Genomic DNA, 56,215 nt, shown 5'->3' on the forward strand with positions numbered 1-56,215 from the left:
ATGTTCCACTGTACCATTACCAACAGACTGCAAATCCCCCCCTCAGCCAACAGAGTCAAATGAGAGATACAGCAGGAAATCTGTCCTCTAGGTATCAGATGCAGAAGTGCCACAAAAGCAGCTTCATCTAATGTCCTGGCCTCACTCCAGCCTGGCAAGGCAGGACAGTTAGAACCCAACTCCTTTTAGGCTGGAAATTAAGATATGGGTATTAAAATGGCAAACCTCACTCTGGTCAGGGGGTCAGAACTGAAAACATACAGATATGAGCTATTCAGATTCATCTCAGAAAATCTTTCCAAAAGAGCAAGCCCCGTGAAACCAAGCTGAAAAAGAAAAACCAAGAAATCAATGCTGTGCTCTTTACACTTTTTCTGTGGTAAATAAATACTGCATTACCTACACAGTGCTCACATTAAAGGATTCTCTTCACTCAAGGTTGTTACTCACCTCAGCATATTTGGTGTTTGCTTCCCCTCTTTGCCAAGGGACCTGATTTGTGATGTCGCAGGAAACTTCAAAATGAAGTGCAGCTCTCCCTTCCCTCTCTCAGAAAAGCAGGCTAACAAACCCTTTCTCACCCTTCCCAAGGAAGGAGAGCTGTGGCCCATGTTATTGCTTTATAATGACATGACTATTTATGGTTTCAAAAGCTCTTGTCAGGGTTCCTCTAGTGACGAGGAGAAAGACAGGAGATGAGGCTCTGAAGGTCAAAACAAACAAACGGACAAACCAGGAGAAATTTTTTTCCCCATTGGGGGAGGGAGTGAGAAGTGGGGAGAATACACCCCCTAAGATCATCTGTGGTCATAAAAAAGCAAAAAGGATCAAATCAGCTGATTTTCATTTGAGGTGTAGAAACTTGGAGATAAGATTAAATATATTCAAGAATAACCAATTTTACCATGCCTTCATTATCTATCAGTGACTATCATGACTGCTGGGAAGCAAAGCAGTGAAATAAACGGAAAAGAAAATAGTTTTAAATTAACCCAGATTTCTCAAACCACCTCAGAGAGGCAAACAAAAAATAAAACAGGCTGAACCGTCACTCATTTCTTGGATGCAAGCTCACGTCAACTTTTATTTTTCTGAATTGATTCGCTTGTTCCTATTGCTTGCCATTTTTATTTTTTGGTCCCTGAAAAGGTTGTAAAAAGCAGCTAATAGGGGTACAAAATAGCAAGTTTTATGTACATTGCAGAAACTTGTATATGATGCAGTTTGTTAAGATCTCTGCCGCTCCCCCAGCAGCGCGTCGGGTTTGTCTAACACCCAGCCCCTGAGTTACAGTTTTACGGCACCGATTTATAGCGCTGTAAGTTTAATATAGTGGCGCATTGTAAAAGGCAGCATTTTTTTTTCTTTTTTTTTTTTTTTCCTTTCCCCTTTGCCCTTGCCTTCATTAGCATTTCCGTCGCGGGGGAAGCAGCGGCAGGGCAGCGGCGCAGCGGGGCCGGGGCTGAGGGAGCGCCCGGAGCGCGGCCCGGGCACGGGCGGTGCTGCCCCCTGCCGGCGCGGCGCCGCTCCGCCGCCCTCCCGCCTCGCCCCGGGCACCGCCCCGGGCACCGCCCGGCCCTCAGCGCACCGAGCCGCCCTCCTTTGGCAAAAACGCCGTCGTTCCAGAGGAGGAGAGCGCTCCCTCACTAATTAAAAAAATAAATAACCCGCCCCGCCCAAGAATACGGGAGGTGGTGGAAATTGAGCGGACACAAACCCTTCGGTGGCCTTTCGGTGCTAATGGTAGCGTGGAGCTGTAAATAACCTAAAACATGGCAGCCCTTGTTAGAATACCAGCTTTAGGCACAGGAGCTCTTTGCCGTGCTTGTCTGGTCCTCGTGGAAAGATTGTTCCGTGGCTGGGATTGCGCCACATGCTGGGGCCACCTCCTCAAGGCCTTCACCATCCCGGAGCGTAAATTATCCCCAGGCCAGCAGGACTCTTCTGAGATGCTGGGGAACACCTGGATAACTACAGGAAAAATAACAGTGCTGCTGCTACTTTATAATATAATCATAGACTATCCTGGGTTGGAAGGGACCCACAAGTATTACTGAAGTCCAGCTCCTGGCCCTGCACAGGACAGCCCCAAGAGTCACAGCATGTGCCTAGAGCGTTGTCCAAACACTCCTTGAACTCTTAAGGCTTGGTGCTGTGACTTTTAGCTCTCCTTGTTTGCCATCCTCCAGCGTGTTGTATTTTCCACAGACTAATGGGAGTTAGCAATGCTGCCAGCAAAACCAAGCTGTATTGTCTTACAAGGGAGGTGATGTGCCAGAAGGAGTTGCAAAGTGAAGATGCTTCAGGGATGGAGGAAAGAAGAGAAGCTTTGGCTTTCATTGCAGCCCCCTCTACTCCAAACAGGTGTTTGCCACTGGAGTCAGCTCCTGCTTTAGTCTCTGCTCTCCTCTGTCACTCTTCTCTACTTCCCACCAATTTGTCTGATTGTTTGCAATTAACTGTTGATTATGGTGCACAAAAGTCCAAGGAGGATAATTAAAAACCGCTCAGCCAGCAGCAGTGGAAAGACTCTGCTGCTGCAGAAGAGAGAAGGGTGCACAGCAAGCACATCCCTGCTTTGGGTGGCAAGACGTGGGCTGGTGAGGAGCAGTGAGCCTGGTGTGCACAGGTAGGAGGTGGGCTGCAGGAAAGGCAGGGCTGGTCAGAGCCTGGTGATGATCTCAGAGAGCTCAGGTGAAACATTGCAGCTTAATGCCACAGCCCCCAGAACCACGGAAAGAGGGGCAATTCCCCACCCCACTTACGATTCATGTTATAAAATGGAATCTTGAAATCAGGGAATGAAGGTAAATGAACAGATAGAGGGGGAATTATGGAGTTGAAATGAAAGGACCATAAATTGCCCAAATGATACTTAATGAAATCTCAAAATCAGGTTACAAGAGATGCATTATGGTAAAATAAATTGCAATTGCAAAACACTCAAAAATTCTGAAATGAAGTTAAAACAATTAAATGGAATGGGATGACATGAAGCGCGGTGAAATGAACCAAAACTGGCTGCAGTGATACTCATTGAATTTGTGAGATTTCATTTCCTTTTTTAATTGCATTTCCTTCCATCATATGTCCTGTCCAGTCTTTTCATTCCAGTTTTATCCCTGATTTTGAGATTTCATTTCCTTTCATGAAATGAAAATTCTTCATTTCTTGAAAGGAAATGAAATCTCAAAATCAGAGAACAAACTGAACCAAACACATGGGAGAGAAATTGCAATGAAATGCAATCAAAAAGAAAACAAGAAAATTCTGAAAGGAAGTGAAAAAATTTAAATGGAATGGGATGACATGAGGTACAGTTAAAAGTTCCAAATATTGCTGAAATGAGATTAATTGAAATCTCGAACTCACTGAATTAGCAAGATTTCATTTTCTTTCATGAAATGAAAGGGACCAGGTGCCCAGGAACTGCAATGTGCACCTTGGGCCATAGCAGTAGCATTGAAGCCTTGAGTGATTTCCTCATTAACTTTGCTGAATGGGCTGAAGAAACACACTTCTCTGTCTTCTCAAGCAGCATCTCTTTTTACACAAATTGTCAGTGGGAAACCTTTCAAGAAATCACCTTGCTGTGAATTATGCTTTTGTTGCATGAAATAAAGCACAAAGGCAAATGCTGGATCTGATAATGCAAAGTGCCCACTCAGTCCTGTGTCAACACAGATCATTTTTATACCAGTAATAGACAACAGGGGTGTTGAGGAGAAGCTTGGGCAGGAACAAAGCACACATAATAAATTTAAACCTTTGAGGACCAAGTGTGAGAAGCAGAGTTTTACTGAGGTACAGGCATTTTGCTTCCTCAGTTATACAAAAAAGAGTTGCAGATCAAGTAGAATGAAGAAAAACCTGAGCAGTTACATGTGCTGAACGGACTCTACACACAGAGCCTCTCTCAGATGCCACCTGTAAACAAGAACAGCCTCTGACTCTGCAAAGGGAAGTAGGAAAAGGAGTGTGCAGGCAAGACTGCTGTTTGTCCCTAATAACATCTCAGAAATGAAAAAAAAAATCCTTTCCCCTTGAAAAATAAATAGCTTTTCCAAATGAGCCATGCATCCAGAAGGAGATACTGAACTTGCCCCGCATTGGGTGAAACTAAGTCTTGGTACATGATCAGCTGAGCCCACACAGCCTTTTCTCCTTAAAGGATGGGATCATCTTCCTCACCCTCTTGCCTTTCTTTACCTCTGTACTTCCTATCATCCTGTGAGCTAACCTTTCCTTCTTCTGGCCCTTGGAGACCATTCTTGTTGCCCACCAAACCCTGCAGTGAACTATATGAATCATTAGCCTGGCAGGATGTGATCCTCATTTCTGGGGTGGTTTCTACTATCTTACTGAGTTAAAGCCACTCAGAGTATGACACGTGCATGATAAGGTATTAGATACAACTGGAAGAAAAAAAAAAAAAATCTTTCTTCAAAAGCGAATAACACAGTGCCAAAACCTAGTGAAGTGTTTCAATATTTTGCAAGAAATAAAACTAGAGTAATTCCCAACCCTGACTTGTATTTGGATGACCATATTGTACCCCAGATAAAACCAGCAATACAGAAATAGGTAAAAATTAAGAGTAAAAAGAATAATTGAACTGCTTTGATTTTCAAAGAAGGGCTCAGGACAGCCCAACTGTGATTATAATGAGCATCTTTTGTTTCCTCTGTGGGAGATCTGTAGGGATACAGTTGCTATAAAAATAGGGGCTCAGCAAACTGGTAGGACATGATTACAGGAACTGTGCTTTGCCGCTACACAAAGCATAGTTCAAGACACAGACATAATATTTTCTCTGAAAATGGTGGATTTAATTGCAAATTCTCTTGGTTTCACCAAAATCTGCATCTTGAGTTCATTTCATGAAGCCTGAGCAAAGAAAATGTGAACAGTTGTGATACCAGAGTGAAAACGAGGAGGAATTCAATGCAGGGGCAAATGCAAAAATACAAACTGAATGAGGCTTAATACATTAGGGATTAACTCTGCTTTGATTTTTTTTAATAATATCCCTTCTTCTGAAGACACGGTGTTAGAAAATTACTGTCTTCTGAAGCTTGATATTTCAAAATAATGAAGGCTAAAGTCCCATTAGATGTTTGTTTAAGGACTAACACATTTAGCATCTGTAAAGCCTAACCATAATGTCTTGCTGTTTATCCACTAAATCCCATTATTCTCTAGCAGTGGGATGTTTATTCTGTTTAGCTGTCTTGCCTGCTCCAAAACTAGAGTTTTCTCACTGAATGTGCCACTTGGTTGTACAGTTCTTATTCTAGACCTTGAATTTAGGGCTGGTCAACAGGAATATGAGAAACATCTTTGAAAGAGCTGACTTTCTGACACACAGCTCAGGTGCAACACAGGCAAGATTTAGACTAAAAAAAAAAAAAAAAAAAAAAAAAAGAAACAGTTTTTCTTTTGTAAAAATTTAAGCAGCAAACAGTATCTCCTAGAATACAGAGGTGTGGGACACTGATTTATTCCAGTGACACTTGCCCAGTTTACTGCTGTCTGCACCATGGGATGATGGACAGGTTGGAGAGATTGAGAGTTTTCTCGTGGCAGGCACTGTCCTAAAACAAAGAAGGCTGCCCATGTTTCATTTACAATTTCAGCGGGAGTTTTGCTGTCTTGAACCCAGTGTGCTTTTGTCCATGGAGCTTATCCAGTAAAAGTTTCATCAAAACTCAGCTACTCACTGAATCTGAGCTTGGGTGGACTGTTAAGTCTCGGTGTCCTGGCGTCCAGGCTGCTGAAATGCAACACCTTGAAGTCTCAGATCTTCATGTCAAGCTTCTCATTTCAGTCACTGACAGGCTTTCACTTCGTTCAGATAAGCTGCTCCCAGTGCTTAGAAAGTCATCCTTGTAGCCCAGTCTAGCTTCTCTGCTGAGCCTCTTAGCCCAGTGACAGTTCTACAGATCTCTCCCCTACTGTGGATGAGCCAGACCTACAATGACAATCCTCAGAAATCAATAAATTGTGCCTCGAAGTTGTGAGTTTTGTCCGAAAGTTGTAAGCTCAGCTTACTTAGGGACAACTTTTATTTTTCTTAGTCTGTATTTCCCTGTCAGCTGCTGTCTGGAGATCTGGGCTTCAGAAAGAAGGAAAGAACAAAGACGTTAATTCCCTGCTCCAGGAGACAGACCTGCAAGACATCGGAAATCCGTAAAATCCTGGGCTGCACCATCCTCAGTCCTGGGGTCTCAAAAGTGCCACTGGGCGAAATCTGGCGCCATAGCTCATCAGCACAGAGCAAATGCAAACTTTATTGTGTAATCATTGTTGCTGGAATTATCTATTCTTTATCTCTGTGAGAGCGTGAGAGATTAAGTTTGGAAGCCTATTAGCAGCCCCTGAAATGCCATTGTTATCATTCACTGTTAATCATCGCGCCTGGCTCTAATGCACTTAATCGGAGCAGTTGACACTTGGGCTCTAAATGAGAGTCAGCCAAGCGGGAGAGAGGTGGAAAGTGCCCATGGCTCTTGCATGGAGCTAGCATCTTCTGCTCATGGCAGCTTTTGAGTCAAATAAAGACCCCAGCAGCAGGGTGGGAACTCCGGCAGATCATTCCAGATCCCTGACTGGTTACCGCTGGTCTTGGCAGTACATTTAAATGGCAGAGGGAGATAGCAGAAAAGCTCCCTGTCATGAAATATCCCACACAGGACTAACAGACATGCTGAGGAAGCCAGCCCCTGGTCAGGGAAAATGTTTCTTGGGGTCTTTTTGGAAAATTTTGCCTGCCAGCTGTTAATTGATGGGGCTGTACTGCAGTCTGCATGTTAATGAGCCTATTATGAGCGGCACTTTATCTTGTGACAAAGGTGGATTTAATGGAGTTGAAAGGTTTCCCAGAGTAAATTCTAAATGTCCTAATAATGCAATGAAGACTCTATTAGTCTATTTATTAATTACAACACAGCCATGTTTCAGCAAGTGTGTTTCAGCAGCGCACTATGTGACTTTCCCAGTAGAGAAAGCTCACAGGGACCTGTCCTGCAACCTGAAGATGGGAACCTGCAGTCCGTGTCACAGCCCTTTTAGAAGCCCTTAACATGGTATTCCTTATCTCATCTTGCACTTTTACTTCCACTCTACTTTATCTGGCAGTAATTCTAACCTTGATGTCTATGACGAGTTCTGGGTACTTATCACCCAAAAGCTTCAAAACATCTTCTCAGCCTATGTGTCACTGTCAGCTGTGGAGTGGGATGAAGGCTCATCTCGTGTAGATTTGGGCCATATCTCACAGCTCCCCGGGCATACCCCACTGTTTCTCTGGGCTATTTTGATGAGGCTTTACCTGTACTGTGAATCTTCCAGCAGAAGCGATGGTCATGTCAGCTTCCACAGCGCCTGCTTTTACAGGGTACTACGGCATGTACCAATTGTTATTCTTTGCATGCCTGGGCTCAGATCCTTTAAAGTTCAGGTCAGTCTCAAGGCTAAGATGAATTCCTTGCCTCAGGACTGATGCTGTCTTCTTTACACTACTGGTCAGAAGACTCTTCTGTCTTAGATACTCTGGCTGGGTTTCCATGAAGATTGTTCAGAGGAAAAAAGGACCATGATAATTGTTTTACAGCACTGTCAGATAGAGGACATCTTTCTTTGTCTTTCGGGTTATGATTTGCGTTAATAGTGAAGTGTAAATGACTGCAGGCTTTCTGTGGGTTTGCCAAGTCAAGCTTTTGAATTCTTTCCTCTCCTAGGAGCTAGCACACTCAGAGGTGAAAAAACAAGGTGTGCAATTAACATAACATTCTGGCACAGTATCATGATTCACGATATCACCTGGGTTTTTTCTTTCTGTGCTCATCACCTTTGTCTCTTATTGAATGGCATCTGTGTACAGAACACCTATGTTTTCAAGCTGCAATCCACATCTCATTTGGCAACCATACATCTGTTAAAAAAAAAAGCTACTACTACAACTCACAACTTTTCACTGACAAGGAGAATATTATCCTTCCTATCTCCACCAGACTCCAGGTGAGAAACTTATGGTGAAAGGAGCTGCACAGATCTATAGGAGATGCCTTCCTTCATGCCAATGAGCTCATTGGTAATTTTAAAGAAAAGGTCTAAAAGTCTCTTTCAGTTGGAAAACTGGACTAAATAATCTCCTTCAACCCATTTTCACTCCAAGCTCTCAGCTGCATTGTAATTAACTTTACTATCTGCAGCAGGATAAGAACATTTTCAGTCAAAATAAGAAATAATGCTTCTTCTAGAATAGTACTTTCTATCCAAGACTGAATTATCATATCATCCTACTGTCTATTGCCTTCCTTTGCTGTGAAGCAGCTTGTCTCTGCTGACAACAAGCAGTGGTGGGACAGAAAGACTCTGTCTGGCTGGCCCTGACTCACTGCCCACTCCTACCCACTCAGCTGTCTCATTTGAAGACAACGTGAAAGAGGCTGTCCTGCATGAGCCCTTCTTGGTGGCAAGCATGCCTTGCTAAGGAATTACAGATCTCTTCAGAGGTCCAGCAAGTTTTAATACTGTATCTAGAAGAAAAATGGCTGCATTTTGGTATTTTAAAGAAAGGAAGGTGAGAGTATTCCATCATTTCTTTAAAGCAAAGAAGAAATTGCTCTGAACATGGAAAGCACCCTATTCAGATGATGGACCATGCCTGGGCTCACATGTCATCATATAACTGTGAACTTCAGCATCATCACAGAAGGTTATCATTACAGGAGGAGTCAGTCCTGATTAACATAAGTATCCACATACTTCTGGGACACAAAAGGACCATGACAGATCTGGGTATCTCTGTTCTACCACTCTTCTGGGGGTAAATCACAGCATTCCTGGCAGACATCATGAAGGAAGAGATTTGCTTTCTGATGTTTGTCATAAGTGATCTAAGAGGCACACTAAACCACAAATAGAACTGTTTGTATTTCTAAATCAGTCCTGAACATGGACTGGTTTTTCTGGAAAATAGAAATAATATAAATTAATTTGTCAGCTCCTATCTAGATCCCAGCCTGTTTCACAGCAATGCATTGAGAAGAGCTGGTTGAAATAATTATTCTCGACTTATGCAATCATTCTTTTTATTTCTGAAGGCTAATGGAGTGAAAACATGCTTTCCAGACCTTTGCTAATGACAGAGTCAGAAATAATGATTGGGGACCCTTATGTTCCTCTCATAATGAGGAAAGCAACACAAAATGATAGGGATGTGAGTCCTCAGCAATCACTTGTTCTTTATTTAAAAGGCAAATGGAGCATTCAGACGAGTTCTTTAGGTTAATGGAGCCACAAATAAGGTTTTGGGGCAAGAATTTTTCATAGATAATGCAATATAGGCAATCACTTCTCTGGAGGACAGGATTATTCGCAGATGTTGAAATTTCTCTATCACAGAGAGGCAACCAAAAAGCCAACACTGTGAGGACAAGTGAAATTAATCCTTTATTTCTCATTGCCCCAAGTCTGTGCACAAAGTCCCCTGTGGTGCAGAAGCAGCATGTTCCCATCCTGGGCATCAGCTGCTGAAGTGGTAAGAGATGGTCACAGGAAATGAGAGCCCCAAAAATATTCAGAGAAGGGGACATAGCAAATTGAAAATCACTTATTGTATGCATGTCACCTGAACCTCATGTGCCTCTGCCATGCACTTTCCTGTCCCCTACCCTGGCCCAAGCCAAGATTCTGGCACTCACCCAGCTCACACAAGACCCCCAGCAAAATGAAATGACCCAGAGACTCCTGTTCCACTGTTTTCTGGGGGACATGAGACTGGACAAAGCAAGCCTAGGAGATCCCTCAGAGGAGCCCTTAGTAGGATCTCAGGCAGTTTTATCCCAAGGGAGAAGAGAGCAGAGGTAGTCATCCATACAACCATCAGCTTCAGAGAGAAGGAGTAGAGTGTGGGAAGTCCCTCAGGCTCTGCTGATGGTCAGATGCAATTTCCTTGACAACTGCTAAGAAGAGCTGGAAGAAGTGAGAGCCTGTAAAGATTTCTTCCCTGCTGGATCATTCTTGCTAAGGAAATTATACCTATTTCTTTCTCACAGGCTGGTGAAGGCAGTGGCAAAATGGAGACCCCATAACCTTGGAACAGCAGTTCAGATCCAGCTCTCCAGAGGCTTCTAATTTTTCGCCACATCACCACATGAAGCAGGTTCATGTTTCCTCTGTAGTTCTTGTTGTACTCATCAGTACTTCTGTAAATAGATCTGAAACAACATCCATAGGCTGGGGACTTTTAGGGAAAGGGGCCTAACTCCTTGGTTGCTAGCATCACAAAAATTAATTTTACACCACTGCTTTCCTTTCTACTGCAAAAGGTAACCACCTGCAGGTTGAGATGGTTAAATGAGACCAATGCAGGTATGCCAATATAATTGATTACTCAGCAGGGGGAGGAGGAGACAGTATCTAATCCACTAAATAAGTTCTGAAAAATGCATGATTTGTACAATTTACAGTATCTCATTCCTTTCAATATGAAACCATCACACAGAGAAAAAACTTTTTAAACAACTTTTTTAACAATCGCTATGATGTTTATAACTGAGTATGTATCAAGAAGCAGTCTCCTGGACAGAAAGAGGGAATAGTTCACAGATACATTTGTTTTTTATCAAAGCCTGCCTAGCCCGTTGGAAAAAGAAATTTAAACCCATTGATCTGTCAGGGTTAACGACAAGAGAAGCACGTCTGAGAAATTGGTTCAATATTCAAGACCCTATTTTAATAAAGCTGTTTTCTCAAGTTGTGATCTCATCAGCTTTCACAACCTTAGTGGCAGGAGCTTTTTGAATGTGTTCAGTGGGGTGCCATGAGCATGCAGAGGAGCATCTTGAAGTGATGGGGGAGAGCTGACCAGTCCTACAAGTCTGGACTTGAGCCCAGCATCCTTGTTGACATCTGCCTGGTGTAGTGATCTATGAAAAGAGATGTGGAGACAATGTACTCTAAACATGTGACTATAAAATATTACAATGTGACTATAAAAATATATAAAATATAAGCCTTTGTGGGCTTACATTAGAGTGAGTGATATTTTATTTCAAGGAGGAAAAAGCTACTAAAGTAGAGCATCTATCAATAGATCCATTTTCATATGTGCAACTACTCTGTTAAGATTTTTTACTTTCACTCCAGATTCTGCATGAAATCAAGCTATTCCGAATAATTAATTGGAAATAGACTCCCCTGGTATCATCTTCTGCATTATTCTATAGAAAAATGAGGTTTGATGCTATGAAGAAATACAAGCTGCTACTGTGACTTTCCCTACCCTGCCCAAGAGAGTGTGAGATGCTAATCACCCTTCAAACCTCACAGCATGAGGACTGAACCTTGAGAGTCTATTAATGAAGACCCAGCTGCAGTAAGCTGGGCTCGTGGCTTGGACAGATGGTACAAGACTGCCCAAATAATGAACTGGGAAGGGCAGTTGTCCAAGAAAGTGCTTCAAGTAACTTTAAATGCACATTTGACTCAGTGCAATTTATCAGCCAATGTACAAATCTTTAGTCACAAGCAGAGCACCAAGCTCAGGGATGATGTGAGCCGCTTTAATCAGCTCGCCCCCGGTAGGAAAAGCACGCAAGGAGAAGGGGACTCTCAGCTGCAGAGTGACATGTGCTGAGCACAGAGTAGGTCTCAACAGTCACCTCCACCAACTCTGATTCACTCACTGCTGGCACAACACTGTCACCCTCACCTGTAAGAGACTAACACTAACATACGCAACCACCTAACAACAGTCTGTGCTGGCAAAAAAAACATTTACAAAACAGTCAGTGATCGTATCCAAGTGTATTACCCTAACAGATATCTCAAGATGGGAAAAAAAAAAAAAAGAGGAAAGAAAAGGAAACAAACTATGTGCTAGGGCTGCCATGAATAAGAGTTAACCGTATCAAAAGTGGTTTCCCTGCAATCCAGGTGAATGACTTAGCATTTGGCAACATTAAAAAACATTTTATTGTAATGGGCACTGCAGACTGCACCATCCTAATTCTCTGTGCAACCACTCTGTCCCCATCATTATTGGCTACTCCTTCAGTTTGTGTGTCATTCTCAGATTTATCAGCAGCAATTTTATATGTATTTCAAGATCACCAATAGAGAAAGGGAAATAACACTGGACACAGACTATTTCCTAAAAACCTCACTCCCATCAGTCAGCATTCCCTACCTCTTTTGACTCAAGTCAAAATATTGTGCTGGTACATGCTGAAGACAGTGCAAAAGCACATTATCTCTCTGTTGACAACTGAATTTATCACATACAAAATGGAAGTTGTTCTGTTTAGTAGACTCTACCTCCTTGAAAGCTAAGTTGCCTGGTATTAATTATATTTCCAGTTAGAAACTCCTATTTCCCTGTGCACTATTTTGCCAGATACTAATTCAGGTTGTTTAGCTTATAACTATCTTAGCTACTCCTGTTATACCCCTCTGAAGGGGTGGCAAAATACTGGCAAAACTTAAGACATTTTCAGTCATCTGCAATATTGCCAGCAATATTGCCAGGTTCATTAAAAACAGATGTTTCCTGAGCCAACCCTCTCAAGACTCCTAGATATATTTGGTCCTAATAGATAATGTTTAGCAGACTCTTTGGTTACTTCTTCTGGAAAGTAATCAGCCTTATCCAAGTCCATATGCTGAGGATTTTCAAATATAGAGTGGGAATAATGACTTAATGCCTTTGACTCCCTGCCTTCATTATAATATCTTTAATTACCTCTGGCTGATGATGCCAGCATTCCTATGGTTCCTAAACCTACAGAAAGTCCTCACTGCCTCTACCTTCTCTCACTAAATCAGAGGGTTTGTGTGCTGTGTTTAGCTGCATCCCACTCCAGCAATCCCCTTTCTGCTGCCACTTTCCCCTCTCTGATACTGGAAGGGTGTTATAGTCAAGGAACAGCCAGCAGTTTCTGGAGAGGGGATCACAAAGGATGCCTAAAACAGCTTTGGGATTCAGAGGCTTTCTGCAATTCATCTACAGTTCATGGGGCAAAAAGCCCTGTCTGCAATTAGAGGGAAATTATGTGAAGACAAAAATTTGAAAATTCCCATTCTCACTGTATGCTGTTGTACAGGGCTTCTGTCTGTCAAAAAAAGGTAATGAAAAGTAAGTTAATAGATGGCACAGAGGCCATAACAAAGACAGGGGCAGAAGTCATCACTCTAAACTATTAATTTTGTGTCTTTTTCCATTTAACTAATTTTTCTTTTCCCAAATTACCTGGCACATCTTGTCTTTACTGCCACATGCACAACTGAACTAAAAGCTTTGCTCTCTGAATAAATATCTACTACAAGGAGAAGTTTGTTACTGTAATAGCACATTCACCACACACACACTCTGTATTCTAACAACTACAGCTGTGTAGAGAAATCGTCTTAAATCAAAGAAGTACCACAACGAATAATGAGAATGTTCAACAAAACTCTCTGAAGCAAACAGGGAAATAGAAAGATTGTTTGACCTTTTAATACTGTAAATACATCTGGAGTGCCCAAGGAATGGCTGCATCCCACAACCTCCTGAACAAATATCTGATGCCTCTAATAACATGATTTTCCTGCATGTGTCTATAGTAGCCACATGGCTCCTCTTAGCAGCAGGACAGGACAGCTGGGATTATATGGAGCAGCATTTCCAAGCTGTTTTGATTTCTGTGGGTTTTGTTTTGTTTTGTTTTGCTTGGGTTTTTCTTCCAGGAACTGCATCCATTGAATAGGCTAAGTCATCTAATATAGCACCCATTTCTTCTCAATAGAGCAAGGCAATAGCAGAACACAGGGATGCAAATGTGCAGCCAGTCAAGGGCTACTTTGTTAGTCCTGACAGCCTGAAGGACCAGCTGCAGTGAAGCACATGTCCCACTGGACAGGCTACACTTTGCTGGGAGAAGGAGCATGAGCAGCCTGATCTCAGAGGTCTCCTAGTCCTGAAGAAACTGTGAGGGTCACAGGGGAATTCTGATGGAAGCCTGAGGCAATGGCATGCTCACCTTCTCAGAATCTCCATGTGAGGGAAGCAACCTCCATAGGTTTTAGGTTCACCCCATGCAGAAGTGGTTGCAGAAAGAGGTTCCTCCTTGTCTGAGAGGGGGGATGAGTGGATACACTCTCCAAAGCACATTCTAAGGAGTTCCAAAGTATAAAGTTGTCTTCTTGGTACAACCACACACAGGGCAAAGGCCACCAAGCTAATTCTGCTCTAATTATCATCCAAATTGGAAGGCAAATAGCTGTGAAGCTGCTCTGCTCTACTGAAAGGCTAATTTTCTGGGCACTGAAAGGTCTACTGGATCTCTGGAAGCTGAGTTTGTTACCTGCACAGAGCTGCTCTGTGCCATGAAGACTCATCAGCTTGTTAAGAGGGGCCAAAACACAGCTCTGGGTCAGGTTTCCAACACAGTTCTGTTCCCACTGTGTTAGGTCTGTGAAACTCCAGCCCCAGGTATTAGTACCAAACTGTTTGGAAAATCAAGCCCGAAGCTCTTGAACTCTCTCCTTTTTCATGCTCTTCCAATTACTACTGATCTCCATATTTAGAAACCTCGTTGTGCTGAGGAGTGGTGTGATCAGGATGGTGATAGAAATTGGAGTCTGATAAGCTACATTTGGTTGAAATGTTTTAGCCATCTTTTTTGAAAGTAACATTAAGAAAGAGAAAAAAATAGTAACAGGGTGTTTAAAATGACAGCCAGAGAAGGCAAGAGTGTTCCACTAATCTCTCATAATTCTTTGCCATGTCAGAGGAGAGCCATGACCTACTGAGAATGTTAAAATGCTTTTGAGCAAACATCACAAAAAAAAAGAAACTGTAGGAATTCAGAGAAGGAAGTAAACTATTATTTTGATGAAACTTTAATAAAGGAAAAAGAAGTGAAGAATCAGATGGCCTATTTTTGCCCTGGAAAACATCATATGCCTTAAGGTTCCACTCTGGATTCCACACTGTTTAATTTGCTTGTATTTATGAACAAACTAGAAAGGACTGGAACTGAAATATCAAAAAATGCACCAGCTGCAAATTTTTAGGTGGGTGAGTAGTAAGAATTATGATGATGATGACACTCAGAAAGACCCTAGGCTCAGACTGGCTCAGGTAACCAAACAGTGCCAAAACACCAAAGATATGTAACATCCAAGAAGGAGAGAAGAACAGAGTATAAAACATGAAAGAGGTTGTGATGTTATAAGGAGAGGGAAGATAAAGGATGGAGAAAGAGCAGCAAGGAGGAATGGTCAAAAGCTGGAGTCTGGGAGAGGAGCTGCACTGCAAATGGTACAAAAATACAAAGGTGACACAAGGAGGCAGTCCAAGTCATCACTGTAGATATATCCATGGAGATTCAATCTGTGCACAAATTATAGCAGAGAGCTGAAATTAATTAAAAATTTAATACTCAAAAATATTTGAGCAATTCTATGTGAGCCCTACAAATCCAGCTGAAATCCTACACAACATCTCTTCATAGGCCCTAAAACTTCCTCAGAGATACTGCACAAGTTAAATGGGGATATTGTTCCTGTTAAAGCAAAATATTAAGAAGACATTCTAGGGAAAGAGTGGAAGACAAAGTTATTAGCAAGGGTTAGGTTTAAAAAATCACTACAGTAAAAATGCTACAAATGGTGCAGGGTGGAAAGGGACAGGGAAGTCATTCTGGACTGACAACTCTTCCACCTCCAGGATGCCTGAGAGTCCTGGGAAAGGCTAAAAGGGTGAGGGAAGGGCTAGTTTTGGGAGAGAGACACAAGCTACTGCTCCAGTTGGAGTAGGGCAGGAAAGGGCTGCCAAGGGAGGGGTGGTCTGCAAAAATATCTTTCCTGTAAGATCTTGCATGTTCTGAAAATGACTGGTAAAGCTGGGACAAAAGTCAGCCAAGGTCAGCAATTTGGAGTGAGATGTGGATGTGGTTTGTGTTGGGAGAGGTGCAAATCTGTCTGTATTTTTGAGTGGGGCTGGAAGCAGGCTGCCAAACTTATGCTTAAGCTGCTGAAATAATTCATCTCCTGAGACCTTTTGTACAATAATGTGATGAAGGAATATGTAATCTTTAGAGTATACTCACTTTATCCCTCCTCCTTAGCTCAAAATGTCAGAAAAAGAGACATGCAGTGAAAAAAATCACAGCAAAATCACCACAGATAGAAAGAAATATTAAATACCTTTTGCAAACAGGTGTTTAAGCCTATGTACTCATTGCTATAGTAGACCAAGGACACAAGGTGATTCAAAATGAAAATGTATTTGTCTATGGATAGCATTAGTTTCCAGAGTCATGGGAGTTAATGATAACAACAATTTTTAGAGTATATTAAATGCCATCCTTCAAGACTTAATCCAACCTCTAACTATTTTGGGATCAGGATGAGATCTAATGGGGCTTGAGAACAAGGTTGAAAGGATTGATTATCCTACATCAGCCTGCTGTGAGGTTCTTACATCTTCCTCTGAAGCATGTAGTGCTGGCCAGGGTCAGAGGCAGGCAGCTGGATAGGAAGGCACCCTGGATTAGCTTGTTTGTACTCCCACTGCTCTGCCTTGGCTGCAAGCTATGCAAGGTTTTATGTCTGTAATCCACAGCTCTCCTTGAGGAACACATAGGGCCTCTGAAATGCTAAATAACCCAGGGAAAGAAGCTTACCTGAAGCCATGAGTAAACCCAGCAGTCAAACCTCTGCCACAGATTTTGGCTTCTTCCTCTTCTAAATGGCTCAAGGTTTGGATGTCTTTGTTTTCAGCCCTGTATCTGAAAGATAAAGGAATTAGCAGGATTTCTTTAATCTTTGTGTTCTCCCAGATAAGTGTATTAGAGGAATTTTATGGGTTATGGAAATATTTATTTTGAATTAAAATTAAAGCTGCACCACATTGTGTTTATTGTATCTTAGTGTAGGGCACAACTGAGCCATGAAGTCTCCTATATCTGACTGCAAAAACATAATTCCTTTTGCCCAGACCTGGATAAATAATGATGCTCATTGTCAGCAAAACCCAGTTTTTATCTTCTTGTAATGCAGCACACATGGAGCCCAAAATGTCTCCTTAAATAGGTATTTTATTTTCAAAATTTCATGGGGAAATTGATTTTGACTTTCAAGCAGCAAAGAACTAGAGGTGTAACCTAGGGCATTATGGAGTCAGCATGCTCAGGTATTGACAGAGGAGACCAGTAACTGTATTTTTGTGTAAACTTCTTTTAGTGAGCATAAGAATATCTCAGCTGGCTTTACCTGAGCTCTCTCTAGCTGGTTTCCTCTAATTTAGCCAGAGGAGAGGTTGCTGCTGCTATTAAAGATAAAGAGGAATATGGAAAAATGTGATAGTTAATAGGTAGACATCTTTCCTGTCTATGACCAGATGGTGTCCACAAAATTTCCTTCCCACCTCCAACTGTTTTCAGCAAAGATCAAGCCCAGAACACACCCTATATATCACAGGCAATGATTTGAAAATCAAGTGGCCATTTTTCTGAGGTGCAGTACTCCTCTGCCTGAACAAAGGGATAGAGGGGAAGGTGCAATATGAGTACCTCCCCTCTCACAACCTATGGTGTCTCTGATTCCTCCTCATGGCAGTGTGAAGCCCTCCCTGAACAGAGCAGCCCACCAAGTAGCATAGCTGAACTACATTTTCACCTAAAAACCCTAACAATCCTATCATAACCTTCAGAAAAATTTCTTACTCTTAGCCCTGGCCCAGTCAACACTCAGTAAAATGCAATTTGATTAACCCTTTGTCACAAGGACCCCATTTAATACCACATCCAGATAAGCACTAATGTTAGCTCAGGTGTATTGCCTCAGTTTCTTGTCAGTCTCTTTTTTTCTCTTCTGCCTCCAGTAAGCTCTTTAGATTCAAGCACCAACCTCAGGCCAATTTTTTATTTCAAAGCTGGATTACTGCCTTAACTCCATCTTCCCATTTTTCTACCACTTAGTTCAATGCTCTCTGACTGTGAGGATGTAACACAGCAACAAAGGACCAGGAAGAAAGACAAGGGATTAAAGTATAAATGGATCTAAATACTTAATAGCTGGAAGGAAGAAAAGTGTGACCTACCTTAATCAGAAACAAAGTGGTGACAACAGACTTCAGCTTGCTGTGTACCTAATTGTTTATTTATTTGTTTGGTTAGTCATATATTTATTTATTTTTAAAGCAGCAGGTATCAAGAAAACATGCTTGAAAAGCTTTCATTTAAATGTGGCTTCAGACATGATTTGGAAGTTTTCTACACTTTGGAAATAATCAAGGCATCGTTCAAGGAAAAAAAAAATAAAATCAACTTTATGAAGTCTAGCCCACCAGACAAGAGGCAGTCAAGAATTACAGATGGAACCCCTGCGTGTAAATTACATAGATTTAAATACACCACGAGGATCTTTGTTGGCAATTCTTGAAGCTTATCCACATGCCTTTAAAACTGCACCTTGAAGCTCCAGGCTCTGGAGTCAAGAGATTATGTAAGTCTCAACTTCCATCACAAAATAACATTGAATGTCAACAAAGTTCAGATATGAATAAAAAATCTCCCAGCTTTCATCTATCTGTTTTAGGCTTATGATTTTTGAAGGCAAAGTTATGGGTATGGTATACCAACTTGTCTTTTGAGTCACTGGAGTGAGCAGTGCAGCTCACATGGGGCTGCTGTAAATGTGCAGATCTCTCAGGGCTGTTGGCTGCATCCTTTACTCTCACTCCACCTGCACTGTGAGAAGGAACAGAAGATTTCAATGGCAAGTGCCAACACCTAGACTTATGCCACTTCCTGCCTTATGGGAAATCCAGGTGGAAGGCTTGTTCTGCTGAGATTTCTTGGCCTGCCCCAAACAGAGTGTGCCTTTGGGGTACCCCAGATTGAAGCAATGAGCAGCTGAGAGCAATGCATGGATAGCTTCAACCTATACCTTATTTTCTCCCCTCCTCTGTAGCACTGCGGCTTGACTCATCACTGTAACTCATCTCAGTAGCCTCTTGAGCCCTGAGCTGGATTGGGTTTCCTTTAACAAATCAGCCTTCTAGCCCCCATTTTAACATTAATTGATTGGAGATGCTTTCAACTGTTCCTTCTGGGTGTATTAATTTTTTACAGATTGAATTTGGTTTGATGAGGCAGGAAACCTGAAACTATTCCTGGCATCTCCTGTATACTCAGAATAACCACTCTAATGCATTCAGAGCAGCACACAGCAACAGGGTGGTAACAGAGCAGGGCTGCAGACAGGGGGATAGAAGAAGTGGGGTAGGGTGAGCCTAGGTAGTCACCTATCCATTTCCAAAAAACATCAGTAAGTGATTGCTTACCCATTTCATCTTTTATATTAAACACTTTATTTTTCCCCAGCAATGCAGGCATTCTGATCAGTCTGGGGCTGCTGACATTAACAGATATTAAATAGACTCAGGAGAAATATGATCAAATGTTTGAAGTGTCTAGTAAATGTGCTGCTAGCTGCCCTCCCAGGGAGGCTTTAGTGCAGGCTATTGTGTTTTGCTGAGCAAGAGAAAGGCTGGAATATTAGACAAGGATTCCAAAGGCAATTTTATCTGCAGTGTTATGCAGCCCTGGAACACATTGCTCTTCTATTGGAAGCTTTTCTGTTATAGCCATCAAATTACTTGCTATTCTTAAACATTGAAATGCCATTTTGCATTTTAAACCCTCCAAGCTGGCATGTGTAAAGGATTGCTGTGCTCAACAGCAATACCTCCTTCTTCTGCCCCTGTGGCAAGGCTCTGGACAGGGCCAGGCTTTGGTGCCCTGATAAACCAGATGAAAGTTTCATCCTTCCTGCTCACCCAGACAGGAGTGGGAGAAAAACTTGGCCAAGTTCCTCTCTCATGTAACCCTACTCAGGTCAATGTTTAGCCTTTAGATGAGGTTGACTGATTCCATTCCTAGCAAGGTACCCTGAATCACCAAATAAGCCTTGTCCATCTCAGAGAGTGTTTGTTTCTTCCCACAAGATTTGCTATCCTTTTATTTACAGAGATGCAGTACCAGCAAACCCCAACATTACAGCTCAACTGTTCTGCTCCTGGAGCAGAGAAAATAACAGATGTGAAGATAATTGCCAGAAGAGAAAGAGAGATGGCCACACTAGAAGTTATATGAGAGAACATCAGAAAAATAGACTGGAAGAAGATCCTCCCTGAAAAATATGTCTCTGGCTATTTCTCCTCTGTTTTTCAGCTTTTGGTTTCATAAGGAGCTTGAGGCTGCTCCTTCCTCTTGGCACAGGATACTGAACCTGTGAAACCTCTGTTAGGTTGGCCAATGTAAACACTCCCTTGCAGAGGTTTTCTCATCCTTACAGCAGCATCTCTGTCCTGCAGGACTCTTCCATAGGGCTATAGAAAGGAAACCAAGTGAAAGGGCCACTTTCTTTGGTAAAAGGCCAGGTTTCCCTTAGGGAAAAATTCCGTTAGGATGTAACATTTTACAGAATAAATTCCATTTATTACTAAGTTACATAGATTAATGACATGCAGAGTATTTTTGGAAAGCATCCTTGTTCAAAACTTCCCTGTATATCCAAATAATGCATATTCAACCATATCTGGACTAGATGCAGTCTTTCAAACTGCTCCTCTCTAGCCAAAAGCTCAATTCCAAACTGAAAGACCAGGTTTTATTTTGTATTAAAGAATTCAAATATCATTCTTCTGGTGTACATCCACACCTTACATGAGGGGATCAGTCCCAGGAGCATCCTGAAGCCTAGGACTACACATCCAAAGCACCCATATAGATGATTTGAATCATATGTATAGATGATTCATCCTGAATCCAGTCCGGTCCCCCTTTCCAAGAGGCAATGCTAGTGCCTTGTGAAGAAGGACTTGGACTATCTCATCTGTCTAATCAATTATGTGATGTTGCTACAGGGCACAAGTGAGGACAGCACAAGCATCATGCTCTGGGGGTTTCTGCACCCACACAGCCTTTAGCACCTGTACAGGTTCATTTTCTCCCTCCCCCCCATAACCTGAGCTGAGCAGCTGAATTAGCCCAGAAGTAGCCCAAGACAGTGATTGGACAGGCTAGACAGCCAGTCTAGTTGGCTTCATTCAGGACATTGAGATTAGTCATTAGTTGGTCATGATGGTCAACTAGAACTGGCTAGTGCACTACAGAGGATTTTAACCCAGTGTTCAAGCATCAGCAGGTGCTGGCTTTGGTGAACTAATGGTCTCATTGAGAAAAGCATGCTCTGGGCCCTCCTCTTTTTTTAGAGCAGCATGCTTATTTTAAATTCAAACCTGCTCTCTTTTTCTGCTCCTCTTTTTCTATTGCTAAAAATGGTTTTATGACAGATCTTGATGGATACGAATTGTCTGCCATATGTTGTTTCCTTTCCTGACTGTTATCTCCATATGTCAAATGTACTTGGATCTGATGATCTCCATACAAATGATAACAAAACAAACAGACAAGGAGAGGCCAGGCTACAGGGGAAACAGAATCTCTACCAGAGAGCTGAAATACCAGCAGACAGCCTTTCTACAGGAGACTGTACAGTTTACATGCTGTCACTCAAAAACAGTGACTCCTTCTAGGCACTCTCACACGTTAGTTGCTCTGTGCTAAGACAGGATGTGTTCAAGGGGAAATTCCCTGGGGATCTATCACCAAGCTTAGGATATACAGAGTACTGAGGGACATAATAAATAAGGTTTGTTTTTCCTCCTGCTAACCAAGCTTTTATAATTTGGGATTTTTTTCCTGGTAAATTATGTGAATTATCAGAAGTGCCTGAAGTGACTTAAATTTACCAAATATTTTATCTCTTAAGTTCCTTAGACACTTACAAAACATGAATCTCTTCTCTATTAAAGTCACTTCTTTTCTCCTTCATTTTCTTCTTCCCATATTGCCATTTTTTGGTTGTCTTTGAGACTTCTCCCACTCTCCTAGAGATCCAACAACAAGGTGTATTTAGAAAACACAGGATCATAAACACCTCATAATAAAAGATAGTGTAAGGCTGGAATCCTACCATGTTGTCCTTGATTACTTTGTAATGGTTCCAGTTTTGCTTGCCTAGAACAGACACAGGAATTGCTGCTCATCCTTCAGGTTGTTCCCCCTTGCAATGGGCATCTCTGAGCATGGGAGTACTTGGCCTGGCCAAAGTCTCCTTGTCATGTCTGTTGAAGAGAGGACAGGCTATTCCAGGGAGACTGGGGACCCTGAGGACAGGTGAATCCCTGCTCCACAGTGCTTTCCTCTTCTCTCTGTGATGGGAGCTTTCTCTGAGGCAACACAGATCCAGAGTCACGTTGTCAGCCCCTGTGACCATATTACATCAGCGTAAAGGAATCATCTTTCCAATGGGAAGCATACCTGTAGCCCTGCCTCCTTCCTTCTGTGCCCAAACTTTCCTCAAGAGAGCATGACACAGTGCCTTTCCTCCTGGCTAAATCCACAAGGAATTAAATTATTTTTTAAAGGCTGAGGTAAATTTGTGCAGTTCCTGAGAAAGAACCCACCAGGAAGGTAGAAGTTAAAAAACATATTTCAGGTATGATAGCTTTTGACTTCCTCAAGTTCTACATCTCTGAATCCTTCTTTTCTTTCTTTCTTCCCCTCACAGTTGCTGCCTTGCTGAGCTGCTCAAGAAGGGAAGCACAGTGTTAGAATAGAGATCTTTCCAAGGTTAGAGAAGACACCTTTCACTTTAACAAATGACAGTCTCCATCTGGTTAGCATCCCTCTCATGTGTCTGTAACAGATACAGGCAGAATTGATTATCTTTACTTCAGGCCTACTAATTAAAGCCCTGCTCTGATGTAATGGTATCACTAAAATTTCCACTTAGGTCATCTGTGCTTTTCTGTGGACCTGTTTTTTGTTGGGTTTTTTTTTTTTTTCCAGACACAGGACATTATATTTAAGGGAGTAAATTTTTTAAGGGAGACCAGATAGCAAAGAAATGAAAGGGGATAATGAGTCTAAACAACCAATACAAAGGAGTTTTAAGACCTAGGACAATTCAGGTTTGAAGGGATTTTAGGAATCCATTAAACTAAGAACAAGCTCAAAATCACCTTCAAAAGCAGTCAGATTGCTGAGGGCCCTGCTTAAAAGTTTTGAAAATTTTCAAGGATGGTGATGCTGCAGCCTCACTGGAGGCTTGTTCCAGTGCTGGATTGCACAACTTACAGGCTAATACAACAACCTAATAAAGGGGTTTGTGGCTGGTATCTGTCTCAAGCTATCCCTTCAAGGCAAAATATGGAAAGCAGGCTGGTTGTGGCTGGAACTTGCTTGGGGCACAACATCTACACAAGAAAACTTCAGGGCCCAGAAGGGGAGCTGGTAAATTGGTGTTTCAAGCTTACATTCAATTACAAAGCACATAAAGGATGCTAACTCCTTGGGAAGAGCAACAGTCTGTACAGCCATTTGGTGAGCAGAGAGGAGAAAAAAAGGTCTGGAACAATTTGACTTGAAGAGCTGCTCTTGTAAGCCCAGCACTTCCCAGAGCATCCCTCATCAGAGGACTGGCAACAGTGCTCTTCAAAACCAAGAGGGTTTATCACTCATCATGCTACCAATGTTTTCTTTAGTCTTCCAATGTTACACAGGTCACCAGCAACCAGTTTGGCAAAAGGCATTGGGGCATGGGAAGGGCTGAGGATCAGAAGGGATCACTTTGAGTGGACTGTCACCACCCCAGCATAAGGGCTGAAAAAAAGTTTCAGACCTTCCTTCACCACAGCCCCAGTTATCAGAAGTCTGTCTGCCTATAAGGATTTACATAGTGAATAACTCCTAGTTTTGTCTCTGACCATTAAGTACCAGTGTTATTGCCCTTGGGGAGCACTTAATGTCTCCATATATTTTAATTTCATATAATTTTGCACCGGTTCTTTAGAAATGCAATTTCATGCATTGCTTTGTTTCAGTCAATACCATCTAGACAAATTGAAGTCACTACAAGCTCCTTAAAGATAATAATGCCCTGTGATGAAAAGAAAATATTTGACTGCTTCATATGCTTCAACAGGAAGGACTTGAAAGGACCACTACCAACATCACAAAACCTCACCATTTAGTTTTATATTTCAAGAATTTGATTATGTTTTGTTGTCAAACTCTTGCAGCTCAATTCAGTACTGTTTTTATCAATATACAGTGCACTTCAAAGCTGCTGGTATAATTGCTTCTGTTTAGATGGTGCCCTTTAATCAACACAAGATTTTGCACTACAGACAGCATACGTGGAACTCCTAGAAAGCCTTCCAAGCCAGAACCTTCACAGGCTTTAAAAAAACAGGCCTCTCTGTGAGTGGAAAATAATAGAAATCATAAAGCTTCCCTAATTAGTGCATTCAGTTTTGGTGCCATCTAAAGACTGAAGCATGTAAGTCTCCATGTTTAAAATTAATTTTACAAGACAGAGAGGAATCACTGTAGTGCACAAGCATAACCAGGAAAGATGAGAGAGGAGGAAATGGAACAGCAAAATGACCATGGCACTAATGATTATAGCTAATAACAAGATGTTGCAAGAGCTAAATTGCCCAGAGAGAGACAGAGTATATGGTGTGTGCGTGCGTGTGTATTTGAAAGCAGGGGACTTGAATCAAAAGGGTGAACTCCCAAATCTCAGTAGAGTTGAGCAAATTTTTTAATATAAATAACTTCTTAAATGAAGTTTATCTTATAGTCTATTTAGTCATTGCAAAATGTCTGTTCATAGCTTTGAGATTTTTTTTTTTTTTTCTGAAATGAATTCACCATTTGAAATTGTATCTGAAAACCTGTTAATTAATTCAAGTGATCTACAGTTCATTCACCAGCTGTTTTTGGAAAAATTCAGTACCTAAAATTGTGCTGGTTTTGTATAGATTTCTAGATAGATGAATATGCTTCTCTATCCCTAGCTGCTGTGCTCATTAATTGCTAACATTGGTTTTCAAAGGCAGAATCTATTGCAAATTTAAAATTCACTGTCTGAAAAAAAAAAAAAAAAACCCACACATCAACTAAAATTAATGGTAAAATGTAAAGGATAAAGTTTTCCCTTTTTCTAAAATTTCTGTGGGCACATCCACTCCAGAGTCCTGGGAACTCTGGCCTTCAACTTCCCTTGGGAGAACATGGCAGGGACAACAATAACAATGTCCCAAAACAACAGAGGGCTTGCAAATGTCACAGCAAAGGACTAGGTAAACCAACTTGTGGGAAAAGCAGGAGTTTGAGCCTGCATCTCTTGACATGAGACACATTTCAGACAGATGTTTTGCATAAATTGAAGAGGCTCCCAAGCAGGAACAATCCCAGCAAGTTCATTTGGAATCAGAAATGTTGATGGCAAGTTAATTGAAGGAGTCCCTGAAATTCTTGATATTTCAATAGCGTTAATGAGTGGAGGTATCCTGAGTTTAGGTGGTACAATTCTTTGCACAAATGAAGGATGGTCACATCTCCTCCTGCTAAAGCAGTACATCTCTAAATCCCACAATATTTGGGATAATGACAACAATACAGATACTACAGCACATGACTGCAGCTGCTGAAGTTTAATTTTATTAAGTGACATCTAAGGAGGACAAAGTAACTTCCTGAATGTATTTGAAGATCAGAGTTGAAAAAGGGTGCTGTAAATGGTGCCTAAATATAACAACATGTCTGTATGCTGCTAAGCAAGTCAGGGGATCCAACTGCAACATGGTAAGGACTCACACATGGCATACATCTTAAGCACATTACAGGTGAGTTCCCTGATTCAGCTGCTCAGATGGATATAAAATGTGAAGTATAATTTTAAAAAAATAATTTTTAATAGCACAATCTACCAAGCCAAGGGACATAATTGCCAGAAAAGGGGTATAACCCACAATTTTGAGATACAGCCATTCAGTTTGATAGCTGCTCTGTCCAGAGGCAGCTAGAGGGAAGATGATTCAGTCTTTTCCATGTAAAGCTATGATTTTCTAGCAGTCAGTGTTAGGAAAAAAAAGAAACTTCTGTTTTCCTGAGGGTAAAATAATCTACTCTTTCAAATTCATTTCTATGGCAACATTGATGACTCCCAGAGAATGGGACAGTGTGTTCTCCACTCCACTTTGTGCTCCGTCTTCAGACAACTCTTCCCCTGCTTGGCACCTCTTTCTGGTACTTACTGCTTCTTTGTCAATGGCAAACCTCCATCCATCACTGCTGCTGTAGGTTATGGCATCAGGCTAGACTATGAAATCCTTGGAGGCAGGACTGACAACAGGCAATAATTTAAATTAATTGAGATTTCCCTCCTCGTTTGGAAACAACTCGGGGAAAACATAAACCTTGTCATGTTTGAAAGACGGCTTAATTCTGCACTCCTGAATGAGACATGACTGAGTCTTAATCCCACTGAGTGAAACTTGACCTGTTTGTATTAAGGGTTTATTATTATCTCTGATATTTCTCTCAGCCCAAATCCTATGTGCATCATTTACATGGGATTTTTAAATGGCAAAGCAAAATCCATTTGGAGAGACATTTTCCCATTTTAATAACATTTTCACACATATCAGCTAAGTCAGTCACTGTTGCAAGCTCAGCCTCTCTTTTCTGCAGTGATCAAAATTAAATACCAGCTGATCTCCTGGGAGGCTGCAGACTGAGCCCAGCACAGCAAGATGCTGTGGTAGGTACTGATGCTCTTGGTGAATCCCATCACTACTTATTCATCTGTTCAGCAGTAATTCAACACCATGGTCTTACAGAAATCACAGGATCCTAGTCCAGCAATTTTTCCCGAGGGATTTTCTTTATGCTCTGAGACCAAACTTCAAACCACCTCACAAAAGGGCCAGGTTAGAACCTACCTCCACAGTGGGTCAGGTGAAGAAGTGACCCTGAAGTTAACACAGGAACTTAGAGATAAAGATGGGAGATGTTTCCTATCATGGACCTAAGAAGCAGATATAAAATTCAGGCTTTGCTCTTGTTTGGACTACTCAATTATAAAGCTTCTGTTTTTCAAGAAGGAGCAGAATATAACTTCTTTTATTTCCCCTCCCCACAGAATAGGTCTCTCCCTGTCTCTGCTGAAAGGAGCTGAAAGGAAAACTAGAAAAACCAGAGTGCAACCTTCCTAAGTCATGTTCAGCACTGGCTTAACCAGAGCTGGCCAGGGTTCATCTGAAAGAAACACTGGGGACTCCTAGCACCAGTCATGTGTTTTTACAGGTAAGGTCCTTCTTCCTAAATGCTGTGATCACATATATCATGATCATTTCCTAAGGATAATAGCCCGCAACACCACATAATTCAAGACCTATGGATTTGAATTGACAGAGAATATATACATGTTCTTCTGAGTACACCAGAGGAAAACAACCTCGCTTGCAGAAGCAGGAAATAACTCTCACATAAGGGCTTCTTCCACAGTTACTCTCTCCTCTCATCCCCCAAGAATATCTGTCTTCTTAATAACCTGGGCCTGAGCCCCTTCACTTCAACAACAGAGAGCATTTGCTGTGAGAGTAATCTTTAAGGGAAGGTCACCCAGCATTTTTTACAGGACTAAAAACCATTTCAGAAAAAAAATCCAAACAAAACCCAACTATGCAGTATCACTGTATAACAAAAGACCTTTCATTCTCTCTGAGGTATGAAATGGATCAGAGGTCACACAAGTGTTTTAATTGTAAGTGCATGCTGAATCCTTTGTCATCCATTATGTGCTGCAGTTATAGGTAATCACAGAACACCCAAAAATTATTGAGGGTGCAAACTGGCCCTGCTATAGTTCTTACTTGGGCTTATATTCTGAAAAATTAAATTTTCTTTGCAGGTTGCAAGTGAACAAAGTAATGGGAAATGCTCTTTTATACCTAGTAGCTTTCTAACTTTATGTCAGTTTTGTTGCGTGAGGATTGTGCTTAGTCTCAGTAATCCTGTCTTCACACAAGAGGCAGAAGAACTGAGGAAATGCTACCATGTTTAAGCATTTGCTAGTAACATTCTGTGATTGGGACTATTATAGCATCTGAGCTAGTCTTGCTTTGCACCTTGCATGAGGCATTCATGCTTGAACAAAGAACATACAAAATGCTACTCTTTGGATTTGGCAGCATGTTATAGGCATTTGGCACAAGCATAAATTTCAGTGTAAAGTGCAAGGCAACAAAGAATCCAATCTCATTCACTCCACAAAGAAAAGAGGGAAAAAAAAGAAGAATATTTTGCACTTACCTAATGATAAAATTTGCCAGGGCTGAAGAGCTTTTTTTTTTTTTTAATGTTCCTATCAGCCTTGCTTTTAAAATTGAAAGAATGGTAGCTGAAGGCTCCTAATAGCTTACAGGGTCAATCTCAGCAGAGGGATTTGAATGAGGAGATGAAAGAAGTCTAAAGGGAATGAAATCCCCAGACACAGAACTATGATCCTTTTGGGAATCATTCCCATAGGGCCACTTAGCAACAGGCCACCATCCAAGCACAACACCCCTGAGAGCAGAAGAAAAACTTTCTTCTTTGTATCTTGCCCTCTCTGTTGAAAATAATGTTTTCAGCTTATTCCCTGGGGAGTCAGAGGCTCATCAGGAAGAAATAAAGCTGGCCAGTCTGGGAGTGATTGTGTCTCATGTTCTGCAAAGGCACACATTTCTCTTATCCCCAGGAAGAAAATTGCCTCATTTTATATTCAGATTCAAATGTACTGAAATTATAAGCAGTAGAATAATTACGTTCAACATGACACACTAGATCTGACCTTAATAAGACAGCCTGGTGTCCTTAGCTGTTATGGGACCAGCTTCTTCCATATGCAAACCTGGGGATCTTTTCCATATTCTCCCTCCAGTAAAAATAAGTTATGTGCTTCTTGCATCGTGTCCGTGTGCTCTGTGTGACCCAGGCGCTGGAGCAGTAACTCATTCACTCTGTTGTGTCTGAGTGCTGGCTTGTCCAGTGCCACTAACATAGATACAAAGAAAGTAAACTTTTACTTTGAGAGTAATAGACACAGCTGTGGAGTTATTTTTAACCCTTTTTAGTTTGGTACTGAATTTTAGCAATGCTGAAAGAAGCAGTGACACAATGAATTTGCCTTGAATGTTGATGGCTCCACTGGAGTAATAACACACCTCTTTCACAAAGGTATTTGGTATCAAAACCTGTCACAGACCAAAATCTACCAGCTTCTTCACTTCTGACCCGGAGGTCCCATTGGTATTCCCGTGCTACCACCCCACATCTCTGCCAGTGCTGCTCAGCCATGACCCACAGACCCTACTATTGCAGCACTGAGCACCCCACACTATGCAGACAACCCATTTTTCTGGTGGGATAGGTGTAGCTCAAAACCATTTGAGCAGTTGGAATGGCTTGCCCTTGTTTGGAAACCTCCCTGTACTTAGACAGTGGAAAGCTGGAGGATGGGAGGGAGCAGGAGGAGCAGATCTGTCCAGGACATATCCTTTGGAACCTGCAGATGTGATTTTTAATCCCTCTTTTCCTTGGGGATCAGTTAATCAAAAGTACCTAAGAGATGAAAAATCAACACATCAGCTTTCTCCTCAGCAACAGGAGCAGCTGGAGAGAAATGTGTGGATATAACTTCAATCTAATGACTATGTGCCAATTTTACTCCCTGGAGAGGTGCATACATGAAAATTTGGTTAAGAGCTTGCCCCCACTCCCACCCCCCCCTTTCCCTGATAGACAAGGAATTAAGGGTTTTGCAATTTAATTGCAGAAAACAGGTTATTAAAGTGCTTCCTTCTAGAATTTATGCAAACATTGCTTATTAGCAGTTCAGTTTCCCATATAATTTCAAATTTCTTCAAACCAAAGGCATGAGACATGCCTTGAAACCCTGAACTGCTACTTGCTAGGTGTAAAAGGAGGCACTCTAACATTTCCTTCACAGAGATGCTGGAAGGATAACACTGCAAATGCTTGAAAGGTGTTCAGAGGCTGTGGGTATAGATGTTGTAGAATATGAGGAAATATGAAAAGAACTGACTTGTGTCTTTACTGGGAAATTGCATACATATGTATCAGACTAGGAGACTTGGAGAAAAGACATCTGAATTATTTTCCCAAGTCTGTCCTTAGTCTTCTAGATGATGGTGGAAAAACCACTTTTTTTCTTAGTACCTCCATCTCTCCAGCCATAGTATGGGTGCAATACTACTGACCTTACTGAGGAGCTGAGGAGGCTGGGAAAGCTGAATTCACTCACTTGCAGAATGCTTCATGATTTGCACCACAGATGATGGCTTAGAATTAACAGTGTCATTGCCCTGGTGCAACCCCAATGCAGCTGATTTTGAGTCTCTCATATTTCAGTGTTAAAGCAAGGAAAGCAGAAGTCAGTCTAGCTTTAACCAACCTTGAGCAAACTGCCTGTGCTTTCTGATGTACACACTGTGGAAAAGGATGACATGGCACGCTGTAGCCCTTGTGCCAAGGACAACCACACAACATGAGGCTGCCTCTGCAACAGTGACAAGCCATATCACTTCTTGCATGAAGTCCCATCCTTGTTCAGTGAGCTCTACAAAACAAACCACAAATAAAAACAGAGGCTACAAGAGAACTCAAAACCTCTGTTGTACCTTTGTCTCCAGAGCTTCCCTGGCTCGCCTGGCAGAAGTTTCTCAGTGCCTGTGATCTGCCTTGGAGAGCCTGGCAGAACAGCAGATGCCTCATGGCAGTTTGTTATTCAGCATTACAAGTCAGGGACTCGTGTCCCCTTCCCCTCTGACAGTAATTTTCCAAGCTTTAGTGTATTCTTTGTCTCTAAGGAAGATCCACAATCTGAAGTTGGAGAGGGTCCTCTGCACGGTAGGAACTGGTCAGTGCCCTGCTGCTTCCCAATGACAGGGATTTTGCTCCTTGTCCTATTTCTCATGGCCTCAGCATTTATAGTCTGTAGCCTCCTATACACCCCGCTCTTTGCAGTGCCACCATGAAAATGTCTGTATAAATGTGAATTTCAATAGCCATTATACTCCCAGCAGCAGCAATCGCCCGGTGCCTCAGAGCCTGCTAATCTGTAGTAGTCATGAGGTTACTTATCTCCTGCTCTTTTCAAATACCTCAGCAGCAGATACAAAAGGGAAATGGCAGGAGCTATTCTTCTCTGGAGTCTGAGAGGGTTTTTTTCCCCCTCTTTTCTCTTCTTCTTTTTTTTTTCTTTTTTTTTTTTCTTTTATGGTGTACTGTTGCTACATTACGAAGCATCACATTCAAAATCCAATGGCAAAGTTTGCAAGAGAGATAAGACATGAAAATCTCCCAAATTTCTGCTTGTGTAAAGCTCTCAGCCCACAAGGGCAGCAAGCTGCAGGTTCCAGAGTGTTTAGCTGTCAGCTAATTAAAGCACTGTGATCTGAGAGCTTTGAAAGATTTAGTTCAGATCTTCCTTGGGGTCATTTTTAGCTCCACTACCTATTTGCTGATGAATCCTCAGCTCCAGCCTACAGGTGTTGAGCTACAAAGGATGTTTGGAGAGGGGTGCTTGTAGCCATGGACTTAGGCATTGTTAAAAGGCAAATAGAGATATGGATCCACAGAGACTTCTAGTGAGGATAACGAAAGCTAAAAATGTGCTAAGAAAATAAAGTAAGAAAAAAAATTGCCGTTTGGACTGGATTTAGAATGCTGTTGCTATGCCTCTTATGGTGAAGAATTTGGGTTGCTCATTCATTTAATGTCTACCACTGCTGACATCCAAAGCTGAAGCCATTTCAGCAACTAAAAAGTCTCCCTGAGAGCCAGTCCTCATCCTTTTTTATGTCCCTAGGTGGACTGTCACAGAGTAATAGAACACCTGGAGATCTCACTGTGTGGCCAACTGTGACAAAAACAAGGCTACAAGAAAAATCATTGAGCCACAAGCTCCAAGATTAACCAGCTAGGTTGGGCACACTGTTTAACAGAAACTGAGGAAAATTCTCTAATGTGGGATGAAGTGTCCCAGACAAGATCAGAGGTCTGCCAAGGGCAAATCTAGCTGTGGAGCTGGGTCTGCAGAAACAAAGGAAGGTAACTGGGCTTGCACTTCCAAGCATGCCTGAGCAGTGGTGGGTTCTGCAAATGAAGAATAATAGAGCCAGCTAAGGTAGGACACAGAGTAGAGTAGATGTGAAGGAATGAGGAGGATGCTGAAAGTGCCTAGCAAAGAGGCCCAGGAAATGGGGATGATCTGGTTGTCATAAAGAGATGGTAATAATATTATTTAATTATTTTATGCTTATTGAAATTAAGAACCTTAACAGTTATTTCAGTTCAACTTTAGTAATTTGGTAAACAAGAGACCCTTAGTCAATGCACAATAATGAAATATTTGTATTTGTTGTCCATCTGTCAGCCTTTGGAACAAAGGGATAGAACAGGATTTTCTTCTATCCTGCTGCCCAGGGTCCCAGAAAATTCAGTGAAGGACAATGTGGAGCTCTTTGGAAAGTATCTTTATTTCCTACTGGATTTCAGCAGGCATAGTCATATATAAAAATAAATAAGAAGGCAAAATGAAAGTGAAGATCAAAGCCTGGAAATCTAAGAAACTGTGCTCCTTTAGCTATTGATCACCTGAACCCTGTACTTTCATTCCTAATCAAATTGGAGAAAGAAATAACTTAAAGATTTCAGAGTAAATAAGCCAAATATGGTGTACCTGAAAAAATATCTAACTCAAAAGCCATGGGCCAAGAGCAGAGAAGTGAAGTTGAATTAAAATCTGGCTTTTTTTCTCTCCTTTTCCACTCCCTCACTGAACTGAAAAGCTTCTGGCATCATCTGCTTGTAGAAAGGCAAAGGCTTCAGACACCTATCCTTTTCTGTGCCAGCATCATTGTAATTACATGAGCAGCCACCAGTATACTAAAGGAGTGTTTTTCTTCAGTGAGCCTGCCTGTTTGTCCAGCCTGGAAGGAATATACTCTTTGGTGTCTTTCCTTGTGCATCCTCACACACAGCAACTTGGCTGCTAGCAGCTTTTCCTGCCTCACAGGGATAGAAATCTAGGAGCAAGAAAGTAAATGAGAGAGTGCCCAAGGTGCCCCCCAACACGATTAGGTTTGCCTTCTGAATTATGGCTGCCACAAGCTAATGAACATTTCTCTCCTAGCTTTCTCTCACAAGGACAGAAAACTCTCTTGGTTTAACAGGATTTTCCACATGCCTCTTGTTGTGGGTACAGGCTGTGCAAGCCAGAAATGAGAAATATTTTCACTGTTCAAAGCAGTTGCATAAAAGAAATCAGAAAAAAAAATTAAGCTGTTACAGAAATAGGAAATGCAATGAATGAGCTCAGATTTGCATTCTAACATTACCTCAGTCCCCAAAGGCAGAGAAATTTGAGGGGATCTTTTGCAGCATGATTCCTTGACATCTTCTGGACATTCAGGTGCATGAATTCAATTTTGTTGTATATGTGTGAATGTATATGTAGCGTGAATATGTATTTGCATGCTGATTATTTATGTGGACTCTTTGAGCTGGGGGTATTTAGCTTGGATAGAAGGAGGCTCAGGGGTGACCTTACTGCTTTTACAACTACCTGACAGGAGGTTGTAGAAAGGAGGGGGTCAGCCTCTTCTCCCAGGTAACTAGTGACAGGATGAGAGAAAATGGCCAGAAGTTGCACTAGGGAAGGTTTGGATTGGATTTGAAAAAATTTCTTCACTGAACAGGTTACCAAGCTTTGGAAAAGGCTCTCCAGGGATGTGTTGGAGTCACCATCCCTGGAAGTATTCAAAAGTCATGTAGATGTGGCACTTAGTGACATGGCTTAGTGCATTTGGCAGTGCTAGGTTAATGGCTAGACTCAATGGTCTTAAAGCTCTTTTACCATCTAAATGATTCTAAACCTATTTTCTGATGTTTACTTAAGCAAATAATAATCCAGTTGTACTTACAGCACTTTGCAGCCAGAACACTTGGGGCACTGCAGAACAACAATAGAAACGCTTCAGAACACAATACAAATACAGTATTAAAAACATCTTATAATTCAAATAAAGCTTGCTGAGTTCCTGAGAGGCAAAGCCATGGAGATGTCAGATGGGAATAAATATGTGGTTACAATGGTTTTGTTTCAAAGCACAGTGTGAGAAAATGTGGTTTAGATGGATTTAGCAGAGGAGCGATGGTGGGGTGAGTTCTTCGTGCCAGAGCCCTCTCTGACAAAGACCGACTGTAAAAGCTGAGCCGTGTCTGGTGCTGACACATGGTCAAATTAAGCTGGAAGGAAGCAAGCCTGGGTTATTGCAAGGATCAGCTCTGTAAAGGGCTTTCAATGAGCAGTATCAGCATGTGACAGTTGCTCTGCTTCAGAGGAAGCAGCCATAGTGCTGAACACAGGGCATGTGAAATTTAATCTTTGCCATTTTCACCTACTAGTAGGGATTGAGGGAGTGACCTGCTGACCGATGTGGGAGGCATGTGAAGAAACAAGGAATGACACTGTGAGCCCAGAGGTGAGGGCTGCTAAATAAATAGCAAAACCTGCTGTTCATACCCATGGCCCATCCCAGGTAGAAAATAAAATCCCCTACCCTCCTCTTTTATTACCATGGGTCCTTACCTTCTCAGAGGTTTACCCAGAGAAATACAGCTCACTGGGAGCACCAGCTTCCCTGCTCAGCCATCAAGGAGACCCAGCAAATGCCACTGGAGCAGCTGTTACTCCTCTCATGAAATATCTCTCAGCACAGCACAGTGATACAAAGGTAGCAGAAGTCTTTCAAACAAGAACTTCATGATTTGTTGAGAGCCTTCTCCAAGGCTAGTGCTACGCAACAGGAGCTGCATCTGGCGATAAGCGCCTGCCTCCAAGGCTACTGAAAGCTAAATAAGCCTGTGTTTGTTTGTTGTGCAGCAAGCAGAGCTCTAAGCTGGATGCTGCCCAGTGCTTTCCCCATGTAAATCGGGGAGTTCCTGCTCAGATGCCAAATGTTAGAGCTGCCTTTGAGTGCCTGACATTGATTTCAATGGAATACAATTGCTGAAGCTTGATTCTCAATGAACAAAATGAAAGACCTAAAGCAAAGTTGTGCCTGGTGGAGCTGAGCCTGGTGTAGCAAGAGAAAGGAGGAACACTGCCCTCTGGCTTTTCAACTCCTTGGAATAGGCCTTTTTCATGCCCAGACTCTCATACTATTCCAGGAAAAATGCCAGGAAGCTCTCAAATGAACTTAGGGTCAGGGCTGAACCCTGCTGGGGGTATGCATAGTGAACTAGAAATAATGCTGAGAGGCAAGAGTACTGAAGAGGGAAAAAGTGCAACTAGGAAAGCACCAACACTGCAGTGGAGCACAGTTGTTCAGCATCAGCTGGCTCAAGGAGGTACCAGGAGACCAAGGATCATGTTGGTTGTCTCACTGCCATTGCAGCAAAAGATCCCATGACCATCTTTCAGTCTGTCTTGACAACTCTCTGCCAAAGGCCCACCCTGTGACAGACCTGAAGTAGTATAAAAATAAGCCCTATACTTTAATATAATCCTACTGACATAAACACAATCACGAAATTTCACATGCCAATTCAATCCCAAATGTGACATCCATATTTTCATTCTAGTTTAAAGAACATTGAATGATCTTGACCCAAACTTTAATTTAATATAACCAGATAGGGAAAGAGCCTTCAGCGTATGGAAAAAATTACTTGTTTGCTATATCAGAATAGAATAGAATACAAATTAGTTACCAATATTTGTACAGCACTTAGATAATGAGTGCTTCAGCTCTTGGAGTCTCCTCTCAAGAAAAGGACACAAAAGATACTGTTCTACCATCCTTGTGTTCCATCCAACAGCTTTCCCTGTGTAGTGGGTAGGAAGGGGGTCAGGCTGGCATAGGGCCTACTGGAGTTTCTTCTCTTTTACAATGCCAATACCCCCAAATGTCTAATTGTTACCTGAGATGCAGGGTGTTGTGTATCTCAGGTGTAGTGCTCAATCTGCACTCCCAGTAAAGTCACAGGGGGCTGAGTCACTACTGATATTCTTCAGTCTGTGCCTTAGCTGGCAATAAACCCAGCATCTCTGAAAGATTCAGAGGCAGAGACTTCAAGCTGAACCACCCAAGTCTAAATTTATTAAGCGAGACCATGCAAGAACAGACACAGCAGCTTTGTCATTGCAAGGTTAAATGTTTGAAATCTAATATATGAAAGAAGGTGAAACACCAGGATATATTGGGCCAAATGGTATAATTAACCCCCAAAGGAGGACTGAATTCCACATGTCCAGAATATCTTAAGTGCTACCTTCCTCTCTAGAGACCTCCCATTATGCTGCCTCATGTATTATTAGTGACATTAGACCTATATCTATGGCCTCTCTCCCTGTCACAGTCCCTACACATCACACACTGACATTGTCCTTTCCTCCTTCATAAGGGATGACATTTTTGACATCACCCTATGAGCAAGGAGTAAAGAAACAGCCAAGCAGCAAGCTATTGCAGGATGAAAATGCAAAGATCCACCTAGTTAGTGATCTGAGAGTTTTATAGGTAGGTGATGTAGGTTTCTTCCTCACATTTACGGAAAAAGGATGCATGGAAGAAAGAGTATCTCCCAGTCCAGGGCACCTGGTGAGAAAGCGAGAGTGTTCAGAAACTTCCGAAGTTCATTTCATTCTTTTAGGGCACAGTTACACTTCTGGGTGTTTGAATTAAAAAACCTCCTGGGGCTTCTTTGTTCATTTTGAGAAACTCCTTTCTTACGTGAAATGCTTCCCTTGGACATCAGGGCATGAGAAAGTGTAGAAAATGTACAGCCTGGGAGAAAAGTCTGGAAAGGCTGGGTATTCTAAGCATTGGTTTGAAGATGCCAAAAGAGACACTGAGGACACTTCTGTCTTCCTGTTCTATTATTCTCCTTTTCCCCCTTCATTTTTGCCTGGAAAGAACTTGAGGATAATAATCAGCAGTAACACAAATAGCAGAAAATGACAGATACCTAGAAACTAATAAAGGAGATGCTTTTCTGGGGTTGAGCTGGGATCCATAATAATGTTGGAAGGTACCGAAGAACCTGACTGCCACATTGCTGCAATCTCTCTATTCAGTTTCTCACTTCACTTTTCTTTGGTGCCAGCACTGCATCTATACAGCAATGTTACATGTAAAAGAAAAAAAAAAAACCAAAACCAAAAACATTTAATGCTGCCCAATTTTCTGTGGTTCTAGCTTAGTTTTAAATCAGTCTTTACTCAAACTCCTTCTGGAAAAAGAGCTGAATGGTGATTAATTAATGGGCATGTAAAAAGGAAATAGATACAGAATATGAAATGTTTGTCCTGGAATTTTGTTCATTCTTCAGCCATTACCCTCTATTTATGTACAAAGAGGTGAAAGGATGGTACAAATATGTTCCAGCCTAGACAAAGTAAAATTGATGAAGACTAGAATGCCAGAGCAAATGAGATCTCTGAAGGCTCAGAAACAAACTCTGACATATCCACTCAATATTCATTGAAATGAACTCAGGAAACTTTGCTCAATTAAAGACTGGCTGCAGGGGAGAGCAGATCCAAGCTGACCTCTGCAGAAGTGTTTTCCTGGACGCCTAAGATCTAGGTCAAAAGAGATGTAATTGTCCAAGGGATGCAATATGTTATAATGACATCTTCCAGAAGCAGTGTTCTGGAGTGCTCTGGCTAATAATGCTCATCTTTCACAGTTAGACCACTGCAGTGTTAATGTCTGTACAGCTAGCTTAGTAGCACAACTGTACCTAGAAATGCAGATTCCCATGGACAAAGTGGACTTTTGACACTATGAGTCAGTGAATAACAATTAGGACAGATTCTTTTCCTAGTGACATTAAATCTGGAATGCATCCATGGAAGTCATTGAAATTTCAGCAGTTTTATAGCAGTATAGACTATTTTAGCTTATTTAGTTGTGATACTGCAGACTTATATTGATAAAATCATATATCTCATGTCCATTTCATTTGGAGAGAGGAAACTACAGATGGCTAGAGCCAGCACTTCTCATCACCTCCCCAGACTCCCCATAAAAGCTCCAGAGCAGGCATGACATGACCAGGTTAAGCAAACCTGCACTGTCATACCAAACAAAGTTTTCCCACACCAAGTCATATTGATGATACCACTGCAATAACTACTTACATTTCTGTAGTACCTTTCATCCCAAAGGAACCAGTGAGGGAACCTGTTTACAGGCTTGGGTGGAATGCTTTGACTCTCCTTTGTTGCACATGAGCTTATTAATTAATGGTATTTTCATAACCAGCACTTGCAGCCCATTCTGCTTCCCACTGCTGCAAAGTCCTTTCCTGGAGCCTATGCAGCTCAGCCTGAAGCTCTGGAAGGCCACATCACCCACTGACCACCCAGCAAACCCCCATGTCCAGCTGAAGCTGTGAATGGATGTGAAAGGCTGCGAGAGAAGAGCCACCCTTTGCTGGTGAAAATCAGCAAAATCTCATTGCCCTATACAGCGATGCATGAGGTGGGTTGTAAATCTTAAAACAATGGATTAATGGCCTTACCTGTCAAATACAAAATTGGATGAAGCATACTCAGAGACTTACCAGTCTTAAGAGAGAATCTAGGTCAGATGGGGGCCAAGAAAAGCTGAGAACTTTTGTCATGTTGCGTTCTCAGGTTACACCATGAATATCTAACATACAGAGAAAAATCTCTCCTTTACCTTCACTTAAGGTAATAGCTCTCATGACACTGAAGGCAGAATATCATTTAAGTGAATTTGATAACTAACTCTGGAAATAAGGGAATTAGAGCTATCAGTAAATCTTTCCACCTCGGAACCTAAACAAACAGGATCAAATTGCTATCTGATGTGATCTAATTGAATTCCGTGGATTTACAACCACAGATGAACTTTAAACAATAAAGAGAAGAATGTAAATGTTTTATTCTGATTCCTGTGACATCACAAAGCTAATATAGCTATGCAATGAAGAGAAGATTTCTAAGCACATTTGTCTAATTTAACTCCCACTTATAATCGAAAGTAATTAAATACGTTCCATGAAATTGGAGAAAGCAGAAAAGAATGCTGAAAAATGTTGCTTCATTTGTGGGACTGAGATGTATTTTGTTGTTTCCTGCTGTTTATCTTTAGCTCTGTGAGCAGGAGTTCACATTTATGTTCACTTATCAGCTGCCAACCTAGAGCCCATTGGAAGATGCATGTCATTTCCAGAAGGATCTTAATAAACACCACCAGTGGAGAGGCATTTCACACTTGGCAGTTCATCTGTCAGGGCAAGGCATAAATTCAAATTATTTCCATGCCTATTCTGCAAGTGTTTGTGGAAGACAACTAATGCCCAGAAGATAATACTTAGGGAAGACACAAGTTAGAGAGGACTCACTGGTTTCATTAGGAGAGACCACAGCTCAGCAAGCTCAGTGGTGACACTTGTCTTACCACTTATATGCTACACCAAGTTCATTCAGACCAGTGAAAGAAAATAGAAATTTCCTTGCAATGAAGAGCTCGGTGCTACTAACAGCATTCCATAGCTATGGAATGCCACAGCCAAACCTCCTTTAGCTACATCATGGTGGGCAGAGCATCTGCAGGGGGCGATAGGGCCCCGACAAGTGCTTGCATTGCAGAGAAAAGTTAAGAAAGCCCCCTTCAGCCTCCATAGGAGCCTGCTTCTCTAGCAGTGCCAGAGTTATGGCCTTCTGTTTCCCTAAAAAATTCTGGAAGCTGCCAAAATTACTCCAGCTTAAGAATAAGGCTATAAAGTTTGTACAAGAAGCAAGTGGGTGAAAGTGGTAGCACTCACCTAAGCACTGCCCATGTCCATCTGGACTGTGCTTCCACTGCCTTGTTTATCTGGCAATGTTCCTCTCTCCCCAGTTTTCCATCTCTTTATCACCTTCCTCCAATTCTTGAGTAAGAGAGAGAATGGGATGATAGCAAACAGAGAAAACAAGATGCCTGACTCACAAGAAGGCAGCAGAAACTGAAGCAAGTATGGATGTCTTCCATTCCCTACCCAATGGAGAGGCAAAGGCACAAAGACATGCATCCACAGAATCTCAGGAAAGATTCTATTTCTATTTCACTGCATATGAGCAGTACATCTAAGGAAAGGCATTGCTGAGAGTGTGTCCCCACAGTACCAAAAGGTTGTAGTAGGTCTTGAGAAACACAAGCTTTGCAATTCTGGACATGTATCCCAGAGGTTTTTTTCCTTTTCTACTTGTCACCATGGATATCACTACATCATTACAATGCAAGTTCACTACACACACACACACACACACACACACACAGAGTCACACCCTCTAAGAGTACACAGCTCTTCTCACTCCCAACAACACTTCGACAACAAGGGTATTGTGACATTTTCCTGTTCTAAGAAAATCTATCCATCAGCTTCCCCCAGCTCATGAAACATTTTTTCTGGGGCACTTATGCAAGAACCATTCCATTCTACAAAGAGTTAATGTGGAATGCAAATGAAATATATATTTGAAAGGCTGGCAAAGGCATGACAAAGCTGGAGGCTACTGAGCAATAGCTGCTCCTGTGAAGTGTAAACCCACTGGATTTTTTTTTGCCCCATAGCTTAACCTAATTCTGAGCCTCACTGGCTAGTAGAAAGGTGAAGCGCAGGGTCTTTGGACATGGCAAGATCAGCAAATTTCAGAAAGTCATACTCAAAGGTGTGGGTGGTTTTACACTTCTTCTTTAAGACCAGATGCTAACCATGCTAAAATGAAAGTTTATTATGCAGCCTGGCAAGATTTCAGGAATTTTATTGAAAGGGCATTTTGTTATGTTTATTAGATTTGTCAAAAAGGCATTTTATGATGTTTATGAGATAGCATATAAATTTATGAAACTGTAACATTTTTGTCAAAAATAGCCTTTGCTGGAAATCAAATAATGCAAGTAGTAAAAACTCCCATTGGAAAAATCCAGGCAGAATTTTCCATCAGGCAAGGTACAGACTCATCCACAAAACAATCTGTGAAATACTGTCAATAAAATCCATGCTGAAAAGCAGTGGAAAAGATGCTGGGTGCATGCAGGAAGGCTGCAATGCTCCCAGCTGGGTGCAGATGTGGCCATTCTGTCTGATGTCCTTGCCTGACTACAAGTGAGGGCCCTGCTGGTTTTGATGCCCCAGCTTTTGCAGAAGGAAGGAATGAGCTTCTGCCTTTCTGCATGTGCTGCTGCCCATAATAATCACTTGTCCCTCTGCTTTCCAGAACATGGCTGGCTGGGGTTGACACAGTGCACAGGGATGAGCCACAAGCACATCCTCCACCAGCTTTCTGCTCTGTCTTCAATCCAGAAGCCCCTTCTGCAGGGTTGTTCCTTCTTTTTGTTGCTGTTGTTGCTTTAATTTACTGCTGTTCATTTCTCTCTCCCCTCCTACATTCCCTTCAAGTTAAAAGCTGTCTTGTATTTCTGCTCAGAGAGCTTCCTTCTTCTCCTCATTTTTTTTCTCTTGTTCATCCTCCACAATACCATAAAGAGGATGAGAAATACTTGATCTCTTCTCTTTTCTCTCTTACTTAGGAGGTCAATTTGGCACTCTGCAATTGGTGCTCTCCCCTTTCTTGGAGACTGTGATGTAGCAGCAGGACAGGCTAACAAACAGATTAAGCCATTACTGCGGCAGCTGGGATCTTGATCACAGCCATGACAACATTTCCAAAATGAGGATTTTGGAATGTCACTCCCAAGTCTCTTACCAGGCAGGGAAAGATGTAGCAACAATGAAATGTTCCCCACACTGCTTCCATTTTGCTGAGGAACCCAAGAAAGTTGGAAAGGTGGTGGGAATGAGAGGTGTTGGGAGGTTAAGCAGGAGAAACACATGCATTAAGGAGCTGAAAAAGTAGGGATGGGGAGAGAATGAAGTCAGCCCTGCCTGTGTGTCAAGGCATACTGTTCTTATGCTGGCAAAGTTCATCCTGCCATGAATCATAGAATTATAGCATTTCTGAGCTTGGAAAAGACCTTCAAAAGTCCAACTGTTAACCTAGCACTGCCAAATCCACTGCTAAACCACATTCCTTTCTGCACTTACATTTACAGCTTGCTCCATGATGTATCAAAATGAGACAGACCTGATACTCATACAGAACTAATACCAATAACCACTGCTAGAATACTAGAAGAAATAAAAAACTGAATGCATGAAAGCTTGCAATTTCCAACTGGTACCTTTTGCACCTTTTTTATGTATTCCAAGATACACAGTGAAAATGGTATAAATGTACTACTCCTAGAGTGACTGCTATCTTTTAAACAGCTGTTTTTCAAAACACACATGATGTTTTGGTATTGGAAAAACAAAAAGAGCGTTGCAACCACAGTATTTAAATTTCAAGTTTTTTATTAAATAAGATCCTGAGGGGCAGAGAAAGAAGCTGTTCAAAAGCAGAGCACGAGGAGAAATGTGATCACTTTGTGTAACCAAATAGTCGTCTCACGGGTCATCACTTCACCAACAACCCTTCTGGACCTGCTTTGTCTTGGCGCTCCTGCTGAGGAGGTGCAGCACCGCCTTGCTTGCTGTTCTCCCTCGTTCCACTAGGGGACACATTCAAAGCACAATGCCGAGTCCTGCATTACTAGACCAAAACTCTGATGATGCCAAGAGTGTGACTGTGACAGTGACCAGCCCAGGGATATTTAACCTCCTTCCATTTCCACACATCTTTTTTTGGGAAATATACCTCATAAAATGCCATGGGAGCTGAAAGCTGACAGTGTCCATCAAATAGCAAAGTGCCCTGTTTATTGCCCAAGCTCTCCCTAGCTGCAGTAGACTTGGATGCCCCTCTTAAGTAATTATCCATCTAAAAGTGTTACACTGTCATTAGTTTGATTGAGGTGCAGGCATGGACTACAGTGATTGGCCTGAAAAGTATGAAAATGCAAAAGGCTGGGAGAATGGGGATGGTAAGTGAGACTGTGCAATTACTATGCAAATTTTAAAGGAATGATCATCACCAAAGAAAACTTCCTTGGCATGGATGCTGCTTTCAGCAGACTTAGAATCCACAACCCAAACAGAAACTGCCTAATTCTTTTTGGCCTAAAATGTTTTCAATTGCAGGGCTCACTGAACACATTTGTGTGCCTTCCCTCATCCCTCCCTCTATAATCCAAAGATACACCTGAAAGTGAAGTCCACCATCACAATCTTGAGCACTCTTCTACTGTAGCTGTACAACAAGTTTATGCTTCATCTAAGGAGCTTGCTTGTCTGGGTCTGTCCAGGGTTTTTGTTTGTTTGTTTTTCCACAGGGAAGAGGTCCTAAGTATACAGGAATTTTACATTCTTGTAGCCCTGACTAAATTAGGACAAGACTCCTCTCCTCCACCAGCACACAAGCTTCTGCACCAAATATCAGACACAAAGCCTTGGGGACGAATGAAACATTGACAAATAACTTGTTTACAGACTGAGTTTTTTCTCTCATTTTTGCCAGTTTTATTCCATCCTTGTTGCAATGAGATATATCCTAAGCACCTTCTTCTCCATTATTTTAGTATATACTCCTATATCTCCGGGTCACTCTCAGCATGTCTGATCAGCCTGCTTTTCTTGGGTGTACGATGACCTATGAATCTTGGATGACTCCTCATTTTCTGAGTAAGGAGATTGTGAGGTGTTAAATAGTGCATGAGGTTTCAAGTATGTATTCACAGGCTACTTTTGGGTACATGCACCATTAGCTGAATCCCATTAGCTTGGCCCTTGATCCAGCAAGAGCCTACAGGTAAGCAGATGAAACAACCCTGGCATGAAGAAATATGGGATAAGAAGTATGGGGTATCAGCAAGAGGCCAGGTAGAAAAGTTCAAAGTATAGATGTGTCCACACAAAACTTAATACAACGTAGCTCAGCCAAAGATTTTTGCACAGCCCCTTTTTAAACGAATCCAGTGTATCAAAAGTGAACATTGACTTGCTGTAGTTCACTGTGTGAATTCAAAGTGTTTCAGGTTTGTAAGGAGAGGGTAGTACAAAAGCACAAATAGAATAAGCCAGCCATTAGGTAGCGTTTGTCATGTGGCTGTGAATAACTGAGGGAAGCACGTGAGCAGCACATATGAGAGAGCCACAAAAAAAAAAGAGCATCAAAGGTAATGTCAGAGCTTCTTCCTCTTTAGAATTTATTTAACCACTGACTGCTCATTTGTTTAATTAAAAATAAAAGATTACTGGAAAATGTCCATCGTTCTTGGATGATACATTAAGGATATCTTAATTCAGCACTTTGGGCTGGTACCCTTTGGACTGAACATTGCCCTGGCATAATCCCAGTGCCTTCTACCAATGCGCTCCCCATTACAATAGAGCTGAATTTGCCCTTTCTTCCTGGGGCCACATAACTGTGCTCGACAGTTATGAAAGGAATGTATGAAGCAGAAATTAAATAGAAAGAACAGTATGACTTCATGAATTTTAGTCCAGTCCAAATGAACTTGGAAAGATTTCTAGGCAAGATTTTAAAGTCAGGGAATATTAAGGCATCAGGTTTTTAAAGTCTATCAGCACTGACACTGATTTAGTATTTTCTGTATCACTTTAAACACCAGATTCACAGACAATCTGTCAGACTTTCAGAGGAGACTGTCCAATCACTTTGAGGACACAAATGTCTCAGAAACCAGATGTCCTTAATATCTGCATGTTGTTAGCACGTCAGAAAAATTTCTTATCCACTGAGAACCTTGCTTTGCCTCTGGTAACTTGGTATGGATTACTTGACCAAAGAGAATTTGCTTAATACATAGAGATGACTATTGCTAGTCCTGGAGAAGACATGAGTCCTTCCGAGGCTTGGAACATTGTTTACTGAGGGAACAACTTTACTGCACTGTGCTTTGGCGCCTTTGGAAAAGAGCCAACAGGGGTGGGAAAAAAGCATGGCTCTGAGAGGCTGGATCACACCCCCTCCTCCCCCCCTGCCATGCAGTTTGCTACCTCGTGATAGAATGGCAGTGGGTATCTGTCAGCTGAGTCCCACTTTCCCTTTCCTTCCACCTGTTCTGCCCCAGATAGGTTTGCATCCTTTCCCTGAGTCTGTGGAATTCTCTGTCTGCACACCATGAATCCTTGATGCTCCTGTGAGATAAGAAAAGTATGTGAGAGACTGGATGGGTTCCAAAGTACTTCCTGGGCAGCTCAAAGCAGAGCAGCTTGTGGCTGAAGAGATGTTATTCAAAAGCATTCAAAATACCTGGCTCCCCTCAAGCCAGATCCAACAGGGCCAATTCAAACAGCTATTTCCAGTTACTCAATTTCACTCCATGTATTTTCGTGTCTCTAATGCTTTAGATAAGACATCACATCCTGAAGCTCTGCCTGCTTTGTATGCCTGCAATGTATTTTGAAGCACTCTTGGTGAAAGCTGGGTTTTCCCCTGTGATTCTGGGTAATGTTTGCACCAGGAATTATCCAAATATCTAACTGACAGGAATCCTAGACCTTCTGGGGAGTAAATTTTCTGGGGAGGTATTCAATAGATAAGATATTCTGCTATGTATATATCAATATTTACAAATTCTAGGACCAAATCTGGAGTCTCACTGAATAAATGGAAGAAAACACACATATTTTGACAGTGCTGTGTAAGCACTTTGGGCCTTATTTCTAATTTATAATGTGCTTTGGGATTAAAGGTGTCCTATAAATGTGAGATAATTATTAGTAACAGTATCTCTGCAAGTCCCAAAACAGTAAGCTAGGATCAGATACAGGGTGTTCTGCATGTTTGTCAAACCAAACATAACCACTATAGAAGAGTATTTCTTGTCTTTTATTAGAATGAAGCAGAGAAACAGTACAAACAAATATAATTAAAAATACCTCCTGGATTACATGTACCCTGATTGCTCTTGCAAGCCAGATATCAAATTTTGCACTGTTTTCTAGGGGTTGATTTTTACCCTATAGTCTTCCTCTGATTTTACAGCCAACATTACTTCAAGCTTATTACATTTGTAGCACAATACAAATGCAACACCATTAATTTAATTTTATTTACGTTTCAGAGTTATTCAGCCAGAATAAATTGAACACAATTTGATTGAAATTGTCCTGCAGGACTGACTTTAGGCACATTCAGCAAGAGTGCTTTATAAATAATGGCAGCATTTAGTACACAAAAGACACCCCCTTGAACTGGAGGATTTGCAGGAGTGATTATCTGATGAGGGAAAAGCAACATTACCAAACATAGCACTAAGTAGAATGCTTCTCTGGAGCCCACTTTTCACTGCATGTGCCTTCAGAAGAGACCTTGGCTAGAGAGCATGATGACAACACATATAGCTCCTACAGAAAGCAGTTCCCAGCTTGGGTGTTTCACTGGCACAGAAGCATCAGCACTCTGCTAAACTCTTCAAGTGATGGAAAAGGAATGAGGAAGGTCAATGGTTGTTTCGTAGTGGCCTTCAGAAGTCCCAGTCAATGAGAGGGAAGCTGTTGTGAAGACACTTTACAGAACCAAATAGACCATCCCTACCTTCCAGGTGTATGTAAAGGGCAGCAGGTGCATCTGGGCACACAGGGCAGTGGCTTGTTTGGTTTGAGTCCCATTTGTCAGTGTGATGGAGAGTGGCCACGTTGCTGCCAAGCTTTCCATAGGCAAACCCCAACAGTGATTTATTCTCTTTCTCCTGCATGCATAGTTTTCATAGATAACACAGTAAAGGAGTGTTTTCAACAGAGATTTGGAAAGATAATGAGGGTATTTGGCTGTTCTTTACCAAGATTCTTCCCAATAGCAGCAAGGAAAAAAGCCCAGAAGTTGTTTCTATAAAAATGTTAACGAGTGAGAAATAGAGACTGACAGAATGATGAGAAGGAGACGACATTGTCATAGCAAAGGAGAGCTCTTTGGCAGGGTGGGAAGGGGCTTGACAGGAAAGATAAATAGCTTGTGTTTGATGGAGTAAAGAAGAGGAATGTAGTAGAGAGGAGCAAAGAATGTGTAAAATCCTCAAACTGATGGATTAGGAGGATGATCTTTCTAGCAGTATTTTGCACACAGTCTGAAAACACACTTGGCAAGACCAAAGAGAAGGATGTTTCAGTAATCAAAATGCAAGACAGTTGAATTTTAGCCAGGTTAGATAAGGCCATCTGATGCTTTTTAGTGGGAACACTAGACTACTAGGACTAACTGTCTTATCCTGCCTGGAAGCGAAAGGGAAAGTTTTGAATTAATTTTTCCTTCTGATTATCATTGGGTTTTGTTCCAAATTCTGACAGCTTGTAGCATCCCCATTCACATCTCTGAGAGGACATAGAAACATAGAATTTTTCAGGTTGGAAAATATCTTTAAGATCATCCGTCAAGTCCAACCATTAAACCAACATTGTGAAGTCCAACATTAAAGCACGTCCATAAGTGCCACATCTACACATCTTTCAAATAAGTTTAGGGGTGGTGACTCTATCACTTCCTTGAGCAGCCTGTTCCAAAGCTTGACAACCCACTTGGTGAAGGCTGAGGGATCTTTGGTGTCCTGCCACCTCCCTAACTGAGCTTGTATAAGTCACAAATGAGAATTAGAAGATACTGCTCTTAGGACAGGTAAGTGAGATTTGTTGGTGCTGATTAGGTGGTGTCTATTGGGTGGGCAATCAAGTTCAATTCTCTTATGGAACTAGCAGAAGAAAAGGGGAATTTCGTTACAGACCACTGAGATTTTTGTGATCCATCAGCGAGACTTTTGATTATGAAGAAACAGAGTTTCCATGCTATACTAAACAAATGGACCATATAGTTTAACAATCCTGCTGTGATAGGGCCTGTAAAAATAATTCAGATTAAGTACAAGGAACCTAGCAGAAGGCAAGTAGGGAATGACTTGCCAAAAGGGGAAGTTTCTTTTTAATTCTTATCAGTTAGCAACTAGCCTAGCCCCTGAAGCAAGAGGGCTTATATCCTTCCATAACAAAAGAAAATATGCATTCCATTTAATAAGAACATCCCCAATTACATTATCCATATAAATGTCTAATCCCTTTATTTAAATCCTACTAATCTCTTAGGCTTAATTTTATCTTATGGGAATGAGCTAATTAGGCATTGTATAAAATGTATTTCCTTTTAACAGCTTTATATTTGCTGCCTTATATTTCCACTGAATGTTCCCTTGTCCTTGTATTCTGGAACCATGAAAAGCAGCATCTATTTCTCCCTATTTTTCCTTTCTACTACCCACATTTTTCACATCCCAATCAGGGACCTCCTATCTGATGTACAACTTCCAGTGACTCCAGATGTTCCCCAATCAAATACCACATTCAGATCACTTTGCAATTTCTGCCACCTGTATCTGAGAGCCTTGTTCAGTATCTTTACCAAACAGAAACCAGAGCAAGGAAAAATGATTGTACCATTGACCCAGCCAAAAGCATTAACATGATTGCAGACTGGTTTGGCCATTTTGGCCAGTTTGGCAGACTGGCATTATCTGCAGATTTGAGCACCCCATTAAGCTTTGAGCAAGAATCCACTGCACTCTCACAGTTCCTTTCCTGAGGCATTAGAGTTCCAGGAAAACCCTGCAAGTGCCTGGGTGCTCTCTCCCACTTCCAGAGGCACTGTCCTACACCTGCTCCTGCAGGATGTCTCTGCCATTGCTTCATCTCCTCCACATGTGAGGAGACTCTGTGGCAGTGGCCAATCCACCTCTACCATCTCACTTCGCCCTCCTTTTCCAAACAGTTAAATAGTAGCCAGTGAGGATAAAGGAAGTATCTTGCTGCCAATCTTCAACCAACTTTAAAACTGAATGCTTATTCCTATGCCTTGTTTCCTTTTGCAGATGTTTGATGCTTCATCCTCTCACCTTTTACCCACCTTGCCTTTTAACAGTATCTTTGTGTGTGGGTGGGTGTTGATACATGTTTTTAAATGACCAAATAAAATCTGACAATTTGTTCATGTCCTGTACAACCCTGCAGTGGTACTGGAGTCATGACAGTAAAGCTTCATTCTTGCTGGACTATAAAGAGCCTGCACGGAGCAAAATACAGAAATTGTGAAGGATTTCTGTATTCTGGATTCAGTACAATATTTCTTCTGGCACTCATCCAAGCTTCTCCACATTGATTTTTTTTTCTCAGAGCTGATACAGGAAGCCAAAAAACCTTTACATTGAACCCAGAAGTAAACTGATCACAAGCCAAAGATAAGTCCTCTCTCTGCAGCTTTCTGAACCATTATAGCACATTTATTGAGTGCCTTTATTTTTCTGGTTTTAATCTGCAGAGTGCTGACAGCTCCAGAAAGATCTTTCTTAATGGACTTCAATAGTGATGCAGCACTAAACTTATATAGCACCTGCCACACCAAGGCATCCCAGTAGACTTCCCAAATAATAGAGTTTAAAGCTTCTGCTTTCACAAGCCAAAGGCGAGGCTCAAGAGAACAAAATTAGGTTTAGCTTTTAAAATATTGACAAACTTGACATTATTAATTTCAAGAGGTGAATTCATCACTGCTGGAATCGATTGCAAGGGAAAAACCAGGGGAGGATCAGCAGAGACAGTATTGGTCAGGTCACAGCCACACACCTATGTGCGGACCCAGGAATGAAAACCTTTGTTCAATGTGCAGCAATTGCATGTTTACAGCTGTTTAACTACTGCAATTAAAATCAGTCATCCAGAAAAGCAACAAGAAGTCTAAAGTCAGACTTGCTGTATGCCATTTGGAGCTTTCATGCAGTGCTTTCTATGCAATGGTTGCAAAGCATTCTACAATTAAGAGGTTTCATCTCCCTGAGAGCAAAAGCATTAAAGGTATTGCAAACCAAGACATAAAGATCAAGCAATCTGTGGAAATAAATTCACAGTAGTACCAAGAGCAGAAACTCAGGAACTCAGCTTCTAGATTCCCCATCTATCACTTAGTTAACAAAGTTTTCTGAAACTCCAAGAGACCAATGTGTTCCAAGAATAACTTTTCTCTCACTTTGGTCCTAATCCTCAGAATGGATTTTATTAAGGCTAAGATAACATTAATAACTGTAACTTTTAGCTGGTATAGAGCAGGTGTCCTTTCCTTTCATCAGTAGGATCTCATGCCTTGAAATCCAAGAAAGCAGGAAAAGAAGCAGATCTTTTGTCTTCTGAGCAAACCAGTCTTTCAGGAATAAATTAAACATGTCAGAAACAATTTGCAGACAACCTGAAGAAAGAATACTTGGAGATGTTGAAATGTTTAGAACATTTATAAGCACATTTGAGCACATCCTGATGAGAGATTTTACCTCAACAGAATAGGAAACCTATTTCCTAGCTTTCTGCATGAGCTGATGGAAGCTGCTTCTGAACTGTGACTGCAAAGCTCAAGACAGGTCACACTTTCCAGTAGGAAACAGGGCACATGTTTACTTAGTGTTACAACTAATATAAACTTATTTTTGGTTCCATATCTTTCAAAGTTAAATGCATCTTCAATTGATTACAGCTATTTTCTGATTCTCAAGTTACTTATCACGTCTAATAAATCTGTGAGCACCAATTAGTGCATCAAGCTACAAGTCCCCATTTGAAACTCCTGAAATATTTTTTTATAATGGCAATAAATATTTTTGATTCAGACAGCATAAGTAACTGCATCTTACTGGTGTTATTCAGAACCGAGCTTGGAATAAGCTTTTATTTCTCTGCTGTAAAATTGTCCTCCATAATTTTCAAACCATTCTCAGACATTTTGCTGCCAGGTAAAATGTGGCATGTAAAATCAGCTACTGGAAGGAAATGGTATGACTTGGCAAAAGGTATGGACCAAAAAAGGCAAAAAGAGCTCTTCTCTGAAACAGAAAGTTTATAACCAAACTCAATGGAAGAAATAGTCCGGGGACTCAAACTATTCTTATTGTCCCATATCGGAACTCCATCCTTCCCCAAGGTCATTCTCACTTTCTGCCTCCTATGAAGTCCATTTACAATCTTTTTCTGAGTGTTTATTGAAGGTGTGAAGAAGGGAATATCTCTGACTGAGCTATGTCTAGGTAGGAACCCATTCACACCTTTCACCTAATCCACAAATTTGCAACATCACTTCTTTACATCTATGGGCAGTGCATTTGACTGTGGAAACCAAAATGCTAACTTGATGCCCTTGGGCTGTCCTACATATTTATTTTTGTGTGTGTGTGTTGAGACAATACATCTGGGTAAGTCAGATAACAAATATCAAAGCCCTAGTTCTGTCACTTTATGAAACTATGGGAGTACTGTCAGTGCTATTCAATGAAAAAGGTATATATATTTGTATTAAACAGATCCAAAATATGAAGTATTAGTGAATTTGGATGAGAAAATGATGAAGAGATATGTTATCCCAAATGCCTAAGCCCTACAAAGATACAGCATAAAACATAAGGCACAGTGTACAGTCAGGCTCCCCTTGGTTCATGCTTTAGCCTGCATGAGCTGGGAAAGAGGCAGTATACGAAAGGAAAGTGTATGCTACCTTTCATATCCAAAACTGGGGCAAATAGTCATCCAGAAGCAGTTTGATGCTGGTACTGATAAAGGAGGAGATCAGTCTAGGGTGGATCATGGAGCAAAGGGTTAGAGAGCAAAGGGGACAAAGAATACTCAGTGGTATTGTAAGGGGTGACATGTCTAATCAGGTGAGCCTTCCCGAGAGACACTGCCCCCCAGGACAGCGAGCTTGGTGGGGGACTGAGAAGCAGCTTTGGCACCTTGCAGGGAGGAGAATGAATGATCAAAGCTTTTTGCTAGGTTTTGTCCACGTTTGGCATGGCATGGGACAACAATAGAGGAGAGAGGAAGTTTAATAAATGGGTACTTAAGCCTGGGCCTTTTAGTGCTTTTGTACCTGAGGAGGATTTTTTGTGTTTCACTCAGGAGCCCAGTACTTCTGGGCACTGTCACAACATAAACTACATAGGCAGTTTTGCCTTGATAAAGTTACTAGCCAGGAACAGGGAAACTAGAAGAGATCAATATATAATGTGGGAGTCATTGGCAAACCACCTGCTTAACCAATGTCTAACAGCCTGTCACCAGAAATAGAATACAGGAGACTAACATGGGTGTAAGAGACTCTGCAGTAAATAATTATGGATTAAGCTACAGCTAACTACTGGCAGCTTGTCTCTCATCCATTTTTGTACTGCCTTACCTATGGCTGCTGTCCTCATGCATTTTATTTCAATCCCCAGATAAAGAGAAAGCTAGACATAGACCTTTCTGCAGGGATATAAATTAGAGCCTAGGTTTCAATGTAAACTGAACCCGAATGGGACACAGCTGAAACCTAGACAGCAGAGTTTAATTTTAGTAGTCCTTCAATGCCATCACATCTCCTAAGCCTGTATTTTCCAGACTCTCTATTGCCCCTCCTTTTCCTCCAGCTTACTAGAAGCCACCTGCTTGTTTCTAGCAAAGCTGAAACCCAAAATATCACATTCTCCATTGCTTCACTGCTCAGATCTCTTCAACAGCCTGAAAAGACACTACCTGAACGGACTAATTGCTGGGTGCTCAGCCCTGGGTGCTCACTTGTGAGAGAAGGGGAAACGTGGTTTAGGTAAGCACACTGACACTTGCATGGGTGTCATGACACAGGTGAAAACAGACATGAGAAGATGGCAAAGCAGAGGTTTGGGCAGATGTATTCCTGCTTTGGGGCAGGTTAAACACGATTAGACCATCTCACTGTGTGCTTTACAAGACAGTGTACCACAACAGCAAGAGCTGCCATGAGGCTGTCCCAGAGCAAGGTAACTGACAAGGCACGTGGGCAAGTGTTGATACAGGATCAAAGCAGAGAGAGCAGAATCCTTGGGAAAGCCCTTGGCAACAGGAGGACCAAAAAAAAAAAAAAAAAAAAACCAGAATAGACCTTGGGACAGATTATGTGATTAAGTGGAGCTGGAGAAAATTGTATTTTAAAGATCTCCTGGGGAATGGGCTGAGAATAAATGCAGCAGCAGAGCTGGCTCTGTAGCTGTGTGTAAAGCAACTGATGCATTTTTCAGTATAAGACAGGAAATGGAGAACCATGGTCTACATGAGAGCACTCATTTTGAGCAGGTCAGGGTGCTGTTAACCAGATGTGCCAATACCAGTGATGCAACATTGTCCCACACAGGCCCTTACAAGTCCCAGGGCTATACCCAATGAAAATATTGATGGGAATACTAGTCTCCAAAAGTTATTGTTCACAGCCTGCTACTTGGGAATAATGCAGAAAGCTGGAGAAGAAATAATTTTTTTTTTAACCATCTTCTGGTTCTTGTTTTCAACACTACCTGGATGTTCACCCCCTTTATTCCTTATTCCTGACTGGGTGCTTCCTCTTTTTTTTTTTTTTTTTTTTTTTTTTTTTTTTACAGAGGACATACTTGGTACAAACTCTGATATTCACAAGCAGGATGTATGTCCAACAGCTGCCAGCTAGCTCTCCCTTTTTATTCATATGATGGTCAGTCAACAGGTGCTGAAATCTGCTGCCCATGCATGTGTGCAAACTAGCAAAGCTTTGAACCCCTTGCTGGAGAAGTCTCCTGATCTCCTCACAGATGTTATGCAGATGCATTGTGTTGCAGTAAAGATGAGCTGCTTCCAGTAGCCTTTTCTAGCAGCATGGCCATGTGCACCAGATGTGTGTACTAGCAGCAGCTCAGAATATATAAACCACTGGCTCACAGGTACTTAGACTTCATCATTTAGCTTCTGGGACCACAGCAATGCAGTCTGCTCTTCTCTAAAAAGAGATACCCAGCTTTTAGTTTCAGCACTTACCTGGTTGCTGGAATCCTTTTATCCAATGTAGCCAAGGGCCAGGTGAACGGCCCCGAGTGTGAAAGCAGCTATTGCCCCCTCTGCAGCAAATCAGCATTGCCAGAAAGTGCTGCAGTAGAAGTGAAAGAGTCACAGTGTGTGGCCTACTGGAAGTAGGGAAGTGATGTGCCCATTCCAGAAATGAAGGGATGCACCCCTGAGAGTGAGTAAGGGCTATCAACACCTACTCCCAGTCATGCTCCTGAAGCACTTGTGATACCTTCTGATCCCAGAAGTGAATGAGCTTACATGGTAACCAAAGTCGATGATAACAGTACTTCATTAATAAGCACAGGCACCTCACACCTCAGAGCTGTTGTCTATAAATTGCCTTCAAAAGGTGGTAGAAATTCCTGAATCAGGTTTTTCAAGATTTTCTTTGATCAGGAAGCAGAAAGCTCTCTTCTCTAGATGATTAGGCCTACACTAACATAGTCTTAATCCAGCCTTGACTATGGATAACAGAATTGGAAAAGAAGGCAGTTTGTTCCAGATCCCATTCTGAGGTGTTGAACTGTCACATTTTTTTCAGAAATGGAAGTCATTACAGACAAAGCCACTCTGCCAGCTTTTCCTTTGGTCTTCTTAAATCTCTCATGTTAACCACTGCTGGAGGGTTAATAAAGAAATTAATAAACTCAGCAGGTAACACAAGTGACAGTCCCAACAACACAGACAAGCTTCAGAAGGCTAATTGTGACAGCAAGGGCTTGAGGATCCCTGCTCAGAAGTCTATCAGTTTTTGTATTGCTTCCTAAGAGTTTGCTGATAACTTCCTCTTTCCTATCTTTCCATTACTCCTCTCTCCATTGCTATGGTTTCTCCCTGTGGTATTTCACTTAACTATTTTCAGCTTATTTTAACCATTGACCTGCCCCATATTCTACCTCTTCCCATCAACAGCCTTCAAGATGTACTCTGTAAGCTGTCCTTCTGTTGAAAAGTTGTCTGTAAAACGTAAAATGCAATATTCTTCCTGAAACTGATATGCAAACCCCAACAGTGATTTAATCTCTCTCCTGCACACATAGTTTAGACATACAGGATCACTCAGTGTTTCATTCCTGTGCCAGCACTCAGCTCCACACCTGAGTGTAGGCATTTGCACTTATAGCCAGACTCTTATTTCACTCACACCCTCAATTTATCCTACAAATCCACACATTTGGAGCCCATGCAGGCCAGATTCACTGCTGAAGTCGAAGATGCATTTGGGAAGCTGGAATGGTAAGTCAACCCTCAGAAAGTGAAGAAGCTGCAGTGAGCCCATTTCCATCTCCTCTCCCCACTCTGAGACCTCTACCTCCCTCACCCATACACAAACACTGACAGACACTTTCCCTCGCCCCTGCTCTCACAGCAGCTGTGTGACTCTGGGGCCACCTATGTACTTGGTGTGTGACAGGCTAAGAAATCTGGGATGGAGAGTCCCAAAGACTTTGGGACAAGGCTTGCCATGCCTGCCCAGCAATGGCCCCACACTATGCAGCCCATTCCTCTTTCTGCATTGCTGATACTATCAACAGAGCTGTGCAGGAGCAAAGTAAGGATCAGCAGCTGGAGCTCCCACTGGGGCTTGTGGTCATGAAGTTCAGGTGTTGCAGTCTGTCTTTCATCCAGTTTGCTCTCCACTCTCCATCCCAGCTACTGTGTTGTTTCACAGATCAATTTCTTACTCTTGCAGCTGGGCCAAGGTTTCTCATCATGGCTGGTATCTTGTCAGAAGCATCTCACTAACTACTGCTTCACTTCCAGATTCTGAGTCCTAACTCCCCCAGTTCCCTGGAAACCATTCTTTCATGGCTTGCTGCTTGGATTGCTTATCTGTTGCTTGCTGTCTAGGTTCTCAAATTTCTTGCCTGACTGAAACAAAATGGGGTATCCTGGCTTTAGCAATAGCCTGTGAAATGCTTTGCAGCTTGACAGAGGGGGGTACAGAAATCCCCTGCTGAGTTTCTAAGGAAAATTCAAAGCCTTAGCATTCTCCTAACCTTCAACGAGCACAATTTCCTCACTCTCAGGCAAATATTCCAGCTACTCTAAACTGGAGCAGCAGTTCTGCCCTTCGGGTGAAAGACTCCTTCAGATCTCAGTGTTTTCAGCCCAGGGAGAGGAGAGGAGAGTAGAGCACACTGCCCCAGGCATGTTACTGCAAGAGGCAGGACAGGATTCTCCAGCAGCCCCTCACCAATTCGCCTCCTCCTCAGTATCTGTTCAAGGCCAGTGGCTGCTGTTCTGGCCTGGGGAGGACTAAGCTGGTCAGGGCCACCACCTCCTCCAACCTTTCCTGCTTGTATCCTGCCATCACCTTGATGTGACAGGCAGAGGGTGAAACACTTGGGGCTCTCTGGAGCTGTGACTCCCTGCCTGGAGTCAGAAGGCAACACACATTTATT

General features: G+C 41.9%; 1 long non-coding RNA gene across 1 annotated transcript; it reads right to left on the reverse strand.

Moving 5' to 3' along the window:
• Positions 1 to 214: 214 nt before the first annotated feature.
• On the reverse strand, positions 215 to 34,707 carry LOC306798374. The gene is made up of 4 exons (XR_013773327.1): positions 34,573 to 34,707; positions 33,905 to 33,933; positions 16,677 to 16,781; positions 215 to 326 (listed from the first exon to the last, which is right to left on the reverse strand). It is a non-coding gene; the product is annotated as an uncharacterized lncRNA (long non-coding RNA).
• Positions 34,708 to 56,215: the final 21,508 nt, after the last annotated feature.

The sequence above is a fragment of the Erithacus rubecula genome (genome assembly GCF_903797595.1).
Source record: "Erithacus rubecula genome assembly, chromosome: 2".
In the NCBI taxonomy this organism is placed as follows: Eukaryota; Metazoa; Chordata; class Aves; order Passeriformes; family Muscicapidae; genus Erithacus; species Erithacus rubecula.